The sequence below is a fragment of the Larimichthys crocea genome, chromosome XVIII (genome assembly GCF_000972845.2).
Source record: "Larimichthys crocea isolate SSNF chromosome XVIII, L_crocea_2.0, whole genome shotgun sequence".
NCBI classification, from domain to species: Eukaryota; Metazoa; Chordata; class Actinopteri; family Sciaenidae; genus Larimichthys; species Larimichthys crocea.
In genome coordinates, this window is record NC_040028.1 from 2,826,875 (window position 1) to 2,898,360 (window position 71,486).

General features: G+C 40.9%; 4 protein-coding genes across 9 annotated transcripts; 3 read left to right on the forward strand and 1 right to left on the reverse strand.

Annotated features, from left to right (window-relative positions):
* Window positions 1–18,315: 18,315 nt before the first annotated feature.
* Window positions 18,316–32,974, forward strand: ccdc80 (coiled-coil domain containing 80). Of its 2 annotated transcripts, none has more exons than XM_027291011.1 (10): window positions 18,316–19,992; window positions 20,252–20,449; window positions 21,056–21,558; window positions 22,131–22,475; window positions 23,595–23,751; window positions 26,220–26,356; window positions 27,410–27,561; window positions 28,212–28,315; window positions 31,512–31,595; window positions 32,078–32,974. In XM_027291011.1, the coding sequence occupies exons 1-10, from the start codon at window positions 19,299–19,301 to the stop codon at window positions 32,398–32,400; spliced, it is 2,697 nt and encodes an 898-aa protein (XP_027146812.1). In that variant the 5' UTR covers window positions 18,316–19,298; the 3' UTR covers window positions 32,401–32,974. The 2 variants fall into 2 exon arrangements, with proteins under 2 accessions (XP_027146812.1, XP_027146813.1); XM_027291012.1 differs by having other exon boundaries at window positions 21,059–21,558.
* Window positions 32,975–33,391: 417 nt separating this feature from the next.
* On the reverse strand, window positions 33,392–38,270 carry slc35a5 (solute carrier family 35 member A5). Of its 4 annotated transcripts, none has more exons than XM_019259975.2 (10): window positions 38,138–38,270; window positions 37,214–37,372; window positions 36,974–37,072; window positions 36,751–36,884; window positions 36,414–36,481; window positions 36,063–36,251; window positions 35,548–35,748; window positions 35,321–35,448; window positions 34,629–34,897; window positions 33,392–34,242 (listed from the first exon to the last, which is right to left on the reverse strand). In XM_019259975.2, the coding sequence occupies exons 2-10, from the start codon at window positions 37,338–37,340 to the stop codon at window positions 34,174–34,176; spliced, it is 1,284 nt and encodes a 427-aa protein (XP_019115520.1). In that variant the 5' UTR covers window positions 37,341–37,372; window positions 38,138–38,270; the 3' UTR covers window positions 33,392–34,173. The 4 variants fall into 4 exon arrangements, with proteins under 4 accessions (XP_019115520.1, XP_027146816.1, XP_027146815.1 ...); XM_027291015.1 differs by lacking the exon at window positions 38,138–38,270 and adding an exon at window positions 37,990–38,123; XM_027291014.1 differs by lacking the exon at window positions 38,138–38,270 and adding an exon at window positions 37,728–37,961 and having other exon boundaries at window positions 36,751–36,881.
* Window positions 38,271–47,434: 9,164 nt separating this feature from the next.
* f5 (coagulation factor V) lies at window positions 47,435–63,562 on the forward strand. 2 transcript variants are annotated; one of them, XM_027291099.1, is made up of 26 exons: window positions 47,435–47,675; window positions 48,076–48,158; window positions 49,060–49,182; window positions 49,702–49,914; window positions 50,008–50,169; window positions 51,795–52,016; window positions 52,108–52,273; window positions 52,662–52,842; window positions 53,458–53,554; window positions 53,630–53,835; window positions 54,782–54,929; window positions 55,072–55,284; window positions 55,390–55,825; window positions 56,144–57,841; window positions 57,946–58,114; window positions 58,368–58,604; window positions 58,724–58,940; window positions 59,207–59,386; window positions 59,505–59,621; window positions 59,772–59,843; window positions 59,998–60,083; window positions 60,185–60,340; window positions 60,427–60,571; window positions 62,675–62,826; window positions 62,988–63,170; window positions 63,258–63,562. In XM_027291099.1, exons 1-26 carry the CDS (start codon window positions 47,515–47,517, stop codon window positions 63,402–63,404), a joined length of 5,970 nt encoding a protein of 1,989 aa, XP_027146900.1. In that variant the 5' UTR covers window positions 47,435–47,514; the 3' UTR covers window positions 63,405–63,562. The 2 variants fall into 2 exon arrangements, with proteins under 2 accessions (XP_027146900.1, XP_019115525.1); XM_019259980.2 differs by having other exon boundaries at window positions 55,390–57,841.
* A 2,100-nt stretch (window positions 63,563–65,662) lies between these two features.
* Window positions 65,663–70,990, forward strand: rgcc (regulator of cell cycle). Its single transcript, XM_010755684.3, has 5 exons — window positions 65,663–65,818; window positions 66,078–66,251; window positions 68,591–68,698; window positions 69,247–69,309; window positions 70,227–70,990. The coding sequence occupies exons 1-5, from the start codon at window positions 65,791–65,793 to the stop codon at window positions 70,232–70,234; spliced, it is 381 nt and encodes a 126-aa protein (XP_010753986.1). The 5' UTR covers window positions 65,663–65,790; the 3' UTR covers window positions 70,235–70,990.
* Window positions 70,991–71,486: the final 496 nt, after the last annotated feature.

The following is a 71,486-nucleotide window of genomic DNA, read 5'->3' on the forward strand; positions in this document are numbered from 1 at the left end:
TTCCAAAATGTTTGAATATTCCTGTGAGACTTTGGACAAGACAGTATTTGCTCTTCAGATCTGGAGCCTGTTGGAAAGAGAAATGGATTTCTATATATAGATATCTGCATATGAATGTGAAATCTGTAGGTGAGGGACCAAGATTTGGGCATCAGAAGTGTTCCATTTCTGTTTGTAGTATTGAGCAGTCACGTTTGCACAGGCTTTGGTTGCAGTAGACTTTGTGGAGAACAAAACAGACGCAACATATTGGCTGAAATGTCATTCATCAGTCAACACATCAGCCGTCTGATGACAATTTAGCTTTTTTAAAAGTTGTTTGTATCCACCACATGCTGAGCTTCACAGCAGCACTGAGAGTCCTGTGGCTGACATCACAGAGACTACGTCCATGTTTTATAGAGTCTATGTTGTCAAGTCTGACTGGAGAGGAAGTCAGGTTCATTGGTAACAGGAGACAGTATCCTTGAAAGGCCCCTCACCATTTACAATCCATGAAAAGCAACACTGAACGTCCGTGATCTTTGACCACTCAGATAGCACTGCACTAAAACACCACACGATTGAATAAAGGATATTAAATGCAATCAGGGTTGTATTTTTTCTGTCATAACATTCATAAGTATTACCAAAAACATTTCGGCAGTTTCAACATGTGCAAGTCTGTGACTCTTGAGTGTGCAGTAGCACTTCATGACTGGGATGCTTTAATAGCTACCATCATTCCCTCAGTCTATCTGCCTCAGAATCCTGTATGCAGGGTGACGTGAGTGGAAACACTGAGAGGGAAATGGCTGTCGACTGATTCAGCTCTCAGCTGGGGGTCAAAGCCTTGTCTCGTGGGACTGCGTTTGGGATTCCTGAGGTTTCAGGATGTCTGCTCTAGCATAGGAAGCAGGAAACCTGTTACTCACATTAGCCAGGCATTCATGATGACATCACTAGTGTAGAAAAGAGTGTGCTAAGTGCATGAGTGGAAAAAGCACTGAAATATTACTTAAAAGTAAAAGTAAAAGTACATTCATCTCAAAAACTACTCAGAGTATGAGTTACTTTTTAACCTTTGATGTTTAAGGCATTATCAATAGCATGCACTTTCAAACACATGTCTCTAATAAATGATAAAAGGTATGAATGAATGTAACTTTGGCACTTGGGCACCAAATATACAAATTAAGCAGGACTTCTTTCTGTTAAAAGTTACAACAAACAGCAGTCCAGGGCTTAATCTGTCTCCATTTGGTGTCTGTTTGTCCAAATCTTCTGTCCTTAAATGACTGCCAGCTCCTGAACTGTTCTGGTCATTCTGGTTACCTTTCTAAACCTGTGCTTTTTTTCATGGGTTTTGGTTACACCACAGTGTGCTCTGTCTCTGTCTCTGTCTCTTCAGCCTCCTGTGTGTCACTGGTGATTAGCTACACAAATGCAAATGAAAGGTTTGGATATAATTCAAATTGCAGGCCTCATCAGTACCTAATCAAGATTTAAATGGTGAGGTAGATCCATAGTGAAATACAGTTAAATATCTAGTTTACTTGCTACTTCTTAAGGTATGATTCTGCACAGCTTTCAGGTTTTTGATACAAACAAAACACTAAAATGTTTCAGCCTGTTCCAAACATGGAGGGCCTTTTGGAAAAATATGAGAGTATGTTTAAATTCACAATAGGGAGAAACGGCCTTGTACTACATTTAGCTTTGAATTTGTTGTCAACACATATAGTACATGTGTGAATGTGGTGTCCAGGCTTGTTTTTGTAGCTTTTACATACTGTATATAGTGAAGCTTCTGTTGATTCTAGACAGATATATTTAGCTCATGGTCTTTGGTTTTGGGTGTTGCAAAACTTAAATAAAAAATCACAAGCTTCTGAGTGTAAAGAGTCATTTTGTTCTCAGTTTCCAGAGCATAACTAGAATCTACAGCCAGGCTAGCAGCTCTGCATGATTACTGTCATTGTTGTATGATGTGGCTCAGGTTAAACCCATGCTCTTACTTTCTATTATCTAGTTTGACAGTCAGTCAAATTGCTACAGTGTAGGGCCTGGATAATTATACATTACCAGAAATCAACACTTCTTCAGTGCTCTAAAACACTTAATTGCCCAGTGGCTGCACAGTGCACATGCACAACCCTACTCACAAAGATGGGCTAGTATTGGTTGCTTTTGTTGGTTCCGGTTGGTTAGGTTCAGTCATAAGGAGTGAGATGGGTCAGGGTTATAGTAAGAGGTATCAGTAGAGTATCAGGTTAAGCCAATCACAGTAGGACAGGTCATGACTTCACCATCCTAGGAAGAAAATAAAAGATCCCATCCCATTTCTGGACTTCTGTGGGAAATTATGTGATGTTAATACTTGATTGAGTATTTTAGACCAGTGGTTCTCAACTGGTCTGGCTTCGGAACCCACCATCACCCCTAAAGGACAAGCCGTGACCCAAATTGAGGAAAATTTTCAACTTCTCAAATTTATTTAATGAAAAGATGGTGCAGTTTGGTGGGTGTCTATTAACATTACAAGGCTTTATCGCCACCTACTGAGGCGATTGTGAAAAGACGGCACTCCGCGGCATAAAAAATCCACTTCAAAATAAAAGCACAGGATTTTGTTCTTAACATTTTTTTCCCAGGCAAAGGCCCGCGACCCACTGAGAACGGGTCCGCGACCCACCGCGACCCACACCAGTTGAGAATCACTGTTTTAGACTGTAAATAAATGGTAAATGGACTGTACTTATACTTACTAGTCTTCTGACCACTCAAAGCGCTTTTACACTACATATCTGATTCACCCATTCATACACTGATGGCATTGGCTGCCATGCAAGATGCCAACTGCTCATCAGCTTTAGGAGCTAACCATTCATACACTGATGGCACAGCCTTCAGGAATAATTTGCTTTTAGTTACCAGAGGTTCAGTATCTTGCCCAAGGACACTTCGACACGCAGACTGGAGACTGGAGGAGCTGGGGATCGAACCGCCGATCATCTGATTAGTGGATGACCTGCTCGATCTCCTGAGCCACAGCTGCCCGTTTATCTCAATACTTCATTCATGGTTCTGTTTCTGTGTCTTGTATCATAGTGGTTAACAAGCTGTGAAGCTCAGTATTAACAGAGACAGGTGATTTGTCATGTACAAATGGAGTAATGAACTTCAATACAACATGTGTCATGCCACCAACAATGTTGTTATGTGAGTATTGTTTGTTCCTCCTTTAACCTGCATCAGTCCACTTCCTGTATGCCTCTTTAACTCTGCTGTTTTCTATGAGCTTGAACCAGCCAATTATGTTTTTTTGGGAGGCTCAAATGTTCCTCATTCGAACATTGGAGTGTGTTGTGATCATTTTCACTCAAAAGAAAAAGCATGGTTAAAAAGTTACCCTAGTCATATACTGTAGTCCAAATGTTAGCAATCAGTCCTGTAATGTCTGTTCAAAAACTTGATCAAGAACGTAGACAGATTTAGTAACTGATAACTGATAGCTATCGGTTAATAAATGCTTTCATACCTCTGTTCAGACTATCTTTGTATGCATCTTGCTTCTGTTTCGTGGCCATCTGTGCCATTTACAGAGCAGAAAACTGCAGACTCAGCCAGAGCCTTTCTCCGCCTCTCCTCAATCTGTCAGTCCACAAAGCACAGTCCCATTACTGAACAGTCCTTATGGATGTTATTTGCCAAACCAGCTGTGGGGCTGGCGTACTACTTCACCAAGATTTGAGTCAGACACAGATGTCCCTGGAAAGAGACCCAAAGCTGAGTGGACAACTACAGTCTTCGACATGCTACAATTCTGGGACCTGATTTCAAAGCATTTTTACCCTGATTGAATTTTATAATGGTGAACATATTTTATAAATATTTCAAATGGTGATCAGTGATTCATCAAAACTTTGTTTGCACGACACAACAGCCATGTTCATCTGTCTGGATGTACCCTGATGTATCCAATCCACTTCCACATCTACCCCAAAAGTGGCCACAAGACTATCAGCTCCTGTCTGCATCTTCCAGTGTTTTTAAGTGGCTATTATATGTTATAATTCTCACTGCCACAGCAGGTCTTTGCTTAGCTTCAATGCCAGTACTCATGAGGGAGCTGTCAATCAAACTATGATCTACCAACACAGTCTTATGAAATGGTCTGAACAGCAAAATGAGCTGTTTTTCAACCAGGTTTAATTAACATTTAGTTTGACTCAGATTTTTGCATGTGTGTTTAATAAATGTATTATTATATTATCACTATCACCATTATTCAACTGGTGTGTTTGTGTCAGAGTGACTAATGGAATTGAATTTGGTCAAGTATTGTTTGAGGGAACTAGTCTGTAGTTGTAGTCTGGAGCCACTACAGACTACAACTACAGCATTGTTGTTCACATTGTTATTTTAAGTGTCTGACAGCCTTATGAAAAAAACCCTACAGAACCCTACAAACAACAAATTCACCCTTCATCTTTTACTTGATCAGGTCTGCGAAATCTCTTCTGTGGTCACACAAATCACTGCAGACTGCAGTGCTCTCCCAAAACGCTGGACCAAATTCAAAACAAGATGTTCCCATTAGTCAAAGGTCCAGGTCAAAATACAGAAGTTAATCATTATAGAAGGAAAATTCCGTCACACTATTTTGATCTCAAATGTCTAAGCGATATTTTTTTCACACACTCATTTGTGTAATTGTGTGAGAGAGTGTGTGTTGAAGAGACTTTGTACTCATTGGAACTGTCACTGTTCCAGAAACCCTGCTGTTGTCTGTGTGAAATGTCAACATTAGTATAACACAGACTGTCTGTCTCTGTGCTGGACAATGGGACTGTTGTATCAGTCTCAGGGACAGCAAAGTGTTTAAACTTGGGACACTTGGGAATATATACAGTACATATATTTACCATGACAGGATTACACAGTTTTTCAAGTACTCAGCCTGAAAATGAGCAACGACTGATGATTATTCATCCGTCTCATTTCTTCTCATTCTCTCTCACACACACTGTATCACACATAAGGATCTGATACCGTACTTCTTTGCTGCAGCTGCATTGTGTGTTGCCTAAAGATAAATATCTATCCTGAAAGAACATGTTTTAGATTAGGATTATGTTTTCCATATGCCCACTTACATTTGTAAATTAAATCAAATGAATCCCATCCTTGTATTACAGCTTTCCATGTGTTTTCTTTCTTTAGACTGACATCTTCCAAAGATATAGTTTATAGTTTAAAGTTTGTATTCATTTTTGTACTAAATTCCTTTTTTTGTGGTGTTATCCTTCAACTTTAGCACAGACACACTGTTCAGGGGAAACAGAACAAGGAAATTTTGTCCACAAAAGTAAAACCGTGACTGTCCCATTTAGACCCCCCTCACTTTTCCAAATCATATTTGCCTCTCTCAATTTTCTTGTTCATGTCAGTTTTCTCACTCCAATCATTCAGATTCTCTTTGCTCTCTCACAGCCTCCACAATCCAGACGACAGAACATCTGAGTTGACAGAAATGTTAATGAGCTCTTTTGAGTTACCTTTAGCTATTACAGTGTGCTCAGAGATTCAGTGTAAAGGCTACATTGCTAGAGAGTAGAGTGGCTTTAAGGAGACTGAAGGGATGACCTGTAGACACTACTCAGGGCTTCTTTTTTTATGACAGCATTATTATGGAAAGTACAGTGGTAGGTTTCTTCATCATTTATTTTCTTGATTGATTTAAAATGAAATGAAACTTAACTATATCAAATCAAATCAAATTTTATTTGTATAGCCCAAAGTCACAAAGTACATTTTCCTCAGAGGGCTTTACAATCTGTACAGGGAGTGACACCCTCTGTCCTTAGACCCTCGGTTCGAGTGAGGAAAAACTTGCCCACAAAAAACCTTTAACAGGGAAAAAAGGTGGAAGAAACCTCAGGAAGAGCCACAGAGGAGGGATCCCTCTCCCAGGACGGACAGACGTGCAATGGATGTCACGTGTACAGAACAAATATACAGAGACATATTGTACAAGTACAATGAATGATAAAATGACAATGAATTACAATGAATGATAAAATGACAATGAATCACAATGAATGATAAAATGACAATGAATTACAATGAATGATAAAATGACAATGAATTACAATGAATGATAAAATGACAATGAATTACAATGAATGACAAAATGACAATGAATTACACTTGAAATGTTAAAATGATTACAGTAGCAGTGGAACCTGTGATAGAGATAGAGACACAGTGCACAGCAGCAGCAAATCATAAACTACTATAAACTGTAATGGAGTATTGGTAACAATAATGACAGTAATAATATATGTAGTAGACGTCATGCAGGATCACAGCAGCAGCCATGTTCCACGAGAACCTGCTGGACATTAACATGCATTAATGAGACATGTATGTTCACAGATGGTGTGTGTGTGTGTGTGTGTGTGTGTGTGTGTGTGTGTGTGTGTGTGTGTGTGTGTGTGTGTGTGAGAGAGAGTAAGAGAGAGAGAGAGAGAGAGAGAGAGAGAGAGAGAGAGAGAGAGTTTTCAGTAAAGGAGATGTGACTGCATCTTCAACCAATACCGTGCCTGACTACCTGACTAGGCATAACCCTGAAAGAGACAGTTATGCAGAATATACAGCATGGCCACTTTGATTGACAGGTAAGTTTCATTACAGATGGCTTGTTTGTGCACTCAGGCATCATTTGGCCCACATCAGGCCCCTGATGATCCACGACTCTGCTGATTTAAGAGGTGGGGGAAGCAGGACTACCAACATGGTGATGGCCAGAGCTGCAGATTTTGAGCTTCAAAACGGCCCTTCAGAAAACCTGTAGTGACGTCACTCATGCACTGTCCATTCTTTATACTGTCATTGTGTGTACTTAATGAACAAGATTATATTAAATATAACAGAAGTACAATCTTGATATTTAAACAAAAGAGCAGGCTCACTACTAAAATTCAAACAAGATGACTCACTGACACAAAACAACCAAAATCCAATGTTTTCTAATGGAGTTAAAGGTTTGTTCACATCACTTATTTTTGTAGACAGTGCAAAACAGTCATGAACAGCTTTAATAAAACAAACATACCATACAACAGAGATCATCAGCTGTAAAAAATTTCAATGAGTTAAATTATGCTTTTTGTCTCTTTGAACATGATCTTGTGGCTCTTTAGGCACAAAGGGTGTCTTGGTTTTGGTTTTTGGTCTTGGACATTATGTTGGAGAGAGATACAGTATGTGATTCACATATGTTGTCATTTATCATCTGATTTATGCCAAAATATTTTGGCATGAATTAAACAAGACCTTCAAGCTCTAGGACTGTAGAGCTCTGTTACATTCAAAAACAACAGAGCTGTGGAACAAACTACAATTTTAGGTTCAGGAGGCAGACACGGTCAACACTTTTAAGAGTAGACTTAAGACCTTCCTTTTTGATAAAGCTTATAGTTAGGGCTGGTTCAGGTCCCCCCCTCACCATCTGTAAACATTCATGTCTCGTTAACGCATGTTACTGACTAAACTTCTCCCGTGGAGTTTCTGTGCTCTGTCGTCCAGCAGGTTCTCATGGATCGTGGCTGCTGCTGTGATCCTGCATGACGTCCACTACACATATTATTACTGTCATTATTGCTACCATATCTCCATTACAGTTTATAGTTAAGTTTGAAGTTAATGATTTGCTGCTGCTGTGCATCTTGTTTGTATACTTACAACATACAACACTCGTGTGGGAACATTTGCTGAGACAGAGTTAAGGGTCTGATAATTGACTTTTCTGGTTTAGCAAAATGATTTAACTCCAAGCGTGGAGCAATTTTCTGAGATATTTACTGACTATTGCTGCTCGAAGTAGTAAGACATGGTTTATATTTAAGCAACTACTACTTAAGTAATGAAAGGCTTTTTAACAGGATCCATGGTACAATTTCTCTGTGGTTCTTGGCTGAACATCTAGTTTTGACTGCTGACCTCTTTAAGTCTATGTGTGCTCAAAACTGTACGTGTGTTTGCACAGGTGCTTCTGCAAGCATGTGTGTGGTGTCTATAGAACATTAGCCACTTTCAGTCTGTTCTTTTTTTAAGATACTCAAACTGGTATCAGGGCTCCCCTCCAGACTTTAGAGCAGCGCTTTAAGCTGCACGGCCACCCAGTTTGAAGGACTCTAGCCTTGGGCACTAGTTGAGTCTTTTTTGCTTAGGAAGGTTCCTAACTAAGTGAAATGATCCGCAAGTATTTACGTAGGCGCCATGATAAGAGCTGTTTGAATTCTCTAAATGTTAAGGAAAGGAGCTTCACTGCTTCCTTCCTTATCTCCTAGGATACACAGGACCATCCTTTACCAAAGGAAAGGAGATAATGTTGTCCCACAATTTATTGCGCCAGCAACAAAGAAAATCAATGCACTGTTTGGTCATATGAAAGCATCAGTGTTATACAATGTGATGCAGACTGCAGCAGAGAGAGAGAGAGAGAGAGAGAGAGAGTGTGAATATGAACAAATGTGATGATGTGATATAAAAACTTCAGTCATGAACCTTCTGTGTTGTTGACTGTGGAGCTGTGGTCACACATACACTAGGTGTTCAAGTTTTCTCTCTGTTGTAGTGAAAAACTCCCAAGTTGTTGTAAAATAAAACAAAAGTAGAAAACTTAGTTATCCTGACCATTCAAATTAATATATAAAAACATGAATATCACACTCAGTGTGACGGTCAAACTTTCTCACTGTGACAAAGTTACAACGTCCTGCAGATCATCACCAGATCCATCTTTTGCCATAACTTGCTAACATGTTCATATATGATTGGACAGGAGGGTGAGTGTTGGCAACCATTCTCAATGTGACAAACACTTTTTACTTCTGTGTTAATTCTAAAGTTGATAATGACGTCATATTTTTCACCGGGTTACATCAAGGAAAAGTGTTTAAGAAAGGACTTTTTGGATTATTTTGACTATTGGACTGTACCCATTGTTTAAGTCTGTATAAGCTCTGTATAAAAAGTGTAATGAGATAACTTTTGTTATGATATGGCGCTATATAAATAAAATTAAACTGAATTCGTCAAAACAGCTTATGAAAAAAAACATTGGATACCTGGAAGTGCTGTTTCTTCCCCCATGGAGGTCAAAACTGGTCAGCTCAGACTGGTCAGAATTGTTGGGTCTCACAGAAACAGGTGTGTGTGTGAGAGGACATGTTCACTCAGTGAAGATCACATGAAAGCTGTTATTCAGAGCAAGGAGTGGTTCAAAGAAAGCCTTTCCTCAGAACACAACAGTGACCTCCTGTGTACAAGTTCGATGTTTAGTGGTTCTATAACATCACACTACTTCATCTACAACTGTTGTACTAGTACTACTACTACTGTACTAGTCCTCTGATCAACAAAAGCATTTGACACTACACATCCCATTTACACATACATCCATACATTGACAGCAAAGGCTGCCATGCCAACTGTTGATCAGAAATGAACTAATCCCATTCACACATCCATGGCACAGCCTTCAGAGACAGTTCAGAGTTCAGTAACTTGCCCAAGGACACTTGGATTAAACCTCAGATTGAACCTCACAACTTTTGATCTCTGATCAACCCTTTTTATAGCATGTTTGACGTCCTTATCTTGACTAGTAAGACGTTTGTTCTCTTTTTTTACATTTTACATTCACAACTTGAAGTTCCTCCGAATATTCTCTGGAAGAAATTCAAATAGTTTCCAACGCATGGTGGACTCCTTAGGTTGAGGACTTTTCTGCATTTCACAGTGAACTTACAGTGTGTATAACATACTGCTTGTAAGACCCAGAGCCTTTTCAGCTCAGGAACGTTTTCTCTCTGCTTGGCTGTCCATGACCCGCATTACATATTTTCGACCCTCTCTCCCACACAGAATGGAAAAAAGAAAAGCTTCCTTAAACAAACATTCTTGATATTGTTGTTGTTAAACCCACAACACAGTCAGACAGTGACTGTGGAATTAGTCATCCATCCTTATTTGCTTGGAAATGTTACCAGATTGGACTGACAAAACAGAGTCTGGAACCCGAAAAACCTCAAAACTATGGCCAAAATATTGAAATATGGATAATGGAAGTAAAATAATCATATGGAATGTTAGAATATAGACAATTCATTAGAATATGGCCTAACCAAAAATAGCTCAAATTATCACAAACTACTCAGAGGTTAAATCCAAACATAAGAATTCACAAATATAGTTATTATTTATATATAGCCTAAATGACTCTGAGCAAAAACCCATTTCAACTGAGGTGGACAATACAGTCAATCTATCAATTTTTATAGAAATGTAAAAAAAGAAAAATACTGAACCTTTACAAAAAACTTGCATGCGTCAACTGAGAATTCACAAAGGTTTTATGAAACATTTGTGAGTGAGAACACAAAGAGAGAACAGATGTTTAACAGCTGCCCAGAGGTCAGCCTCAGCATGGAGTCTGGTATCTAATCTCCACAGGTGATAACTCTCCTGTCATGCAGGATTAAATGTGTTTGGGTTATGAATGCTTGTTAGATAGCTAATGATCTTAGGTTATCTGTCAGTATTATAATGCTCTACTTGTTAGCTAATGCTAGTGTTACAGGCCACATCACTAATTTAGCAAGGTGACATTTTCTACAACTGTGCACCAATCAGGATTTAGCAATATCTGAATCAAAGTTTGATGTCTAAGAGGTTGCTTCCCTCTGTTTAAAGGTCCAGTATCAGAATATGGAAGAAATGTAGTATTCATATATATGATTCCATTAGTGTATAATCACCTGAAAATAATAATTGCTTTTTTTCTGTTGCCGAGCCTAATATCTACAGATGTCATCATATCAACCTGCCATGTTTATACAGTAGCACAGAAGGGACAAACTAAATGCTGGTCCTAGACAGGATGTTTTACAAGTTTCATAGCCATTGTAATTGTTCCTTCATGCTTCCTTCATGCTTTCCTTCATGGGTGAGTGGAGGGGATTGCAATCTCCAACCACACTGCTCGATACCTCTAAATCCTGATCTTTTAAACAGACAACAAATAAATAAATCCACAAGGCTGTAATATCGTGTTACATGGAATCTGTAAATTTAATAATGCTGTTGAAGCGAAGATGATATGTGTAATCATTTAATTACAGCTATTAGTCACACAATATCCATGTGAATATCAACATTGCATTAATTTATTATGGTGAAGGGCAAATTAGATGACAAGGACGTGACTCTGTTGAATGTGTATACGCCCCCAGGCAGCAATAAAACATTTTACAAGAAAATATTCGACTTAATAGCATTCCAGTCCGATGGAGTCTTAATCTGCGCAGGGGACTTTAACATAATTTTGAACCCAAAGTTGGACACAACTAATCAAAAAAGGAAAACCACCCCCATTGAAAGATGGATTCAAAAAGGAATTCAAGATATGGGTCTGATAGATGTTTGGAGGGATCTCCACCATCAAGATAGACAATTTACTTTCTACTCAAACCGTCACAATGCATATTCAAGAATTGATTATCTATTTGTACATAGCTCAGAGAGGCGGAGGCTAAAGGAATGTCAGATTAACCAGAGAGATATATCCGAGTAAGTTTAGTCAATATCAAATCTTATTAAACTACCGCTCCTTATTAAACATTAGTAAACTGCTGCTGCTTGTTCTGATGAAAAAAACAAACATGGTTAGAGAAAAAGTTAAGAAAAAGTATAAAGATATGTTTATCTTTTAAACAAGCTGAAACAATGATAATTATTAAATCTAATGTAGGGAGAGGAACGTTTCCTGTTTATAATTATCTAAACACTCAACCAGCTTAGAGCTCTGACACATTTACAGTCTTATTAAAGATGCCTATCAAGCATTGTCAACCTTAAAATCCAAGAAAAATATTTGCCATGCAGGCTGGATCTGATTGTCATCTCTGGATCTCTATACACTGCAGTGTAGCCAGGAGGTGGGGAGGGAGGCAGGGGTCGTATTCAAGGTTAGTTCCTGTGTTCCAACATGGAAGTCTGCAAGTCATTATCGGATCTGTGCTGCAGTCTAACTATCAACTATGCTCCTGAGTACAGAAACGGCACATATGGCTAACATTTCAGATTCATGGCACACTACATTTTGTCATTATACATCCTCTGCATTAATTTTTCTTTGTCTCAGTAGATGCTTATAACTTTAAAGCTCATTTGAACACTGTGTAGACAGTGTTCACTGCTGGCATGACACACTGTTTCAGCATATTTTGAAATCGCCTTTTTTTTAGGTCTACTATACTAGTAGTAAAACCTTTCAGGGGTCAATAACAAGAGGAATTTAGATTTTTGTATTATAATAGTTGAATCGAATAAATCACTGGACACTGTAATGCTTTCCTTTTTCTTCAAACATCCCCTTGTTATAGTTCCACAGTTTCCTTTGCACATTCCCAAAGTTTCACTGCACTCAAACCATTAGCATACCAGTAACAAAAGTACACATGGAATGGATTTAGGAGTGCATCACTCCTATACCCAAGATAAATCAGGCAACATTCTTTTCCCTTTCTTTATTCAAAACTAATGCAATGCAAGAATGTGTTTTGTCCCATTGATTTTGGTGATGTGTTCATTGCAATCCGCTCCGGTGAAGTGGTAACAACTACACCCACATCACACGCCACCTATACAATTTTCTTCTGGACCAGCTCAACCCCATATCCAGTAAGCATATTAATTTTCATTTCTGGAAGGAGTAATGATCCACTAAAGTGATTATCTTGCCAGTTTCAGCTGCTTTTATCGAGACGGGAGGACTCTCTCCGTGGACCTGAAGCTGTCACCTCGAGGTCCAACGAACTCAAATTGACAGAAAACATCCTAAATTCAGTGTATGGGTGTTTTCCAGAAAATTTCGGCTACATCAGGGTCATTACAGTCAAATGAGGTCGAGTGTGAACGACAGTCCAGTTGTCCCAGATTTGACCCTTCCTTAAGAAAGATGACCTGGATAACTGAGAACCTCCACAAAAGTAAGAACCATGTCCTCCACACCACCTACTAACCTGCACTGTGCTCTTCTGTTCTCAGTATTTCCCTAGTGGTTAAATCAGATATTACATTAGCACTTACTAAATTAAAGGAGAATTAAAGGAGGAAAGTATGTGTGTGCATGAATCTTCTTTCTTCATTGTTCAGAGGTTGCTAGCACAGTCAATGTTTGGATATGATCTTTACCATCAGTCCTTAGTTGCATGCTTCTTTCTATCTGAAAAGGTCTTTGTTACTCTACCCATCAACCAGGAACTACGTGGAGCAGAGGTGTCCAGGGTAACATACAGTCATTCCTTTGTGGATTTGTCCATTTTTGTCTTTCCTGGAGCAGTAGAGATACTCTCATTCTCTGGTCCACGAGGCGTTGTGACACATCTCTGTTAGGCCACCACAGAAAGTGAAGAAGGTCTACGTGCTTCTGGGAAACCTTCACTTGATGAAATATAGCCTTTATATCAGTCATCATATAACACACAACATATTTTATTCTTATACTCGCTATTCATATAGACATGGATAAGTTTAAAAATCTATGAAAAATACAAACATGTTTATCATTTTTAGCCTGTGACCACCTCATCCATGCAGGTAACTCATCTCATGGGTAAGTCTAAGGTTCACTCTTAAACAAGTTATTTCTATAATAGATCTGCTATTCCCCACAGAGCAGGTAGAACAAGTAGGATTTGAAAGCTCCACATGTTCAGGTCATTAGCTGGGAAGCCATAGCCAGAGCAGCCCCATGTGGGGATTGACTCATAGTCTGTCCTCCTACACCACAGGCCATATATGATGTTTCACCCCTATGAAAGGCTCCCTATTGACATGATGAATGGCCTCAGCCTCACGGTGCAGCACTCGGGGAAATTGAGTCAGCCAGGAGGTCATCGCTCCAAGCCTGGTTTACGCATAAACATAATCATCCTAATATACACCCACAGGCATCGCTGGGTTAACACACTTACAGGCCACTTAGCTGAGCAAACTTTTCTGAAGAATCTATTCACATGTCTCAATGGGTATGTTGTCTGCCATGTCAGGTGTTTGAATTTTCAGAATGGCTGGCTTTTCAGAATGGTGAAGATCCTTTTTCCTGAGAACTTTGACTGAGAATTAATGCAATGCATTTTCTCTGTGCAGAGTGAGCTCTCAAGGTTTCAAATCCCTTTTCACTTTAAAAAAGGTGTCCTTGTACTTTGTACAACCATGTACTACTCCTCCTTTTTAAATTACCTGAGAGGCAAAACACATAGTGATGTGTTCTTGTGTATTAGTTTATTTAGAAAGTGATGCAAGTGTTATCATGTTATCATCATATTGTAAAAAAATTACGTATAAGTGAATTGTTGTGCTTTAAAAAAACACACACATACATAATACTGTCAAACAGAATATCAACATGAAATATGCTCAGCATACATTAGCTTCATATCACACACATCTCTAATATTTTAAGTGATTCAAATAAAGAGTATACAGTGAAATCAAATGATAATTCAGTCTGATGATGGGGATAACTTTGCTTTAGTTAATATTTGAAGGAAAATGCAGTATCAGAAATCTTTTTGTTGTTATTATGATCAGCATTTGTTTTTCATATTAAGACTGACCCTCTTTCCCTCTTCAGTACGTAAAGTATTAAAAAGAAATACGATAAATCATTCCTTTGCATTCCTGTGAGTTTTCATTTTGTGCTGTTTGCACAAGGTGTGTGCAACAGGAGTGGATGGGTTCCTGGTCTCAGCAAAACACTTGTGGTTGGTATTAAGCTCCACACCCAGAAGCCACCAAAACACACACACACACACACACACACACACACACACACACACACACACACACACACACACACACATACTTTCACAGCTGCTCTGTTTTTTCAAATGTAAAGTCACATGTTAAAGTGGAAAGAAACATGGTGAAACACTGGACACAACCCTGCAAAGACATATGAGAATCATTAGGTTATTTCAGGCATGTGTAAGCTCTTCCCCTTTATTTCTAAACTAGCCCGTCTCTTTCATTATGTTCTGAGCTAAAAACTTTGTGGGTGGATGTGGTTGAGGAGTCTGCTTCACGAGTATGTTGGGAGGAATATAGCAGATTCCAAACAAAGGATGTCTTAATCTCTCCAATTTATTTTGCCTGCACAGTTTTGGTCACATCCTAAACGCCTGACAGAGGAATTTCTGTTTCTATGTCTGCTTCCAGCTAGTAAGTGATATTGTGTCAACAGTCCTGCTTGAGTTGAGCGGTCTCTCAAATGCCAGCCCACTCTGCTGCACATCATCATTTTACATCATAATGAAGTCCTTCTATTAAAGTGTACTTTGTATAGATGTGTTTTGTATGCATGTGTTCTGTAAATGTGTATGTGTTTAACGTGTGACAGGTTCCTCTCTCACTGAGCTGAGTTCAGAGGTCAAGGGGTAAGGTTAAAGGCCATGGTGTTTATGAATACAGCCCTAGACTGGATGTGCTGCGTCAACAGAAATTCATTAGGGTCAGGATGTCACTGTGGACTGAGACACTGTTTCCCAAATATTTCCACCAGGTTGGTCTGTGGCAGAGTTGATAGAGAAGAGTGTTCAAATCAAACAAATGTTATCTGAAGCTTAACACTTCTCGTGTCTGTAACTGTGTGAGGTTAATGACTAATAGACATTTTGGTTTAAAAACAGACTTCAGGATGTGGCCATGTGCACTGAACCCAGACCATTTAAAAATTAAGAATGTAGCAGGCTGTCATTCATCCACATGCCACCAACTGTTCTATGAGGCAGATGAGAATCATCAGGACCTCTTCAGGAGCTCTAATTTTCAGAAAGAACTCAAGATGTCAGCGAGGTTTAACACTCATCCAGAAAGCCTTTGAACAGAACATGTGAGACACAGATGGGTGTGGGATGTCAGACTTTGTGAAAAGTTTGATTTTAACAGGGAGATGGGTGGTGCTCCGGTGGATGTCAAACAAACTGCAGTTTTTAAAAAGCTATTACAAGATAACTTAACAAAGAAACATCAAACTGTTTTTTCTCAAAGAGCTCAGGCTGTGCTGTTTGTTTTCAGAGATCTTCCTGCCGCTGTCTCGTCACCATTTTCTTTTTAATTTTTTCCAGCTGTAAGTAGCTCCGCCATTTCCTTCATGCCTTGTGGGACAATAACTTTAACACATACTCAAAACCCACTTTTGGTGTTTCTGTTTCAGTTTCATCCAGACAGACACCGTGGATGTAAAAAGAAGGCTGGCATAGAGACACAGATCTCCTCAGTAAAAGAAATCATGTTGTCAAGATCAGGAAATGAATGAACACATCATTTCTCAGGTCTGCTGGACACTGCATGTTGAAGTCAGTGGGTCAGCATCAGTTGCACATGTGAACGCCACATGCAGCACGTTTTCTGCTGTGACTTATGCATCTGCCTCCTTCAAGTATGTGTACTTGCATATGAATGCGGACCACCACTTATGTGACTGACTGTCTGAATGCAATAAAGATCTGATGGAAGTAAAATACATGGTTCCGCTGGCAGTCCTGGGAATGATTTGCACTCTGGCTCATTCACAGTGAAGTGAACAGCCTGTGTAGTAGGCAGAGGACTAAAGTGATTCTGCACATAGAGAATGTAATTACAGAGTAAATCTCTAAAGACCTCTTTAGTATAGCACGCATGTAGCAATCAGTGCTCTGTGTAATGACAGCACAATAAGATACTATAGAGAGAGTATATCCAAGTCCATCTTGGCAAGTTCAACCCACCATAGAGGGAGCACGACCTCTGTTGACTTTAATTCAAGCATGCTGACATCACATGAGCAATAACACTCCTGCAGCTGTTAATATCAGCCAAACATGCTTTAGGTTTCTATTCTGCTCTCATCATCCAGCAGATATCGATTTAACTGTAGTTTCACTGTCTGCATGTGACTCTGATATAACTTGTGAAGGCTTAATTGTTATCTAGACATGACGGAGAGGCCTGTAAACAAATAAACAGCTAGAGGTTTTGGTTGACAGTGGATAGCATTCTGGAGTACTTTTAATTGTCTTAGTATTATTTTTAGCGGCACATAATATACAGTGTGTTGCTTTTGCAGTGAGAGTGGATGTGGCTCGGACCTAGTGGTTAACTTTTCTTTACTTAGGCCTTAATTACAAGCCAAAGAAGGAAACTTTCTTAGAGGAAATGGAAAGAGTCTGATCTGGGCTAAAAGAACACATCATAAAAGAGCAAAGACAGTCAATGCAATTATATTATTCTGCCAATAAACATGTAAAGTCAACATTCATTTTTGCTTTTTCTGACTGTAAACAGTTAGAATCTAAGGGGTCGGCAACCTTTACCACTCAAAGAGCCATTTGGACCAGTTTCTCACCGTAAAGAAAGCACCGGGAGCCGCAAAACCCTTTTGACATTTAAAATGACTCGGCATGCAACGTTTTTTTACATTACATTTAATGACGTAGCATTGAAACTTCTGTTTTCTTCAGACACTTTTCTTTTCTTAGAATTCTCCATAGTTGGCCTACCTGGGGTTAAGAAATCGGTCGCTGCGGGGGTCAGACACTTTTGTTTTCTAATTCTTCATAGTTAGCTCTAGCTACCTGCGGTCTGGTTGGAACGTAGCTACTGTCTAGGTCCGAACGGTTCTGTAAGTTCAAGAATGCGCGCGCATAGCCAAAAATGTATTTTTAATATGGTTTATTAAATGTAACAATATCACTATAATCTTCATATTTAGAATTACATTTTCAAAAAACTAACAAATACAAGAAAAGTCGAACAAGATACTGTAGCGACCCTGCAGTATTGTTACAGAGTTCTGTGGTTTCCCATGGTGCGTGAATGCACCTGAATGAGAGCAAGGGGGCGGGGGAGCAGGTGAGAGGGGGAGCGCGCGTGTATGAGCGAGAGTGGATGGAGTACGGCGCGAGCGAGGCTGATGTGTGGGACCTGTGATGTCGTTTGGCGTGGTTATGGCCGACAATAACTCAGTTCTGTAACGAAACTGTTTGGCAATAAAAGCAGGTTGGCCAAATAACGCCTCATTATTCCTCACGCGTCCGGCTGGATGCTACAATACATTTTAATTTAATAGTTATCAATTCTTTTCAAAAGTCACAGGGAGCCAGATCAGAGGGATCAAAGAGCCGCATGCGGCTCTGGAGCCGCGGGTTGCCGACCAATAGATGAACAGAAAATGGGTGTTCAGCCTCCAAGTTTAAACAGCTCTGAGTTTCCTTCTAAATGATCTGTTTCTGGACACAGCACTAAAACAAGCAGCAGCCTTCGAGGTAGATGTGAAAAAAAACGGTCTACTAGGAGAAAATCGTGGATAGGGATGAGGTTTGGGGGCGTTTCTGTTGGCTTTAAGGAGGAACTTCACACTGAGTCTGATTAAGGTCATTTCTCTTCGCCGTGATCTGTCCAGCAGGGGGGCAGCGTGCCTCACTTTTCTGAATTGCGCTTTTAGTCCGCTACTTCATATGTTGTGCTTCAGTGAAAGCGATGACCATCGGGACAGAGACTTTACAAATGTGTTCCTCGTGAATGGGAGTTGCAGACTGAACTGGCGACTGAGGATCCCGTTGCAATTGCGTCGCCAAGAGTCCGGAGGCTGAGGTTTGTGTGTGTGTGTGGACATTTCTGGGAAAGCCTCCAAAGTTGAGTTTTACCAAGAGAACCCGGGAAGAAACACAAAGTACAGACTCGGCAACAGGTCTCTTGCATTTTGTCGGAGCCCAGAAGATCGTCTCACTGGAGGAAGGAAATAAACAATGCCCGAGGATTGTGTGCACAGAGTTATGGGGATGTAAACGTTAGACTCTGGAGATGTGACGTGGTCCAAAACTTTTCGACGAAATACTTCTTTTTTTCTCGGGGCTGAGGAATTATCACAAACTCTTGGATGTTTGTATAACAGAGATTATCTTTGCTGCTGACCAGCTCGGAGTATACTTGAAAACGGAAGTTCTGGATATAACTCTTTTACGCACAACAAACTCTTCTTTTTTTCTCCTTGACTGTCAAATAAAGAGCAGACAGTGAAGAGGCATGCTCTGAAATAAATCACTGGTAGACTAGTACGTGTCCTCCCTGCACACTCTATGTCTTCATCTGGAATTAATTGATTAACAACCCCCAATGGACTAAAGACGCGCCGGGTTCGCGGCTCCATCACTGGATCTCTATCTTTCCCTCAGTGTGTTTACTTTATCTGACACCTCGCCAGAATGCAGAGGGCTTTTGTGCTCGGTATAGCTCTGATATATCTGCTTACCTGGACAGGTGAAGCCGACAAACAGACTCACCTCAAACGGGTGCAATTGCACAGACGCGCGAGACACGGACGTGTCCACGTTGGCGCAGCGGACAGAGAGCGCTTCGTTGGTCGTGTGCGACCCGGGTTTGGTTCTGCAATTTCGGTGCACAGCACCATAAAGGGGGGAGATGTGCAGGCTGACGAGGGTGTTCCAGTTTCCGCCAGGACAGGGACTGTGCGGGGAAGGAGAGCAGAGGGTCTGGGTCTAGTGCCAAAAAGAGGGGTGGCAGGACAGATAGGCTTGCCTCGTCATTCGGACATACTACAAGATGAGGGCACCCCAGGAGCAAGAGCAAGAGTGGCCCGGATGCCCAGCAGCGCTGGGTCACCAAATCTGCTGGCCAGTTTCGCGGGAAAGAACCGCGTCCTGGTGATCACGGCCCCCCACGACTCAGATGGTTATTACCGACTGATGATGTCGCTTCTGAAACCAGATGTGTACTGCGAGCTCGCCGAGCGACATGTCCACCAGATTGTTATGTTTCACCAGGAGGGAGAGATGGGCGGCAAGGTGAGGAGGATCACCACGGAGGGGAAGGTAATGGAGGAGCCGTTGGACACAGCACTCATTCCCAGACTCATGAGCTTCCTCAAAATGGAGAAAGGTGAGCTGAAGGCCCTGAAGGAGGTGATGTTTGAGTTTTCTATCTGCGATTGATAATTATTCTCTAACTTCTCTGAAGTTCACTTTCTCTCAAGTTAAGTGAAGGTGCTTGTATCTGATGAAGTCCCTTTTAGTCTGTTGTTGTGACCAACCTGAGCTCATATGTGGTACACGCCTCACACGCAGCTCCTCAGCTGGATGAAAACATCTACCTGACACTGTTTCTATCCAAATCTGATCAGTCATATGATGACCTGCAGGTAAATTCGGGATGGTGCTGCTGAAGAAAACCCTGCAGGTGGAAGAGAGGTACCCCTACCCCGTGAGGCTAGAGGCCATGTATGAAGTGATCGACCAGTCACCAATGAGGAAGGTGGAGAAGCTCAGACAGAAAGGTTTTGTCCAGAAGTGTAAAGGGGCAGGTGTGGAGGGTCAAGTGGAAGAGGGCACGCTCACAGGTAATTATGTTGATCATTTGTACTTTTTCACAATTATCACAGGAGGTGGGGGTCTTCAAAAACATCTCTCTCTCTCTCTCTCTCTCTCTCTCTCTCTCTCTCTCTCTGTCTCTCTGGTGGAATCTAACCATGCAGATTTCAGTTACATTTGACCAGATTTTAGAAACGTCTGCCTCCACTCCAATACTCTGGTGGTGAATGTACTTTTGTGTGTAGTACACAGCATATAAATCCTTTATAAAAAAAAAAAGAAAAAAAAAGAAATGCATTTTCTTGTTACTCAACATCATCCACAGAACACGCTGACCACTGTTTTCATCAGAGGAAAATAGTTTCAATGAAAAATGTTTGTTTCGTGGATTAACAGGATATTGTTCTTGGGAAAAAAATGTCAATACAATTTCAGAAATGTTCTGCATGGCTCCTCTAGATATCACAAGTAAGGAGGCCAAGTAAAACATGCTTTTCTATGGAACTTGTGTTTTAAACCATGAATCTTACAGAAACTGAAAGAACTAGCTCACAAATAGGAAAGAACTTGAAGAAATCCAAAGAAGAAGAAGAAGAAGAAAATCTCTGATCTGTGTTTCTGTGTTTGTGGACCAGTAGATACACCAGCAGAAAGAAAACCAGGAAAGAAGATCCTAAGAAAGCCCACAACAACAACCATGGCTGTCACGACCACCACCACACCGACGACTACACGACCAACCACGACTACCACCACCGCCACAACAACTACAACCCGGCCCACCACTACCAGCACCACAACCAGAGCAACAACAACCACGACTAAAGCAACAACAACCACCAAACCCACCACTACCACCACCAGAAGAACCACCACAAAACGACCCACCACTACCACTGCCACTACCCATAGACCGACCAGAGCCCACACCACCGCCCTGTGGCTCCCAGCCCCCAGAACCACTGCTGATCCTTACTCTCACAACCGCAGAGAGAGGGAGAGGTACCCAGCTAAAACTACCCCGGCTGGAGATAACCGCACTGACAAGGACAGAGATCCACACAGCCGCAAGCTCGTACCACCCATACACAAACCCACCAGGATCAAACCCACCAGGAAGAAGAACGGGGGAGAGAAGGTGATCCAGTGATTCAGATTTAGCTCAAGTGTTGCAGACAGATTGTGTCTCTATAGGGATCACTTTACAAACATCTATTCAGCTTTGATATATAAAATCATATATAGAAAATGTTACTTAATAATAGAGTTTATGGGCTGTGGAATGGGCCTTTTAGTTTGGGTTGCTAACCATGGTTGATATGTAGCTTGTTACTGGTTATTCTGCCAAGTAAACTTCACTTTTGTTTAGTAGACCTACAAGATTTACTTTTCAATTTAATTTAATTCAGTTTTATTTATACAGCGCCATGTCATAACTTCAGTTATCTCATGACACTTCATACAGAGCAGGTCTAGACCGTACTCTTTATAATATTATTTACAGAGACCAACAGTTTCACCACTTGGTTGCAAGGAAAAACTTCCTTTTAACAGGCAGAAACCTTGAAAAAATGTATTTTTGCCAGCTAAAATGTATAAAACATTGTCTTGAAATGTCATTGTCATGTTATTTTAATCACTAGTGTAAATGCAATATGTGACAATTACTCTTGTCTAGTCTAAATAAACTACATATATTTGTCTGTGCAGGTGCTGACTAATGAGTATGAGGACAGGTATGAACCCAGCAAGCCAACAGTAAGTGATCCTGAGGAGACAGAAACCTTTACAGAGACCAGTCCCACCAAGAGCAAGGGCAAGCATGATAAGCTTGACAAGAAGAAGAAAAAGAATGACAAGGCTGCCAAGAAAGCAGAGAGGAGAGGAGGAAAGGCTGGGAAAGAGGGCAAGATCGGGGGAAAGAAAAATGGAAAGAGACTGTTGAAGTACCCTGAGAAAGAGGACTACCCAAAGCCCACTAAGAAGCCAACGCCCCCTCCAAAGGGATCTCTGGCCTCCTTCCTGGACTACTTTGAGAACAGGAGGCGGCTGCTGGTGAGAGCCTGACATAACTCAGTGTGCATAAGAGGCTTGCTACCACACACACACACACACACACACACTCTGTCTCTCAACCAGTTTTAAGATTACATGTTTACTTGCTTTCTTACTCAGAGTTGATGAGATGAGAAGATAGACACTGCTGTCATATTTGTCTGCTCAGTACAGAACAGTCTCTGCCACCAAATTACATGTGGTTAACATAAAATGATCTTTTCACAATGAGAGACAGGAAGTCAGACAAGTAAACTAGGTAATCAGAGCAGCGATGTAAGAAGTGTCTGAAAAAACATCACATTTTGTTCCGTCCAGTCCAAATACAGGACTACACTTTCATCCTTGAACAGCATCACAGTTTCTGTATCCTGCATCAAAGTGTGGAGCGAGTCATCTACAGGATATTACAGCTCCAATGAGAGGGGGTTTGTTTTCCAAAACAGAATACAGGAAAGTTATGAATGCCAAAAAAAATCAACATCATAATGGATTGTTGATTAATTTGTACCAGGCAGCAATCATTCACATGTTCCCTCCTTTTTTCTGATGTCAGTGCTTTATATACTGATGTGGTGTTTAATATGAATAGTTTGTGGAGCAGCCTTTCTCCATCTGACAGGCTGCACATCTGTGTGCGAGCAGACTGTGTGTCTCTGTTTTGCAGGCAGTATAGATTCTTATCACAGCAGTGCTATGGGCAGCATGGGAAAATATGCCCCATCCTCCGCCTGCAGGTTAATGTAAACATCACCTCTGCAGCACACTGCACAGGCCTGTGTGTGTGTGTGTGTGTGTGTGTGTGTGTGTGTGTGTGTTTTTCAACGCTTTCGCCAGAGAGACGCCTCACTGAAGAGGTATTTTCTGTATCTGTGTCTGGGTTTAGGCACTGCTCAACTGCTTCAGGAGACCAGCAGCAGGTCTGAATGTGTGAGATCTATAACATCTGAACTAAAACTTAAAGAAACAAGGTGGGGGATCTGGAGGAGGGGACACACACACACGCAGCTAGGAGACAGGAAGTGCATGCTGCATATTGGAATGCATTATCTTCTGTTAGCGAAAATCTGCATCTGATTATACATGACACTCTTCCACATCTCCCTCCTCTCTCTCCAGCTGATTACATCCCCCAGTGAGGAGAACAGTATGTATGTTCAGCAGAGGGACGAGTACCTGGAGTCTGTGTGTGAAATGGCCATCAGGAAAGTTTCTATCATCACCATCTTCGGCTCATTGACCAACTCCACCATGAAAATTGACCATTACCAGCTGGGTGAGTTGCTCCCACGTGCAGTAGATGCTGCAGTTCAATGTTTACCCATGTAACGCTTCCATCAGGGTGAGCAGATGCAGCCTCCGGTGGACTGTATCTTTGCAGTTGCTGAGTCATGCACCTACTCTGAATAATAGTTTTTAAGAATCCAAAGTCTCAGAGAATGTTTCCACTCAGAGCTGTAGTTTGATTTGATAAGCACTCGACTCAGTCTGTGGAAATCATTCATGCACATTCTAAAGTAAAAACGTATCAAAATATTGTAAATATTGAAACTGTAATGTAATAACAGCTCTTTGTGCTGACTGATTACATTCATGAATATTAGGATAGAGGCATTGCACATCTTTATTGCTGGTTGTGGCACTTTCATACTCACACCTACGTCATAAATAAGCTGCACATTTTGCATTTTTTTATTATTCCGACAGAAATTAGGAGCTTTGGTAAAAACATAGTTTTCTATTGTCTCCACTAGAGTATCTGTCTTTTACTCAGTGGGAGTCTTTAACACATTTTTGTCTACTGTGCTCTTCTCTGCTCCAGTATAAGTAGTAAATAAGTCAGGTATTCTGTTATTATATCAGCATCAGCTCAATGACCCAGATATAAATTGGATCCAAACACTGTATTCTCACCACATTGTCACACACAAGTTAAGACTCAGTAGTCAGTGACTTGTGACTTCACATCTACAGCTACAGTAAGTGCAGAGGAGATCTTCCTGTGGAAATGTTCTCCATACTAAACAGAGACAAGAGAGCCAAGAGAGCTGCCTCGTGCCACGTCTGCTGTCCTGTCCTTGTTTTACCTTCTTCGTAAAAGTAGATGCTTTCAACAGCGATCTCTACTCCAAGTATAACATTCAGAATGTACACAGACAATACTGTGTACTTCTCTGTGCAGGTGATACCAGACAGAGCTGACTTACAACGCCTGTGGTGTTCACTCTCTCCCTAACAGTATAATGCTATGAAATATTACACCTTTATTGTACTTTTAGTGATGAGATGGGAGTGTGTGAGTCCTCCTACAAGTGAGACGAGTTCAGCAGCTGTTAAAGTCCACTGCTGTCAGAATACCTTACTTGTGTATCATCCTAAACAAGGGGAGTAAGTCTACCTCCTCTAGAAATGATGTGTAAGCTGGAGACAGTTAATTCATCACACCCCCACTCACACCCACAGAGACACACCCACACACACACACACACCCACACAGACACACACACACACTCAATGCAATTATGACAATTATTCTCTTTTTTATTGCACTGCTAACGACATGTTCAAAAGTAAAAAGCACACTGCTGTTTTTATGAGATGTGCTATGTCATTTGTGCTTGGCAGCCCTTCATATTTATAGCTTCTCCAACCTGACACTTGGGTTAGTGCACGTTAACGTCCGGACATACAGACCCACTTTGTAAAACTTTATTAGTCTGTCACTCCACATGACAACAAGGTTTTATCCAGATGGAATGCTGGAAAAAGTGCAGCGTTGACGTCACTCACCCCCACCCATGCAAGGAATCGGTTACACTTTTGTTCCATTTACCGGCCAGACGGTCAGTTTGTGTGTTTTGGTGTGTGTGTGTGCATGAGAATACTGTATACAAACAACTGGTTCTTTCAGCGTCGGCCCTCCCTCCGGTTAGGGTGACCTCATAGAGTTTGAAATTAGAGTTGGTTGGTTGGTGAACAACATGTGTTGGACGTGGAACATGTTATATATGTGTAAGCTGTCTGACTGGGGTTTTCCTCATTTGCTCATTCACATTACACGGCGCAGAGTGGGTGAACTGACTTCCAAAAAACACTGTTCTGTGGTCTGTGTGTGTGTACATGTGCATGGAGGGAGTGGTGATTAAAAGTTTTTGCTTTGGTCTGTGTAAACGCCAGCTACAGTAAATTTAAAAGGCATGCGACCCTGCCAGATATCAGTGAATAAAAGCTGCTCTTTGTCGAGTTTGTCCCTGATTCACTCAGCATGTTTCCATTCTGCTCTTCACTGCACAGTCGACCTTGCTGTCGTTTCACACACGTTTTTCAAAGGAACATTTGTTTTGAGCTGAGAAATGGAAAACACATTTTACTCTGGAGAACACAGCGTGAGCTCAACACTCACATTCTGTTTGTGTTATTATGGTTTATTTGAAAGGAAGGAAATCATCTTTTATTTGTCAGATCTGACAACCGACTGTCTCGCAAACATTGTGTTTGATAGATTTACATTTTTCACTCGGATCTTTGTAGCAAAATATTAAAACCAAAGCTGAGATGTCAGAAGTTATTATATCTCATGTGTTTATGTATTTTTCTGTTTAGTTTTCACTGAATATGCTGCATAACATGAGCCTTTTCTGTACACAAAACATGAAAGCATGTTAAACGATCAGTCAGATCAATTAGAAAGTATGAATGCATATATTTAAAGTGTTTCTTATCACTGTCTCCTTTTATCTCCAGAAAATGACAAGCCCATGAAGGGTCTTCGTCAGGAGGACCTGGTGAACCAGGATCTGATCACAGAGCTGAGGAAAGAGTTTAGCATGACACATGATGACTTCTACATGGTCCTCACCGACACAGACATTAGAGTCAAGGTAAGGACTTACTCTTCATAACTTTGCCTCAAAGTTAGAGGCTGGAACCTTTAGATAGTAGAATAGTAGAATAGATCATAGAAGTGGATATATAATGTTCAATAATCCACTCATGCCATGGCTCTATGGATGATGTTTGGCTTTGGGGATCGTTTTACTTTTAATAAAGGATCTAACTAATAATAAAGATGTGGCCTTAGTCCAGTGAAGCCCAATAACCTTCTACATTCATGCATCTATAGTGTACATTCATATGTATAGAAATCTGTATGAGTACAGTATATTACAGCTTTTCTTCGTACTGCTGTCGGTTTGTTAGTCTTCATTCCGTTTACAGGTTCACCACTGATCTGCATGACACTTTCATCTTCTCTTCCTGTCTGAATGTGGACTGACCTGTCCCTGTACTACTGACATGCTGCCTTTAGCAAAACACTGTTTTAATTCACATAACATGACATTTGCCCAAAGCCTGTGTGTGTGTATGTGTGTGTGTGCATGCCAGGGTAAATCACCAGACTCTTTTTGGACAGATCCATCAAAGAGGCCAGTGTTCACCTCTCTGCTGACAGCGGCACAGAGTGGGAAGTCTGTGAACACACAAGGATGTGGGTGTGGGCATGAGACAGAAAGACAGAGAGGTGTGAAAGAGTGAGAACGAGCTGAGCAGGAGATTTAACATATCCTGAGGAAGGTGTGAGAGTCTGTGGCCATGTGCATTTTCTTGCATGTGTTAGATATCCATGCTGAGAATGCTTAACATTTCGTGAAATCACATGGGATGTTTAACCATCATGCCTTGCACTTCTTCCCAGAAGTTCTAAAGAATGCCTGTGATGTGGCGAAGGCCACAGCACGTCTACTAACACATTCCAACTCCACTTCACTTCATCACTCCATTTTTAACAGCTTCACCATTGTCTGAAGCATTGGGTTCTATTTTCATATCCTCTGTGTTGTTTCCACAGGCATATTGATTTATTTATCCTGTGGCTTCACTACATCTCAAATCAACCTTTGTGAAAGTATAACCACGTCTTGTTCTATTGTTAGCAATCCTATGAGGTTCCCATCGCCATGAAGGCTGTACTTGACTACATTGACACCTTCTCCTCCCGTATCCGAGAGATGGAGCAGCAGAAAAGAGATGGGGTTGTCTGTAAGAAAGAGGATAAGCCCAGATCTTTAGAGAACTTCCTCTCCAGGTAAAGGCTTCTCTTTAATACACCCCATGGCTAAAAATATGATGTTCTAGGAAGGCTTTCCACAAGATTTTGCAGCTCCCATCCAGCCACAAGAGCAATAATGAGGTTGACGATTCATGCTGGGTCATAAGACCATGCTGCAGCTTCAGTTCTTCCTAAAGATGTTGGATAGGTTTGAGATCAGGGCTTTTCCACACAAAGCTATGTCTTTATAGATAGATATTGTATTAAGTGTTTTGCTGAGGAGCTGGTAGTTTTAGAATTACTGGGTGGTCCTATGAGACTGCTTCGACTTCCATCAAACATCTGTAGCGTTACTCAATAATCAGCTGGACCATAATTTATAGCATTTACAAGCAGCACCAGGCAGATTGCGGCAGCCTGGTAAAAACCCTGCCGTAACTCAAGGCTGAATTGTTGCAATCACATATTTCCCTGAGATGTCGACACCAGGCAGGCTGTCTTTTGTTACCATGGAGACCTGGATTTCAACTCACTGAGATCTGGCAGGTTTTTCACCATAATTCAGGGTTGTCACCCTCTGGCAGTAACAGTACAGGAATAGTCAATGTAAGCACAAACTCTTGTTTTAGAACAGCTTTCACTGCTGTGCCACATAAATCCAGGATTAAAATCTTCTGTGATTGTAGGTTCCGTTGGAGACGCCGCCTGTTCATCATCTCTGCCCCCAATGACGAGGAATGGGCCTATCAGCAGCAGCTGTACGCCCTGACCAGCCAGGCCTGCAACCTTGGTGAGTTCACTCTAAATAGTTAAAATAAAACCATAAAGAAAACATCCAAATCACCCCCTTTTGATTTAACATGGTAAATATTTAAAATATCTGGCTGCTAAATGTTCCAATATGTTCCCCAGCTAGTCACTATCTAGTGTTGATCTGCCGTTTGGAGCTAGAAGTGGATATTTAGAGGTTTTTGCTGAAAAAATGACACTGTGAGAGTAATATGACCAGAAAAGTAAAGTTGCAAACTGAAAGATCACTGGAATTACAAGGATTGACAAGGATTGCAAAACTGGGTGATAATTCTCTGCGGGTTCATCAATGAGGACAAACATGCATATGCAAGTTATTAGGTTCTAAACCAGTTGAAGTAATTTTGAGAGACCCACAGACAGATGAGGCACAACTTCAAGCATGGAATGCAGAGATTTTTCATTTATTTGTAAATTTCTGTGTGTGTGTGTGTGTGTGGTTTATGTTCTTCAAAGAAGCAAACAAACATTCATCTTAACAGTAATTGCATTCAATATTAAACCAAAAGTAGCATGATGTGCAGCCTCCACCAGTCACACACATATGTACAGTAGCGATCATTACACACCAGCCACCTCAGGGAATATCTATGCTCACCAGTGAAAGAGGCCCAGTCCAGTCCGTTGAGATCAGGGCTCATCCATTACTGACTTAAAAGGGAAAAATCACAGCTACATTTTAACAGTTAGTTTCATGTTCAGTTCAAGATTTATTTAACTTAGATGTTCAGATTAACAGTTGTCCAATTTCTAATAAAGTCAATGAATTGATTATTGACTTTTTCCTGCCCTCTATTAGGAACCGTACTGACAGTATAGCTGACTGTATAGCCTCTCTCTACAGGATGTCTTAAAAAACGTACTTGGCAGGATATCACTAGAGCTACATTAGAAAATGAGACAATTGTATGATTTCAGTAAAATCATCCCTTTATTGTGTTTTCTGTTATGCTTTTAGTTTGCCATTGCAGTACCATTTTTGCACAGTCACTCAGTGTGGCGAGTGCTGTGAGGACTTTTTCCTTTTCTGTCCTCTATGTGTACTCAGTGGGAGTGGCTTGGCTCACACTGAGTACTTTTTCTGTGCTCCAAATGATTTCCTGCTGCTGCAGGCAGAAACAAACAAACAAAAAGAAAGGCTTAACTTCCGAGGAAAAATCTACCTGGAAGAGAAAATGTACCTTAGATTGAATCATCTGTTCAGATCAACAGAAAAGATGCTTTAAGTGATGATTTTAATACTGTGTTCACCTGTAGATGCATATTTTGAGTGATTGCATCTTACCAAAATGTGTGCATACTGTATGTGTTTGTTTGTTTGTGTGTGTGTTTGTTTGTTTGTGTGTGTGTGTGTGTGTGTGTGTGTGTGTGTGTGTGTGTGTGTGTGTGTGTGTGTGTGTGTGTGTGTGTGTGTGTGTGTGTGTGCAAAGAGGGATGTGGAAAAGGAGGGGCCATTGTGTTCAGTCTGAGGCTAACAGGCTTTTTTCTTTCCCTGACGACATCCTTTTCATTCTGTCAGTTAGTCAACTTTTCCACAGTTACTTAAATGTTATTACTGTGTATCTCAAAAAGAGACATTTATCTAAACTTTGCAAATCTCAACAACCTGACGTGTCGTACTGATTTATGTAAGATAAATGTAAAACTTTTAATAGGCCATGGTGAACTCCCCCCTCAGTGAAAAGCAAATACATGCTGTCATCTGGAGTTTCTCCCTGACTTGAACCTCATGTTCCACTCTTGTTTTTTATGAATTCAAGATTTCTGACATTTTCTTCCAGGCTCTTCCTCAGTGCACTCTCACAGTGCTTAAGCTAGTCAGGAACAGTGTTTATCACAATTATGACTTTGACTCTTACTCTGTAAAGTGTTTATAAGTTGGATTAATGAATCTCATGGATTTATTAATGGATAATAAATATGCATACTTGTTTTGTACTTTGTTTTTGATCTTCTGTCATTATGACAAACTGTTCGATCTGCAGTTAAAGGTGGGGTCAGTCGTACTGGAGAAATATAGTAAATTGTTTATTCCCAGGTCATCAAATACCGACGCTGTGCTGGAAATGAGACCCAATTATCAACCATCTTTCTGCAGGATGACTGACCCCACCTTTAATGTCAGTATGTCAGCAACTGTCTTAACACCAAGCTGAAAAGCTGTCCTCCACTGCCCTGTTTAGCCTGTTTCACCTTCTATCACAACCAGCATCACTGATGAGTGAATAAGTGAGTGGTGATTGGGTGGTGTTAGCAGTCTGCTTTGATGCACATTAACCACACCTAACTTAAATCACTGGAGAACAGCAAAAAACAGATTTTCAGGAACGTGCCGTTACGTTGTTGATAATACCTTGTAGGAATTTGTAAATGTTAAGCTGATGAAATATTTTTTTACCCAGATGCTCTGTGTCTCTTTTGGTCAGACAGTCAATATTTGCAGTCCTCAAATGAATTGAGTTATTTTTAACAACCTGGAACCATGAAGGTTTTTCCAATTTATGGTTTGTTACTGATCTCTAAAGCCTTTACAAAGGATTTATTAACCACTAAAAAAGCCTTTAGTTACAATATATGCATCAAGTCTGTCATAAAATATGCTTTATTAGACAGTAGTGACGTCAGTATGTACAGTACACCGTTTTTTCATGATGACTGAAGAAAAAAGCTTCTCTTGCTTATCAGCAGGCCCAGACCAGGGTCTGTGAGGAATTTTTTCCCCTCATGTGTTGCTCTTGGCTGGGCTGGCACCCAGGGCTGTTCCCTCTCTCCCTGCCCCCAGACAAAGGCCAGTCCTGCTGACTGGGCTGAAGGCCCGAGAGGTTTGATCCTGGTATTCAGCTCTTGGCTCTCTCCAAGTAAAGCCTGCGTTCTCCTGTGTTTAATGTGGGCTTTCTCGCTTCAGAGGAAACAGCTTTTTGGCAGGACTCTTTGGACCACCACGCTCTCCTCCCTTTACCTAGAAACCAGTGCTTAGGATGGTTCCAATAATAAACAACCACAGTGAAATCAGCTTGGATAAGCAGAAGGTTAAAGAAGTGGATGAAACAACATTTGCCTAGAATATTACAGACACGATCATCTTAAAGCACTTTGAAGTCTGACTTTAACTGTAAGATTTTTGCTTCCCTCTGATCTGTGTTGTCACTGTGCTTGTCGTTGTCATGGTGACACAGGTCTGAGGCACATCGCCATTCTGAAGTTAGTCGGCACGGAGCCGCCGGATATGGGCGGAGTCTTGGAACTCTATCCTATCAATGGTAAGAACTTCCTCTTAAGCATAATGAATGGGAATGTGGGTCAGGCATGTCACACACACACAGTATCTCCTTTTACTGAATGCTAACAGCAGTTATTCTCTTCACAGTAAAGAGAATCTAAACTTAAAGGTCCACTTACTCCACCATCCTCAGAGGACCTACAAAGATTTGTTATGTAACAAGCACAGTGCTGCAAAATGAATAATTTCTTTCATCCCGTGGCCGAGTAGATGTTGCTCAAGAAGTCTTAATCAGACCAGGTGTGAACTTTACTGGGAGCAAAGAAATTGGAGTCAGGCATGTAAGACTGTAGAAACTGGAGCTGTTGCCAGTCGACACAACTTGTTGAGGTTTCTGCTTTTGGTGTTCGAGCTAAGCAGAGACACTGTAAATATAAAGCAAGTCTGCAAAGGAAAACATGGCTGTGCTCTCTTGGCTGCTAAATGAAAATATGTGTCTCATTCCCAACCTGCTCCATCCAGGAAGTGCTACTGTGGAGCGTGAAGGGCTGCCAGCCACCCTGGTGAAGGACATGAGGAACTACTTCCAGATCAGCCCAGAATACTTCTCCATGCTGCTGGTAGGGAAGGATGGCAATGTTAAGTCCTGGTACCCATCACCCATGTGGTCCATGGCTATCATCTATGACCTGGTAGACTCTATGCAGCTACGCAGACAGGAGATGGCCATTCAGCAGTCACTGGGTATGCGCTGCCCTGAGGATGAGTATGGTGGCTATGGCTACCATCAGCATGGATATGAACACGGTTACCAGGATGGCTATCACCAGGGTTATGGTTACTAACCTCACCCAGCTGGTTCTTAGCTCGTAACCTTTTTTTAAAATGTTTTCTACAAATCCTCCACCAGCCAGCTGGCTCACATGGAGTGAGGAGTCCTTGAATGTTTTGTAGCACTTAGTGGAAGCCTCAAAACTGTTGCTTTCACCTATCCAGTTCTTTGATATATAGCATAGTATGCTGCAAGTAATGGTATTTTGCAAGGGGTTTCAATCAGAGCCGGTTAGTCAGTGTGTAGATGAGCCAGAAGGGTTCAGGGATCTGTTGTGTGTTAGTTTTTGTCATGTGTCATTTGAAACAAAGTGTTTTGCACGTTATATTATCTGTCTCCTTCACATGCCTTCCAGGTCAAATTTACATACTCATGTTATCAGCACAGACCTTTATTTTGTAGATAATGCGCTAAAATAATACATATATGTATTTATTGGACATCTGTTGCATTTGAGGTGGTTATCGACTATTGTATGAAAAGAAGCTATCACATTATTTCTCTTTTTGTAAAGTTTCTGTTGCTACACAATGTTCTTATTTATACTCTTTTGTGCTACATGACAAATAAACATTTGTTTACTATCAGCGATGGTCTTTGAGCTGCTTGCTGTGCACAGTGTATCAACAATCACCTGTAAAGTTTCACTTTAAACTCTTATTTGAAGCTACATCTCCTCCTAGTGGTCTAATAAGACATGAAGGGAAATTACTTGACTGTATATTTTATTGGCCATTTAATAATGAAGACAATCTGTTCATATATTAAGACAGACACATTTAAGCTGTATTTCAGTATGAAATACAGAAAAGTAAAGATGACTTTTGTCCTCCTCAACCTCATGGTCCCTTCAGAAGTTCCAAAAAACAAATAGGGCAGCTAATAATTGCTGAAATCCATTGGACTTAGACATAAAACATGTGTCAAAGTATTCACATAACATGTACATTTATTATTATTATTATTATTATTATTATTATTAGACAAAATGAAATCAGCCAACAGTCACGTTAAGATTTTATGGCACAAACAAGAATCATAAAAGAACTAGATTTCATAGTATTTCACAGTTGTAATACATCAATACATGTGTAAAAAAAACAATATTTAAGGCCAAGTAAGAGAACCAAGAGTTTGTTGTGCTTTCAGAAAGTCAGACATACTGACTGCTCTATCATGCTTAACATTCCCTGTACACTAATGGGAACAACAGTCCTGTTGTGTGTGCAAATTTCTGGCAATTTACAATTACACGGTCATTTCTGAAGCTATAGTTTGTGAATTTGTAGCAAGTCTGTTGCTGAAATTTTCCCACAGTTGGAATATTGACCGTGGTTGAATAAATACTTCTTTTACACTTTGCCAACAACTAATAGTGTAAAGCCTTACGATCATAATACTGTCTGCTGTAACTTAAACCATCTGCAACCAGACAATAAGCCGCACAAACAACAGAAGGAAAGTGTAACAGAAACCCTTAATGATCCCAAATGACAAATACAAGTGGTGGTCCCCAGCATGTACACTATTACTTTCACTGCTGTTTGTTCCACTCAAAAATTGACAGCACTCATACACAGACAGGCACATTTCAAAATATACACAATAGTCGACTCATCACAAAGTCCATCAACACTGCCATTTACCCGCTGACAGTCATTCAAGTAAATGCTTTGACAGATCAACTGGGCCACCATGCTGCGTTCACCATGTCTGTGCTGCAGCTGAATATTAGCAACAGTAAAGAAGAAAATCTTCTGTCCTGTAGGTGAGCCATGAGTCAGCACTACAAAGACTCCTCCTCGGATTCACTGTCTGAGTTGGGCTTTGTCAGGAGCTCCAGCTCCTCGCCATCCTACAGCAGAAAACACATAAAAATTGACAACTTAACTTAGCAACCTGTTCTCTTTAAGAGTTTCCTCTGCCGAAATTCAATAGACTACATGACCTAATGAGATTAAGTGAGGTGAGGCACCAGCGTGAGTCTGAATGCCGTTTTCATAGCAGGGAATCAGATTTCCTCCTACATTAAAGAAACCACATTATAGAGAAATGAGAGCCAAGTTTTCTACAGAGAACTTGGTGTGTGTGTGTGTGTGTGTGTGTGTGTGTGTGTGTGTGTGTGTGTGTGTGTGTGGGAAGCGTGAAAGGGACTAAACATGGGGGTTAGATGTTACCAGTGTGTGGTCTTATGTGCGTGACTAGTGAAGATGTTTTTGGTGGGTTTTTTTTGCTCTGTACCCCTCTGGACCTCTCGAACACCTCTCCATTGATGACCCGCAGCTTTTCCTGCTGCAGGCTGTATTCCAGGTCCTTGGGCCGGCTGGCATTGTAGATAAAGATGGCCAGGAGGACCATGGGAGCCTGGAGGAAGAAGTCCAGCGAAGGGTGGAACTCAAAGAGGAAGAGGGAAAGGGCAGTAACCAGAACAGTGGTGATCTGGCCTGTCAGCACATGGAACATGTTGTCTCTAAATTTCAAGATGAAGGCCACAGATAAACCCAGGGCAGCTGCAGAGAAGACAGAGAAGAGTTTGACTTGTTCAAAAGCACAGTTTACATTTTTTATCCTTTTTGAGGCTTCATGTTATTTGATTCTAATAACTCTGCAGCTTTTATATGGAGACACCTCTCCATTCACTGCCCTTACAATACAGCATAAACAACAGCCTGTGCAGTCCAGAAAAATAACTTGTTGTTGATAGATAGGACAGTGATGGAACCTGTTTGTCGAACTTAGCATACACTATGGCCAAAAAAAGGTTGTTCCTTTAATCAGGAAGTTTAAGTTGTCTAAACCATAGAGGGTGTTGTGGAAGATATTGACCTTTTATTATATATATATATAGAGTATATATAGATATATAGATATAATATTATATATATATATATAATTATAGTATAATGTGATAATTTATCCACCATTCAACTCACCAGTGACCAGCACCAGACCCAGGGAGTAGACGTTATGTCCATGGAGGAGCCCGCAGTGCATGGTGAGGCCTCGAGCCTCACTGCCAAGCCCAAGGGTCAGCCCGTTAAACAACACACCAAAGGCATACCTACACATTATGCAACAAAAAACTGAGATTAGAATGCAAGAAATGAGTGTAGCTATGTGTCCTCTTGTCATGTGTGTTTTTTTCATTAGTCACTCTCACAATTTACTGTTCTGGATGAAGATGCTCTCTGTGAGCTGGTCTCCTTCTTTGAGGATCTTCTCATTGTAGATGTTGGCCATGGCGGAGATAAAGCACTGGAGGAGGAGCAGGATGTGACCCACACCCAGAGATCGAAGCTTCTCCACTAACCTGTCCCTCCAGGCCTGACCAGGCAGGGACGACACCCACGTTTCACTGGCACTGTAATGGGAGAAAAGAACTGTGTTACACCTGATAAAGAGTGTATGTTTTGTATGAGCTGCTACTAGCACAACAAACTTGAAATTCCAAATGAATTGTTGGTAGTTTAGATGTATTGTGGGTATTGTAGGCAGGATTAGGGTTAGGTTTTGACAAGGAAGAGGAATGAATGAAATAAATATCTCTCGTACAGCTGCATCAATTTTATTTGAAATTTCTCCCATGAATCTGACAATGTGATAAAATGTTGGAGTACACCTTCCAGGTATTTAAATTCATCACCTATTAATGTATCTCTGCACTCATCATGTTACCTGCTGTTCCTCATCTGCTCCAGCAGCTGTGTGTAGAGAAGGCAGGAGTTGGACGGAGTGGAAATGGGGTTTGAATGGAGACCTGGCACGGCGATGGCATTTTGGTGGCCTCCTGATCCTGTTGTCAAGGAAACAATGGACAGAAAGAGGACAACTAATGCTGCCCATTGAACCCAGGACAGGCGCCTCCTGTAGGAAAAAAGAGAAACAAAAATTGGTTTGGTTTAATGTACACTTGACGTGGCTGCAGCTGCACAATACAGGCAATGAGACCCTCATCACCTCTCACTCACAGTCACACTAGTCTACTGAAGAGCAGAACATTACAGAACTATCAAGTGACCCACTTACTTCAGAACAATTCTGAAGAGCACAGCTGTGGTCAGGATGACAAAGTTGGAGAACAACACTGCCATGGCCTGGGAACACAAGGAGGAACAGTAGGTTTAGATAAAACATCAGAGTGATAGCACAAGTCTATAGACAGGACATTTTGTAAAAGCTAGTAAAATACGAGAACGTAAACTACATTTAGATAACGCTCTTCACTGAATTCCCAGCAGGGTTTCAAAGAGTTAGGGTGCAGTTGGAATGCTAATGGTGGATAATTGTAAATCATTTCCTCCAATAACCCTAATGTAAAGTTGGCACAGAAAATGCTTCCTTAAACATTAAAGTCTTAACTAACAGGCTGCAGGTATGTCAGCACGTAGAAGATGATGAGGTTGTCGAGAAAGTAGAGGAAAGCAGGGACAGCCCACTTCAAGGAACCGAGGAAGGAAGCACTGGAGGAACAGCCCAGCTCTCTGCATGATCGTCCTTCTGAAGAAAGAGAGAAAAAAAGAGTGAATAAACATGCTGTATCATCTTACACACACACACACACACACACACACACACACAGTGATTACCTCGAACTATGACCCTGACTGACATAACCAGACAGAAGAGCAGTTTGAGCGCCTCAGCGAGTAGATTGACTGATGCAGGGAGGAAGTCATACTTGTTCTCTGCAAATTGACCACAGATAAAGAGAAACAGTCAACAAGATGCCAACACTTCAGTGGAACACACAGAAAATCATTAAAGCACCAGCTCATCACATCTGTCAATTACAAAAAGTAACATCTGTCTCATTGTCAGTCACTCACCAGCATTGGCAGCGAATTTAAGCAGCAGGATACGACTGGTCCCGAGGATTATGAAGCCCAGACCGAGGGCCAGAGTGTAGGCCGAGGAGCGGGAGCACAGCCTGGGGCAGGAATGGCAACACACCATGGCTAGGACGGGACTGGATGCAGTCAGAATTGCTGGGACACATAAAAAATACAGATGGTGCTGGTAAAACAGAGGTACCATGGCTGTCACTTTTAGAATATTGCAAAAGAGATGCAACAATACTAAGATCAACAGTCAATGGACAACTCAAACACCATCAATGAAACTTCTACAAACAATCAGAGCTCACAGGGTATAAGGATCGACAAGCAAAGTATGCCAAATCATAAAACTTTTTGAATTACGCTGCAGGAGCTGTGTGGAAGAATTTGGATTATTTACTTTGTGGAGAAACTATTTCCCTCTAATGCCCACTTGTGAAAATCTATATCAGTATCTCAAGAAAACCTCTATATCTATATGTACATGAGACTATTCACAGCTCACCCATGTAGCTCTGATCATGTGCATGTGTGAACAGCGCTGACAGATAACACTGTGTTAGCTCATTATATGTCACACATGTCGTTCATGGATCCAGCTTCTCTAACGTGTACATTAAACACATTTGGCCTGTTGGTCAGACTAAACAAAGCAGTAGATACTCCATGTTCTGTCATTCCTGGCAGTTCAAGAGGTATTCGCAGTACGTTACGTGTTCTAATGTGCGTACTGTACACGTTAATGCTGAGCATGACAGTACAGTTACATTTCAGTCCGTCACAGAAGTTCAGAGCTATGTTAGCATCCTCTCACACAGCCGCCATGTCTGCACACTCCTCAGTTAAACTCGCGCCTTCTCTTCGTGAATCTTATATTTATGGAGCCGATCACATGTCAGCATTAAACACACTTACTTTATTGGATTTATTTTCCTTTCTGCCAAAACATAACTGACGCGGCTCCCTTCACGCTTCCTGTTTTTTCTGCGCATGCGTACTGGCTGGCACAGGTGCCGCGGTGACGTCATCCTACACGGACTGCAGGTCCTCGCGTGCAAACTGTGGACTTTGTCCCGGTCCAACAGAACCGAGCTGAACGAGTGTGCTGTGTGTTCAGAGGCCGAGGCAAGGGAAGAAGAAGAATTTAGTTTACACTTTCACTAAATGTATTTTTTATTATTACTGAGTTAGTGACACATACTATGACACATACACACACACACACACACACACACTATACTATGCCCTGAAGAGGACCAGAGCTGCTGTGTGCAGGCTTCAGTGCAGTCTTTATGCTGGTATATATACTGTACAGCTAGTAAAGCTTTGGGTGATATTCATGCACAGCAGCCTTTCTGACATGAAATACTGGATTAAACACAGTTGTGGCCAGCCTAAGGCACACCTGTCATGCTGTCTAATCAGCATCTTGATATCCCACACCTGTGAGGTGGGATGGATTATCTCGGAAAGGAGAAGTGCTCACTATCACAGATTTACACAGATTTGTGAACAATATTTGAGAGAAATGGTTATTTTGTGTATATAGAAAATGTTTTAGATCTTTGAGTTCATCTCATGAAAAATGGTAGCAAAAACAAAAGTGTTTATATTTTTGTTCAGTGTATAATTGTTTTTCAGTTGTGTCTGACTATCAAACTAGACAATAAAAAAAGTTTAATGTTTTTCTTTGCTGTATTAATTCATGTTTTACAGAGGATTTAACCTAAACCAGGTTTTGCAACAATAATAAACATCACATTCATGCAGGCGTAGTAGTATATACTACACACAAACAGTAGGTCTAGATAGATAGGCCATTTATACCACACAGGTATGAAATGGGTATGGTATCAGATGTGTGAAAGATAACTCCTAGCATTTCTCTCTCTCTCTCTCTCTCTCTCTCTCTCTCTCTCTCATTCTCACACACACACACACACACACACACACACACACTATTAAGGTTGGTTTTTATTAGCTTAGCCATTTTAGGCTTAATTAAAGTACTGAGATGAGGATTCTAAAAAATAATTAAAATGAATCTCTTCTGGCAAATTTGAGCTATATTCATTCAACACAGCCAAAATGGCTTAAAAAATAAACAACAGGATGGCACGAAATGTCCCCAGGATGCCTTAATGATAAAGTTATTTTTCAATAGACATATTTTTTGTTTTAGTGTGAAAAAAGGCCAGGTTGTGGCAGTGGGGCTCATTGGGTGCTCAGCACCCCCTAAAACTTTGACACTAGACAGGGAAAGGAGAGACAGACATCAAATATCAGGTATACTACAGATATACATGCTTGTATAAACCAAAGAGGGAGGTATTACATAAATCCCCCCAGAAATATCAACACTCAAGTCAGTAACTGTATGTACTGTATCTCCTTGCCTGTTTTTATTATTCCAATTACAGACAAAAGTTTGGACAGACTCTCAATTAGGTATATGGTAAGTGTGTCCAAACTTTTGACTGTTATGACTGTTAATGAAGCTAATTCTGTGTATTTGATTAAGGAAGGAAAAACTGTTTCAAAACACAGTATATATCATGTAACATGCATCTATTCCTTTAGGTCTAAGTAGCAATGACTTCATGAGCAAGTTATTTGATGAAGGTCGATGGGAGTAAAGGAGTCTAAATACATATCAGGGTTTACAGCTGTTTCCAAACTTGCTGTATCAGAATGCAGATCAATGCCTGTTGAGGGCAAGAGGTGATGGATTTTGTCTCTAATAGTTATAATTTTATCATTAAAGAAGCTCATGAAGTCATTGCTACTAAGGGAATAGATGGTTCAGTAGAGCTGTGATTCTCTGTTAGTCTGACTACAGTGCTGAAGAGAAACCTGGGGTTGTTCTTATTCTCCTCTATTAATGAAGAGTAGTAGGCTGCTCTGGCATTACGGAGAGCCTTCCTGTATGTTTTGAGATTATCTTGCCAGACTAGATGAGATTCTTCCAGTTTGTGTTCAGATTTACGTGTCTCTTGCTTTAATTTACAAGTCTGCTGGCTATACCATGGTGCTAGCCTTCTTTGTTTAATTATCTTCTTTTTCAGAGGTGCAATAGAGTCTAGAGTTGTCCGTAATGAGCCTGTAATACTATCAACAAGATTATCTATTTGTGAAGGGCTAAAGGAAGCAGACAAGTCCTCTGTTACATTGAGACATGGCATTGAATTCAATGCTGAGGAATCACTTCCTTAAATTTGGCTACAGCACTATCAGATAAACATCTGCTGTAGAAGTCTGATAGTATGAACTCAAAGGTTATTAAAAAATGGTCAGACAGAAGAGGATTCTGTGGAAAGACTTTCGATGCCATACGAGAGAACAAGATCAAGAGTGTGGTTCAGACAATGAGTCGGTTTATTTACACTCTGACAGAAGCCAATTGAGTCTAATAGAGAGATAAACTAAGACTATCATTGTGGTTGTCCACATGAATGTTAAAATCACCTACAATAATTACTTTATCTGTTTTAAGGATCAAGCCTGATGCAAATTCTGCAAATTCAGATGAAAATTCAGAATAAGGACCTGGACCTGAAGCTCGATATACTGTAACAAATAAGTCTTATTTCTTAGATCGATCTCAGTTTGTTCACGTCAATGATGAATCCTCCATGCATACCAAAGTTTGTCATGGAGTACCACAAGGTTCTGTACTAGGATTTTCATTGTTATGCTGACAACACCTAATTATATTTAATAATCAAGCCTGATGCAACCAATCAATTAACTAAACTCCAAGCATGCCTTAAGGATATAAAAAATTGGATGACCTACAATTTTCTGATGTTAAATTCAGACAAAACTGAAGTTCTTGTAATTGGACCCAAACACCTCAGAAACTCTCTTTCTAGAGACTTAGTTACTTTAGACGGGATCACCCTGGCCTCTCTGTAAAGAATCTTGGAGTTGTTTTTGATCAGGATTTGTCCTTTAACGTCCACATAAACCAAATTTCGAGGACTGCATTCTTCCACTTATGTAACATCGCTAAAATCAGACGCATCGTGTCTGAAGTGGATGCAGAAAAACTAGTCCACGCATTTGTTACTTCTAGGCTGTACTATTGTAACTCTTTGTTATCAGGCTGCTCTAATAAGTCTCTTAGGACTTTGCAGTTAATTCAGAATGCTGCTGCACGTGTTCTGACAGGAACCAAGATCAGAGATCACATCTCTCCCATTTTGGCTTCCTTGCATTGGCTACCTATTAAATCTAGAATAGAATTTAAAATTCTTCTCCTTACTTACAAAGCTCTTCATGGTCAGGCACCATCTTATCTAAAAGAGCTCATAATACCTTATTACCCCTCTAGAACACTGCGCTCTCAGGACGCTGGGTTCCTTGTGGTTCCTATAGTTTCCAAAAGTAGATTGGGAGCCAGAGCTTTCAGCTATCAGGCTCCTCTTCTGTGGAACAAACTACCTTTCTGGGTTCGGGAGGCAGACACGGTCAACACTTTCACTTCTACTTTTACTGCACTACATATTTTTGATGAATTTAATACTTTTACTCCAATACATTTTTCATGTGCTGAATCGTTACTCGTTACTACTGTAGCGTCCAGCTGGACGTGTGATGAATGACGAGGCGTTCAACAAACCTGCATTTATTGCTGAATGGTTTAGTTACAGGACTCGGTTACTGTCGGCCATAACCACGCCAAAAAACCAACATAACAGTCCCGGTCTCACACATCAACCTCGCTCGTGCGGCGTACGTCATACACCTGACTCACCCAGGCGCTCTCTCTCTCACCTGCTCCCCCGCCCCCTCGCTCTCGCATTCATTCAGACGCATTCAGAGACCGTGGGAAATCATAGAACTCTACCATGAACATTGTAACACTGTAACATTAAAAGTTGTGCCCTAATAAATATTTGAAATAATATAAACAACAGTACTTGTACTTTTATTTTCAGTACTTGAGTAGCATTTTTTTTTTTACATACTTCTACTTGCAGTACTTAAGTACAAAACATTTTGAATCCTTTGGTACTTTCATTTAAGTTTGGTGTTTAAAGAACACTTCAACTTCTACTCAAGTCAGTTTTTTGATATAGCACTTGTACTTCTACTCCACTCTTTTACTCCAGTACTCAGAGTGTGTTGTACACTTAAAACCTCTGACTGCTCCATCCCAAACATAAGCCCTTGAGATGTTGAACCTGCTGACTCTTTCATGATCAATGGCATGTGATAGGTTGGCGATAATGTCAGGTAGTGTAATGTTCATCTCCTCCCTATAATGACAAAAAAGTGACCTAATTAGTGGATTTGCCACTTTTACAAAAAATATTTAAACACCAGAAATATTGTACAGAGAAATGTCAGGCCCAGAACAAAGCGGCAGACTCAGACACGGAATAGGCAGGTTTGGAAGAAACTTTTATTGTTTCCGAGCTGCTGATACACAGTCTACAAAAATTACAACAAAAATGGCTACACTGACCAGAACTCTAACGCTAACTAAAACTCTGCTACTCTCTCTGAAAATCACAAACACTAAACTAGAAAGAAAAACGCTTCACCAAAATGGGAAGGAATAAACTAATACAATTTATCAAACAAAAACACTCACTCAAAAATGAGGAGGAAACAGAACTATCTATATCTATGACCTAATCTCCTAAACTGGCTAGAAACAAAAACGATCACGTAGGACGAAAACAGGCTACAAAAATACTATCTACACTTGAACTTATGGCTATGAAACTTACGAAGCAAAGAAACGTGGAACAGGCTTGGAGTCAATGGACAGGCTTCGGTGCGACAACAGAAAGTACGAAGACACTTCGGCACGGGACAAAGGGAAACACAGACTATATATACACACATGAGGGAAATGGGGAACAGGTGGAAACAATCAGGGCGGGGAAGACAATCAGACCGGTGACACATGAGGAAGGGCAAGTGACCTGAGACGAGAGGAGAGTTATCTTTCAAAATAAAACAGGAAATGACAAGACATAACAAAAACCCAGCTTGACCTCACCGCGGTGTGACAAGAAAAAACTGGAATGCCACAGGCAATGGCTCAGTTTACATTGGTGTGTGTTGTAAACTCTTCAACTATCTGAAAAACAAGTTAAAATGTCTAAAACGTTGAGAGCAAGGAGCCAGGAGCATCTTTGAAACACAATGCAATTCGTTCGTTCGTTTTCTTCCGCTTATCCGTGGTCGGGTCGCGGGGGCAGCAGCTTCAGCAGGGAAGCCCAGACTTCCCTCTCCCCAGCCACTTCTGCCAACTCTCCCAGGGGGACCCCAAGGCGTTCCCAGGCCAGCCGAGACGTAGTCCCTCCAGCGTGTCCTGGGTCTTCCCACCCACCACCCCGGTCTGCCAGTCCAGAGGCACTGCCCCCGATGTCCACGCGATGTTGCAGAGACATGTCAACCAAGACAGCCCCACAATCTCATCCACCCCCGAGGCCTTGCCACCGAGGAGTTTTTTGACTACCTCAGCGACCTCAGCCCCAGAGATGGGCGAGACCACTACGGGGTCCCCAGACTCTGCCTCCTCAAAGCAAGACGTGCTGGTGGGATTGAGGAGGTCTTCGAAGTATTCCCTCCACCGACCCAAGACGTCCCCAGTCGAGGTCAGCAGCACACCGTCCCCACTGAACACAGTGTTGATAGTGCACTGCTTCCCCCGCCTGAGCCGCCGGATGGTGGTCCAGAACCTCCTCGAAGCCGTTCGAAAGTCGCTCTCCATGGCCTCACCGAACTCCTCCCACGCCCGAGTTTTTGCCGCCGCAACCGCCGAGGCCGCATTCCGCTTGGCATGTCGATACCCGTCAGCTGCTTCAGGACTCCCACAGGCCAGAAAGGCTCTGTAGGCCTCCTTCTTCAGCTTGACGGCATCCCTCACCGCCGGTGTCCACCAGCGGGTTCGGGGGCCACCTCCACGACAGGCACCGACCACCTTACGGCCACAGCTCCGGTCGGCCGCCTCGACAATGGAGGAACGGAACAAGGTCCACTCGGACTCAATGTCCCCCCGCCTCCCCCGGGACATGAGTGAAGCTTCCTGGAGGTGGGAGTTGAAACTCTTTCTGACAGGAGATTCAGCCAGACGTTCCCAGCAAACCCGCACAGACGTTTGGGCTTGCCGGTTCTGACCGCCATCCTCCCCCACCATCGGAGCCAACTCACCACCCGGTGGTGATCAGTTGACAGCTCCACCCTCTCTTCACCCGAGTGTCCAAACTGTGGCCGCAAGTCTGACAACACGACCACAAGTCGATCATCGAACTACGGCTGAGGGCGTCCTGGTGCCAAGTGCATGTGGACACCCTTATGCTTGAACATGGTGTTCGTTATGGACAATCCTGACGAGCACAGAAGTCCAATAAGAGAACACCACTCGGGTTCAGATCAGGGGGGCCGTTCCTCCCAATCACGCCCCTCCAGGTCTCACTGTCGCTACCAGGGGCATAAAGCCCCAGACAACATAGCTCCTAGGATCATTGGAACATGCAAACCCTCCACCGCGGTAAGGTGGCAGCTCCAGGAGGGGCACAAGCAATTGATCAAGTTATTCCTTTATGTATATTGGAGTTTTGAGAAACATTTAGAGGTATAAATAAGAGATTATTTTGTTATAGATCACATTACATGTATGATATTTTCTTACTCCGTGATCACCAGAGCATGCTCCAGCTAATCGCATCACTCACAACTTAAAGGTAAATGACTTCTTTGTAAAAATGAGTACTTACCCTTCATCTTCGGGTTGTGTTGGGTGTACTTTGGTTTGTGTTTCAAAACACCTAAGAGGAAACATACAATTATCAACACAGTTTTAAAGCTTTCAGTTTAATATATATATATATATATATATATATATATATATATCTATATATATATATATATCAATGGTGAAAGATTGTGAGTGTTTCTGCAATGCTAACTTACAACTAATCAAAACAAACCTTGGTTCTTCTAAAATACTGACTAGAACATGGATTTAATGCTTTAATGCTCAAATAGGTATCCAATAAATAAATAAATGATACATCAAAAAATTTACATACCACAGTGTCAGCCCGATTTAATTGCTTCTGGATGTGATCACAAGAATCATCAGAATCTGAGGTATCAGAGTCTGGGGTATCATCAACTGTGGTAAAAACAAAAAAATCAAACACATTATTAATATTATATATGCTAGAGTAGAGTATGTAAATATGTAAAAATATTATGAGATCCACAAACCTCCTTTAAAGTGTGTTTCTAGGCAAAGAAAAAAAGTGATCCTGGAATATGCCTTTCTAATTTCCTTTTTTGAATGGCCCAGGCACACCACCTCTGAGCAGTCAGGATACAAAAGACGTGTGGTCCTTCATCCATGTCCTTATTAAATGTCATTTTCTGCACAGCTTGTTTCAGCAGATCAGGTGCTGCTACTTCTGGGTCTGTAAGTAATGGTGTTTTCCCTCTTAAAGGTTTTAAATCAAATTCCGCACTATCAATCCTATGCTTATCTAGTAAAACAACAGAAAGACGTAATTAATCTCACACATATAGCTTTGCAAAATTGTATAAAACGGCCAAGGCAACTTACCTGGACGGTTTTCTTTTCTTGTTTATGGGCATGAACTGAAACTGTAACTGCACTTTTATTCATTGCATGTCTGACAATGGCTTCAGATAGCTAGCGCTATGCTGCACTTACTCTGTTTAGTGTTTTCCGGCTGCTTAGCTGTCCCCTGTGCGCTTGGTCCTTCTGTCTGGTCCGTGTCCTTTAAAAACTCCAGAGACCGGGGTGTTGTTTAGCTCCTTCCTTGCTCTTTACCGCATGCCATTCCCCATCTCTCTCTCCCCCCACATTCCTGTCACTCTTCAGCTGTCTCTATCTCTATCTATCTGTAAAACCGCAGTAATAGATTCAAATGGTTTCCACAAAACGGGCAAAACATCATTATCCTCCATACAAACCACACAACACTACTCACTCCATACATTCCCTTTCCGTTAGGATTTTGTCTTTGTAAAAGTGTTTGAGTTTATAAAAGTGTTTGAGTTTGTAAAAGTGTTTCGGAGTTTATAAAAGTGTTTGAGTTTATAAAAGTGTTTGAGTTTATAAAAGTGTTTCAGAGTTTATAAAAGTGTTTGAGTTTATAAAAGTGTTTCAGAGTTTGTAAGTGTTTCAGAGTTTATAAAAGTGTTTCAGAGTTTATAAAAGTGTTTCAGTTTGTAAAAGTGTTTCAGAGTTTATAAAAGTGTTTGAGTTTATAAAAGCGTTTCAGAGTTTGTAAAAGTGTTTGAGTTTGTAAAAGTGTTTGAGTTTATAAAAGTCTTTCAGTTTGTAAAAGTGTTTCAGAGTTTGTAAAAGTGTTTCATAGTTTATAATTTTGTTTCAGTTTGTAAAAGTGTTTCAGAGTTTGTTAATTTGTTTCAGAGTTTATAAAAGTGTTTCAGAGTTTGTAAAAGTGTTTTCACATCAGCCAACATTGCAACACTTCTTATGATAAAGAGTGACTTCACCCAGACAGTATGTTAACGCCATGCTCCATCACAGCTCGGTGTGGTTACAATTACACATCACACCTGACCACACCCAGCTGTGATCCATGTGTTCAAGAGGAATTACAGAGATTTTACCCTTCAGCCCAAGACCAGAGCAGCTATGTTTTAAGTCTTAATACATCAGTAATAATAATCCACTATATATAATATGTTAAAGGGCAAGTATATTACAAGTCCATGCAAGCATGGCTTCTACTGCATTTTAGATCAACTGCAGGTGAGATCTTTGACATCTGAGTTGTGCATAACAGACTCCAAATTCCTGAAGAAGAGGTAAATTAAGCATGTGCTCAATGAAAATAACAGCATTGTTTCTTTGTTTGTTTTGCCTGGGATGGGATGCAGTAATCTTTTGCTCTTGAATTATGCCATGTTTTTATGGGAGGATGTTTTTCAGGGATATTTTGAGGTCAGAGAAATTTGCAGTGTAATTTTTAACACTCATCCTCACCATGCTTTTCCAGAGAAATAAGCACACCCCTTGGGGATGACTCACAGCACGCATGAGGTTTGAATTACAAGAAAGAAAAAAAAAGCAGAGACACAGTTCATTGCCCTGGGACATAATGTTTAAATGTGTGTGTGTGTGTGTGTGTGTGTGTGTGTGTGTGTGTGTGTGTGTGTTTGTGTCTGCCTGTTTCTGTGTGTGTGTCAGTGACAGATAAAGCAGAGCGGACCTCTCTGTCATATCACAGCTTCTTCTCTTGCAGAACAGACCAGTCCCACCTGTAGGATTGATAGCAGATATGAGGCTCTGTTCCTGGGCTGGAGCATGGCATCTCCTGCTCGTCCTGGTTCTTCTGTATGTTTTCCATGTGAAAGCGTCCGAGCATGAACCAAGAGAGAGACACTATTACATTGCTGCTGTTGAAATAGACTGGAAGTACTCTGGGAATGACACAGACAGGTAGGATGCTGGTTCTGGTATTAAATGGTAAATATAAGATATGCAACTGGTGATGAAGCCTATATTTTTATTTTATTATGAGAAATCTACACTATTTTGAAATTATACTATTTTGTACATATTTGTTTAACTGAATTGTGTCTGCCGAATCTCATCTGAATAATCTCGTGAAGAATTTTCATGTAGAAGTTGTTTGTACGTTGTAAAAAACAGTTCAGTTTGTCCTTTCCAGTTAGTATCAGTGTTATGACACACACAGAGATACTAGGCTACACACATTAGTTGCAGAAAAGTATGACGTAATATCTCTAAAGTCCATATCTTGTGGATATACTGTGCAAAGTGAAGTATTTTTCCTCTGTGTTGACTCATATTTTGTGTTTTTCCTCCCACTCCTCAGGTTTAGTCCCATCTATAAGAAAGTGGTCTTTCGAGAGTATGAGAAAGACTTCAAACAGGCTAAGACTCATCCCGCCTGGTTAGGTAAACTTTGTGCTGGGGTTATATGAAGACTCTAATTACTTATACTTACTTACACTCATCCTGTCTGCAAATCCACTGTCAACCCAGAGAGAAACAATCATTCCTAATCATTTACTGGAAAAGTATTGACTGTGTTAGGAGAAGCAGTTACATAATATGGATGGATGGAATTGATATGTACATAACATGACAAGAACTATCTTGTCCGGTACTAAATAGAGGGTAAATGGGTAGAGATGCTTAATGTAATGTATGTAGTTTGTAAACTATAATAAAGGGTTGTTGTGGCTCAGATCGTAGCAATCAGAGGGTTACTGGTTCGATTCCCACCATCTCTAGTCTAGCTGAAGTGTGTGTGTGTGTGTGTGTGTGTGTGTGTGTGTGTGTGTGTGTGTAAGATGATACAGCATGTTGATTTCAGTATCATCATGATTGGTTTAGACAGGAAGCACTGTGTCACTCCTGATGAGCAGTTGTCACCTTGCATGGCAGCTTCTGCTGTCAGTGTATGAATGTGTGTGAATGGGGGAAAGTGAGTGTTGTAGGGTGTGTATAGATATAGAATGAAGACAGAAAACAAAACAATCGTAAAGCACACAGAGATACTACAAGCCATTAAAGTAAAGAATATAGCCAGCTGTCAGCAGCTACAAAGTACATTTTACTTTCCAGGGATGTTTTTAAGGAGAAACACCTACATATTGATTCATTTCTTGGAAAAACATAAAGCAGGCTAAATATATATCATGTTTATTGCATTAATGTACCTTATAATTTATGGGCCACACACAGTAAACAAAGATTGAGTCAGTATGACACTTGGTTGCTTGGTCTGGTGTGTCATGGTGGTGTGCCAGATGCTGTGGATTCCAAATAAACTTAAGGCTGTCTTCCTCTGCAGGACTACTTGGACCCACACTGAGGGCAGAGGAGGGGGAGACGATTGTCGTCACTTTCAGAAACATGGCGACTGAGCCGTATAGCATCCACCCACATGGGGTTGCTTATGGAAAACAGTCAGAAGGTAGGTGCCTGTAAGCACAGCTGCAGATAAGACTGACAGCTGTGGCAAACCTGAAGACAGCACTCTACAGATCAACACAGTGATCTGTTCGTTGGGAACACTGTGGGGGTTCATGATGTTAATCACACAACATTGGCTAACCCAACAAACAACCTTGTTTGTCTTTTTCTAAAATATTAACCAGGACAGGCAGATAATCAAAGCAGACGGTACTGAAGTCCAACCGGAAGCTTGCTAAGCCTTAGGAAATCACTGTCTGTGTCCTTTTCTATGTAGAGAAATAACATTAGTGGCATTCTGGATGTAGGAAATTAATACTAATTACTTCTTAATCCACTCTTAATGCAAAACAAAGAGTCCAGAGGAATTAAAAATTAAAGAATAGCTTCTTTATGTCTGGAGTAACAGTCCACAAATTTTGTTAGGAAAAAAAATAATATCCTCAGACCCCTGCTGGGCATATTTCATTAATTAAACTGTTCAGGGGTCTTCCATCTCAAATGCCTTTTTTTTTTGTAGGAGCCAACTACTTTGACAACACATCACAGAAAGAGAAAGAGGATGATGTAGTGCAGCCTAACAGGGAGCACGTTTACTCCTGGGAGGTGACGTCAGATGTTTCTCCACGGCCCAATGATCCTACCTGCCTCACCTACTCCTATATCTCCCACCAAAATGTTGTCCGTGACTACAACTCTGGCCTTATTGGTACTTTACTCGTCTGCAAGCCAGGTAAGTGTGTAACATGTGTGTTTCCACTTACACCTGAAATGAAAATGAAAAATAAAATGACCTCACGCTCTCCACTATTCTTTCTCTACGTAGGCAGTCTGGATGTGTCAGGAAAACAGATCGGCGTCCACAATGAATATGTTCTTCTCTTTGGAGTTTTTGATGAGAAGGAGAGCAAGTACAGCCCAAAAAGCCATTCCTCAGACGACCATGTTAAATATACCATCAACGGATACACAAAGGGATCACTGCCTGGTTAGTCTGTCCCACATTCACTCATTTTGTTGCTCATTGAGTTCAAGACAGTCATTTGGTTGGGCTAGATTATAAATTAATCTCTTGATTAATTTTTGATTTGATCATATCTTGGAAGGAAAGGAAAAGCTACAGATTCTCACACATAAGAAGTTAGATTTACAGAATTTATGCCATTTTTACTTCACAGCCATTAATTGATGTCTTGTCGGTTAGGTTTCTGTTAATTTACTAATCAATACACACACCGAAACACATCCGTGACTGTACTGACTTACCCACAACCCCCATTGCAAATCACTAAAATTATTACAGATTTCTTTATTTCTTGATTAAGATGTCAAATTAGTTATTCATTAGTTTTAGTGGTTGAATGTTATGCTTGATTCATTTCTGACTTCTTAGAAGAGCCCAGTGAGTCAGCTCAAATTTGTGTATAAAAAGGTGAATTCAGTTTGAAATTTAACATTCCTCTTCAAAATGGTAAAACGTGGAGAGCTCCACATTAAAACACTTCATAATGCTGGATGGTCTCTGACAGGTGGTCTAAAAAATTTCACAAAATATGTATATCAGTAAACCTTACTGTGTACTTAACATACTATTTAATCCATCAAAACCTTAACAGGATCACTCTTCATGATGACACTTTCACAGGAAGCCTAGTTCAAAGATGAGATACACAAAGTGGCCAACAGTTATGGGGTTTGTAAAGTGGCTCACTCTGAAAATAACAGCAACATTTTGTAACATTTAGCTTTAAACAATGTTTAAAAAAACTGGTGTGAATTTTTGAGAGTCACTTTTTTGCACATTTATAACAATATTTGTCAACTTAGAGATATTTAAAATATTTAAATATATATGTTAAATCTAAATCTAAATGTTAAATCTACATGTTAAATATAGATCTAAATGTTAAATCTAAATCTAAATGTTAAATCTAAATCCAAATGTTGAATCTAAATGTTTCATGTGAAACTAAATATTTAGCTAATATGCAAATTTAAATGCTGGTAACCGGAAGTAAAAGCTCGAGGAGGTCAGAGCGTGTTTATAGTGGCAAATAATGAATAAAACCAATTTTATCCGGGGAAATGGACATGGATTATCATGATAATAACTACCTAAAATAAGAAACACGTTTGGAGAAACTTTATTTTAAGAGTACTTTAAGTTTTTAGTGTCACTTGAGAGTGCGGGACTTATCAACAGCTACAGGTCATAAGTCCCGCACTCTTCATAAAAGTGACACTAAAAACTCAAAGTACTCTTCAAATAAAGTTTCTCCAAATGTGTTTCTTATTTTAGGTAGTTAGTATATTTAGTTTAGTTATATTTAGTTTCACATGAAACATTTAGATTTAACATTTAGATTTAGATTTAACATTTAGATCTAACATTTAGATTTAGAGTTAACATTTAACATTTATATTTAAATATTTAAAATATCTCTAAGTTGACAAATATTGTTGTAAATGTGCAAAAAAGTGACAAAAGTCAAACATTCACACCAGTTTTTTAAACATTGTTTGAAGCTAAATGTGACAAAATGTTGCTGTTATTTTCAGCGTGAGCCACTTTACAAACGGCACCCCATAAACAGTTTCCTCGTTTCTTTCCAGATGTTAGTCTATGTGCCTATGCCCCTGTGAGCCTGCAGCTGCTGGGTATGAGCTCAGAGCCTGAGGTATTCTCAGTGCACATAAACGGGCAGGTGCTGCAGCAGACTGGCCATAAAGTATCATCTGTGGGCTTGATCAGCGGCTCCTCTACCACTGCAAGCATGGTGGCTCTCCACACAGGCCGCTGGCTGCTCTCCTCACACACCATCAAACATATGGAAGGTAAGTGTTTCAGTTAACAGCGATGAGTTGATCCATCATCCACCAAATGTTTTTGACCAATGTAACAAAAATTATGTTTTTGTTATTGCAGCTGGCATGCATGGTTTTGTGGACGTGAAAGAGTGTGATGGCTTCCAAGCACCCCGGCGAAGGCTGTCCATTGCACAAAAACAACAAAGCACGGAGTGGACATACCACATCGCTGCAGAGGAAATTGTCTGGGACTATGCACCCAACATGCCTGAACACATTGATGAGTAAGCAGCCTGTACAGATAAATGTTATATGTTTGATAGCATGCAAACTAATCAGCCATCTTCCTGTAGCAAGACATTTGTGTTTATACCCTGTTTACTGTAAAAAGAGAGACTGTGATAGTGCTGCTTATTAGAAGTCCATCTCTCACTCTGCTACATGTATCGACTGAGAGAATGTTTCAAATATTTAAGTTAACAGTTTTACATTAGATCAAACCTTTCTCTAGTGCTGACAAAGCATTTAAACAGTGAGGAGATAAGTCTGGCAATGTGAGACTAGACAAAGACCACTAAAAACACTATGGACAGCTTGAGGTGCAGTTGTGAGGCAAGTTACATAGAAGTTACATCAATGTTTCTAAATGAAATGCAACATCTCTCTGTGTAGGAACTTCAAGTCAAAGTACCTGAGGCAGTCATCAACACGCATAGGTGGGAAGTACAAGAAGGCAGTCTACACACTGTACAAAGATGAGTCATTCACTGAAAAGTTAGAGACCAAGCAGAGGAAAAATGAGCTTGGAATCTTGGGCCCAGTGATCAGAGCGCAAATCAGAGATGTTATCAAGGTGAGATCATATTCAATTAAAATATAATCAAGTATACGGTACAGTATGGTACACTGAATGATTTCCAAAATCATAAAGTAAATTCTTAACCTAGCAGACACCTGATGAAAATTTGAGAACAATGTAAGAAAATGGCTACAGTTGCTGTTCATCAGTGGATAGAAACACTATCAAATTAAAGCTGACAGTCACTTCAACTCCATTGTCAGTTGTATTTCAAATCAACAAATCAAGTCACAAATCATGTGTCAATTTTTTATTCTTAGTTCATTCTGGACTTAAGGTCACCAGGCCTTAGATCTGTGGATGCATGCTATGGATAACTGAACTGATATTCACCTGCTTCTCATGCTTAATACCAATAATACAAAGAGTAACCAATAATTTCACATTATTTTGTATTTTAAAAAGAAGCTCAGAAACTGTAGTTTTTGGACACCAGTTATTAATGTTATTGACCAATAATAAATCAGCTACAATTTCATTATACATAATACCGTTAACCAACCGATTGTCAGTTTTATTATAATAACTAATGGTTAACCGTGCATCCCTAATGAGATGTGTCATTGTCTACAGACTGCATGTCCTCACACATCTTCTGTCCTTCTACAGATTGTCTTTAAGAACAAGGCCTCCAGGCCCTACAGCATCTATCCACATGGACTGAGCATAGAGAAGTCAGAAGAGGGAGTCAACTACCCAGCAGGAGGTACTAAATGTTTCAAATTGACTGATTATATGAAATAATTACAAAGGAATTGATGGGGTATCTTAATGTTACCAGGCAACCAGTCTCATGCTGTTCAGCCAGGTGAGACACACACTTATGAATGGAAAGTGCTTGAAGAGGACACGCCTTTGGAGAAAGACTCTCGATGTCTGACACGAATGTACCACAGTGCAGTGGACACACCACGTGACATCGCCTCAGGACTGATAGGACCAATGCTAATCTGCAAGAGTCAGTCCCTCAATGTTAGGAATGTACAGGTAAAAAGATTCTACACTGGATTTCATTCATGCCTCCAGAGGATGAATTCATACTAACTTTGGTGACTGTGACTTTTCCTTTAGTGCCACCATAAGGTTGAAATTTGTGGGTTCGGTAAAATGTCTAATGGCAACTATTGATTGGTTTGCCATGACATTTGATACAGACATTCATGTTCTCACAGGGTGATTTGTAAATACTTTGGTGATCCCTTAATGTTTCAGAGGTTATCTATAACACTCCATATAGAGCAGGTCTAGACTGTACTCTTTATAGTATTATTTACAGACACACAGTTCCCACCATGAGCAATCATTTTGCGACAGTGACAAGGAAAAACAAGCAGAAACCTTGAGCCGGGTCCAGCTCATGATGGACAGCCATCTGCCCCAAACCCGTTGAGACCGAATGAGAGAATCCACCAGCTCCAGACAGTGATAATCACAACTCTTCTCCTATAGTTAACATTACAAAAACAGCATATCCTTGCGAACTAAAAACTAAGCTGCATATCCGTGAGCAAGTAATTAAGCACTACCTGACACTCAAATGCTGGCCAGAATTGCTGGAAAACAAGTTAGTGTTGAGTGGCTTGGTCCACACCACTTTGTTTGTTTTCAACATGACATCTGGAAGATAAAGTTGGCCGTAGGATAATTCAATGTTCGCAGCAACATTTCTCTTTTCTATTTACAGCTTTACAGTAAGTTAATTTTAGTTTTGTTGCATTTTCAGATTAACAGTTGCAATTTATGATTTCTTCAGTTTTGTTGTATTTTTAATAATTTACCATATAACTATATGTAAGAGGAGCAAAATGTTTATCCAGATTTATTCTGTGTTACACTTAAAGCCTTTACATATAGACTATTGATATTACTTACACATGTACATTACCATTAGATAAGACAAAACTAAATAGAGGTTTCGGTTTTAATTCTACAGCTGAGAGCAGACAAAGAGCAGCATGCCATGTTTGCTGTGTTCGATGAGAATAAGAGCTGGTACCTGGATGACAACATTCGCCAATACTGTGATCGTTCCAAAGTGAACAAGGCAGACCCAGACTTTCATAAATCCAATGTCATGCACAGTAAGTTTAGCCAGAATCAGATTAAAGCTAATACAAGTTCATCCTAAAAGATTTGATATATTTACTCCATTATTTGTTCACATCTAACTGCATTGGCTTCAGCTACCTGTCAGATGACTACTGCATGTTCATTTCCCCACAGCGATTAACGGTTATGTGTTTGAGAGCGGCCCAATCTTAGGCTTCTGCAATGGTGAGGTTGCAACGTGGCATGTGTCCAGCATTGGAGCACAAGAGTACATCCAGACAGCAACGTTCTATGGCCACACATTTGAGCTCAATGATCGGAAAGAGGACATTCTCAGCCTCTATCCTATGACTGGAGAGACCATCTCTATGAACATGGACAACTTTGGTCAGTCAGTTCAATCTGTAGGGAGAATTTTATAACAACAAAAACTAAATATGTGCTATTAATTGTAATTGTTTTTGTGTCTTTTGTGTGTCTGTCTTAAACCAGGTGTCTGGCTTTTGGCTTCACTAAATTCCCATGAGACGACCAAAGGAGTGCGCATAATGTTTCAGGATGTTGAGTGTTATCGGGACCACGTGTACGAGTACACTGAAGAAGAAGGTCTAGAGTCGAACATAGAATTTAATGAGTGGCGCCCTCAGAGCTTTGATGAATGGAAGAAGAAAGAAGCAACGCCGAAACCCCAAAAAAACATAGTGGCGGAGGAAGGTGACTTGACAGCAATGTATGCACAGGAATTAGGTCTCAGGTCTCTGGGGAATCAGTCTGGTATCTCAGATGTAGAGAAGCTGGACCTTTCTTTCCTCAACAACTATGATGATATTGATGTGCTCAATGGAGATTCGAATATCACTCTTTACTTCACAGAGAAAAAGAGTGAAAATGAGACCTCGATTCCAAAGGAAAATGTAATAAATGCAACATTATTACAAAATTGGAAAGAGCTGGATAGACAAAACCTTACGGAAGTTAATCTAAAGAAAGAAGCAACGCCAGAACCCCCAAAAAACATAGTGGCGGACAAAGGTGACTTAACAGCAGTGTATGCACAAGAATTAGGTCTCAGGTCTCTGGGGAATCAGTCTGGTATCTCAGATGTAGAGAAGCTGGACCTTTCTTTCCTCAACAACTATGATGATATTGATGTGCTCAATGGAGATTCGAATATCACTCTTTACTTCACAGAGAAAAAGAGTGAAAATGAGACCTCGATTCCAAAGGAAAATGTAATAAATGCAACATTATTACAAAATTGGAAAGAGTTGGACAGACAAAACCTTACGGAAGTTAATCTGCTAAACCAAAGTATCAGTGAGAATACAACACACATGCAGAACAGAAGTAGACAATCAAGTTCTATGTATAAAACAGAGAACACAACTGTTTTCCATAGTCTAAATATGTCACTTAATAATAACAGTATAACCACAAATAGCAGTACTTCTGTCGTCTCAGATCTTGATAACGTTACAGTGACTGACACAAAGAACATAATAGTTCACAATGCTTCAGCTTTGTTAGTGGCTCAAAATGTATCTGCAGAGATTATCAACGTTACGGTTGATAATCTTACTTCTATCTTGGAGACTGAAAAAATGACTGTAACGTTGACTGGTGATAACCAGACTTCTGTGGACATAATCTTGGTGGAGGACTCTGAGGAGAGACTCACCAGAGGGGATGTGTTCTCTCCACCCGATTTGAGCACCAGCAATCTAAACAGTACGCTAAAGAGCAATGTCACCCTTCTGTCACGCAATACTACAGAGGAAAATAAGAATAACACAGTGGCCAACCATGTTAACATGTCAGCAGATGGATTAAACCATTTATTGTCTATTCCATCAACTGATGTTGTAGAGGGTGACATCAGCAAAATGGTTGGGCGCACCTTGACCTTTTTTGAGGTGGACGTGGAGAGCACAGGCAAGAAAACCAGTGACAATAACTCTCTGATCACAGCAACAGAGCCAGAGTACGGACTTCAAATGAATTCCTCTGAAAATGTGACTCTTCCAGCTAATTCCAGTCTTGAAAATGTAACATATATTTTGTTTGAAGCTGGGCCCTTCCAGAATGTGACAATGAATATATCCATATCAAATTCATCAGACGGGATTAGTTCAGAGAGTAGGGAGAATATCACAGCTCCTCTTGCCGAGTCGAACCACACATTCTCAGTGGACAGTTTCTCCAATGAGACTATGGTTTCAGGTAACTTATCTGTCTCTGGCAATGCAGCAAGTAAGAGCTCTTCCGAGATGCTAAGTGGCTCAGAGAGTAGTGAGGAAGTGCTTATCTACATTAAAGGAAACAATACAAATTTGATTAAAACCACTGCTGTCAAAACACAAGGACACAACTGGACTTATGAAGGAACTCACCAAATGGTACCCATGGAGATTCCTGATTACATGATGAAATATTTTGGAAAAGAGACCCCACTAACAACGCCAACTCCAAAAAAGATCAGAAAGGTGAACCTCCGACAAAGACCTCAGAAGGGCCATGGCATGAAAACAAAGAGGAGGAAGGAATACAAGCCTCAGGCCAGGAGTGGCTTACCATCTCCTCGTGGATTCAATCCATTCATGACCCCACGTGGAGCACGACCCAATATACCACAACCTGTCTCTGATGAGGAGGATCTCATTAACATACCTGTGGTCATCGGTGTGCCCCGGCCTGATTTCAGTAACTACGAGCTATATATTCCTGGGGATGAACCAGAGCATCTAGGGCTGGATGAGCAAGATGTGAAGGCAGATGAATATGAGTATGTGGTCTACAAAGACCCCTACAGCAGTCATGAAGATATCAAGAACGCCTACCTGGACGAGACCACTAAATATTTCTTACAACAAACAAGCACAAGTGTCAAGATGTATTTCATTGCTGCAGAGGAGGTTGAGTGGGACTATGCTGGCTACGGACAGAAGTAAGCTAATTTATAGCCATACGATAAACTCACATGACATTTGAGAAGATATGACTGTTCAGATTTATTGAAGGCACATCCATACATGCAATGTTATCTTACAGGAGGCAAGAAAAGTCGCAACTAAACAGCCGAGAGACAAAGTTCACAAAAGTGGTTTTCCGAAGTTACCTGGACAGTAGCTTCAACAGACCTGAAGTCCGTGGAGAGATAGATGAGCATCTAGGCATCCTGGGACCTGTCATCAAGGCAGAAGTTGATCAAACTATCATGGTTTGTCTCATCAAGACTGTCGGCATCAGCTGCAAAACTAGAATCTGTATAGCTATTCTGTGATTTCACATTTTCAGTTTTGGATTTTCTGTAGTCTGCAGTCTGATTGTTGCTTTATGTAAACCAAATAGTTCAGCATTTTGGAAAGATTGATATTTTTACCACCCAGTTAGGTTAGCTTAACACAAAGACTGAAATCAAGGAAAACAAGCAGCTGACTTGACATGTTAATGACACAGAATTTGTCTTGTAGGTGGTGTTCAAGAACAATGCCAAACGTCCATACTCCTTACATCCAAACGGGGTTACCTATTCCAAGCAGGCAGAGGGTCTTAATTATGAGGATAGATCTAAGTACTGGCATAAATATGACAATGAGGTTCAACCTGGTAGGAACTATACATATATATGGAAGGTCAATTCCATGGTTGGGCCAACACAAGAGGAATCTCACTGCCGTACATGGGCCTACTATTCAGGTGTTAATCCTGTGAGTAATTTATGCAAGTAATATTTACTATTTATGAATGCAATTTAAAGCCACCATAACCTATGTGGAATTTGAGTTTCCGACCTCCTATTAAATCTTGTGTATGCTCTGTCTCCTAGGAAAGGGACATACACTCTGGCTTGATTGGGCCTTTGCTGGTGTGTCGAAAGGGCACCCTGAACAGAGAGTTACCAGACATGAGGCAGTTCATGCTGCTTTTCATGACCTTTGATGAGTCGCAGAGCTGGTACTTCGACAAGAACTATGAGATGATGCAGAGGAAAAACCGAAGGAGAGTGATGGACCCCAAACTGAAGGAGAACCTAAAGTTCCATTGTAATGCATTGTATACCTTCAACCTAAGCTGGTTTAAATGATCCTCCAACCAAAATCTTTTAAGTGTGATAACCAAGAATTCTTTACCATATTGGTTTACATAGACAGTGTCCATCCAGTGTTGATAATATATCATTGTGTCAAAATATGTTACTGTAGGTCAACTTCACAGTCCAATACCTTTTCTACCATGTACAGAACAGAACTCACCTGAAACTCACCTGACAGAAAATGATTAAAAGTCTGTTTATGTCTTGTTTCTTAAGCCATCAATGGCATTATACACAACTTGAAGGGCTTGAGAATGTACACTAACCAGCTCGTGTGCTGGCACCTGATCAACATGGGCTCTCCCAAAGACCTTCAGAGTGTTCACTTCCACGGACAGACGTTCCTCCACAAGAAGACCACCAGTTACAGACAGGCTGTCCACCCACTACTACCTGGTGAGCAACATAATGTGTGTTAATGTGCTTTTGTGTTTTCCAGTTTTAGAATTCACATTCTACAGTATATCTACTCAGAATGTGTCATCATTATTACTGTACTGAACCATGTTTGCAGGGAGCTTTGCTACTCTGGAGATGTATCCATCCAAACCTGGCCTATGGCAGCTGGAGACAGAAGTTGGTTTCAACCAGCAGAAGGGCATGCAGACCCTCTTCCTGGTTCTAGATAATGGTACAACAAAATTTGTTGTTGTACCATGTTTATGAATTTGTTGAACAAATTCATAAACATCCTGCAACATATACAATATTGTTTTTTAACTACACTTCCATTCTTTTATGTGTTTTTATATTGAAATGTTGCTTGTATGTTTCCCCCAAGACTGCTACCGTCCACTGGGTCTACAATCCGGCAGCGTAAAAGATGAACAGATCACAGCAATCAACACTAGAGGTCGACATGCTGCCTCCATATTTCTTTTGGCAACAGATTCACTGTGGTCCTACTGAAATCCCAATGATTTGTGACTGTTTTGCATAAGTATTGCAGTAAAGACCAATAAGTCACTCGAGGAATGACTTATGAATGAGTATTAATATCTTTATAGGATACTGGGAGCCCTATCTTGCCAGATTAAACAATCAGGGTAAATACAATGCATGGAGCACAGAGCAGAACTCCAGCTGGATTCAGGTCTGTGTTGAAAGTGTAATGAGTGTGTCTTTGACTACATTTGTGCATAAGCACTTTCTATGTGAATAAAATCTGCTACTTGTGGATTTCCCCATCTACAGGTGGACTTCCAGAGGCCAGTTGTGATCAGCCAGGTGGCCACACAGGGAGCCAGGCAGCTGTTCCAAACCCAGTTTGTGGAAAAGTACACTATCTCCTACAGCACCGATCGTCGCAAGTGGACCTTCTATAAGGGCGACAGCAATGATTTCAGGAAGGTGGGGGAAGTCTGATCACCTCATTTATCAATGCAAAGAGCCACAAACTAAGAGAGGGGTCTGTAATCACCTTCATCTTTCAACAGGTATTCATTGGAAACAAGGAAGCCCATGACATAAAGAAAAACACCTTCTTTCCTCCTTTGATTGGGCGCTTCATTAGGCTCCACCCTATCAGCTGGTACAACAAGGCTACAGTCCGCATGGAATTCTATGGCTGTGAGCTTGATGGTAAGATGTTACTGTGCATGTGGGTGGGTGGATTATATACATTCATTCTTTACATAAAGCTTCGAGAGAGAGAGAGAGAGAGAGAGAGAGAGAGAGAGAGAGAGAGACCGAGACCGAGACCGAGACAGAGACCCCCGGCAGTCTAATCCTATGGCAGCATAACTAAGGGATGACCTGAGCCAGCCCTAACTATAAGCTTTATCAAAAAGGAAAGTCTTAAGTCTACTCTTAAAAGTGTTGATCGTGTCTGTCTCCTGAACCCAGAATGGTAGTTTGTTCCACAGAAGGGGAGCCTGATAGCTGAAAGCTCTGGCTCCCAATCTACTTTTGGAAACTATAGGAACCACAAGGAACCCAGCATCCTGAGAGCGCAGTGTTCTAGAGGGGTAGTAAGGTACTATGAGCTCTTTTAGATACGATGGTGCCTGACCATGAAGAGCTTTGTAAGTAAGGAGAAGAATTTTAAATTCTATTCTAGATTTATGAACTTTTATACATGAAAACAACCAACTATAACAAGAAAACCCCACAAACCATCACCATCTGCCATCATTTGTCCTTGATTGTCAGTGTACGATTATGCTGTTTCATACGTAGTGACAATATCCCTACCAATTACAGTAGTCCTAATAACAGAAAACATAAGTGAGCTTACAGAAAATAAAAATAAATAGGTGAAAACAGAAATAAATAGTGGGCAGTGATTTTAATCAAACCCACACATGCATGGATAAAGTGTGTAGGCAGACCATCAGACCAAAACAATAACTAAATGAATAAAATAACTAAATAAATACATGAACATGAATGAAGCTACACAGCTTCATACCTCACATCAAGACTTAGGAGTTTGTCTCTCTTCACTATATAATCCAATTCAGGAGCCCTGCAAAAAGTTAAATACTTGCCCCACTTGCTAATAAATAAGTCCATTTGTCGAAGTCATCCAAGTGACATTTTCTCAAATGCTGCTACCCTTGCCATCTCTACAGCCCATTCTTGTGTTGAGGGCTATCCCACACATTCTTGAGTTTGTACATGAGGATGTATCAATGCACTTGTCATGACACGATGTTGCCTCGGTTCTAAAGAAGCTGTCCTCTCTGGCTCGTCTTGTATGCACTCAGAACAGTGACACAACTACTGTATGTCCATGAATGGTCATTCATTTACAACCAATGAAATATCTTAACACTTAGCGGTCCATTGTTATCTGACTGTACTTCTAAGTTCTTTACATTTCATTTATTATCTGTTGTGTCTATCTATGGAGTGAGGACATGCCTGTCCTCTGACCTTGATTACCATGGTAATGATCAGAATGGTGCTTGCTTCCCTAAATGCAAGCAAACAGCTGCTCTGTATCTCAGGGAGAAGAGGTCAGTGTCCACAAACAAGATTTAAAGGTGCAGTGTGTAGGATTTAGATTGATTGATTGAAGTGTTTATTTTGAATATGCAAACAAAAATAAAAATAAAAATAAGGCAAAACATTTAAACATAGAAATACATATTTAAAAAGGAGTGAGAAAAGAATAACTTATAAACCCACCCCTTCTCTTTTAATAATGAGTGCTGATACCAAGCTTCCTTGATACTTGTTTAGATATTCCTGATTCTTATAGATAAATAAGCTGCATCTAGTGGTGTAATTGCAGCATCACAATCTGTCTGTATTACAACTCATCCCACACTGGTAGTCTTTCATTACCAGTGAGTTGTAATACAGACAGAGGTGTGTCAACAGAGGTGACTGGACGATTCGCCTGGGTGCAGTCTATACTCTCTATGCTCTATGTGCTCTTCTATGTTTAGATAGTGTTTAGATTTTTTGGAAAAACGATCTCACCAATAGATTCTTCAAAGTGCATGGAATTTATGCAGTTTTATGACTGACTTGTAATTTAAACACATTTGCTCTGCCCATATATCACAAGCTCTAGATAAAGCATGTTAAATTTGCAAATGTGACCATAGGTCACACTGTGACGATAAATAATTTCTCCTGGTTTAGAAATACTTTCTCCAAATGACCAGAATTCATGTGCACACACAGTATATACTTGTTGTCAAACAGTTGTGACAGTTTGAGTCTCCTGCTCAGGCTGCTCAGTGCCTCTGGGGATGGAGAGTGGACTGATAGAAGACCATCGCATCACAGCCAGCTCCACAGCTTCCAGCTGGTACTCTGGGCCCTGGAGACCCTCCCTTGCACGCCTCAACAGACAAGGCACTGTCAATGCATGGCAGGCTAAGGTACAATAATACTGATAATGACTTTACGGGTCAAAATGAATACATTCAAATGTATAGTGAGCATCATGTATGACACAAAGAAGGCTGCTGGAGCTGAGTGACCTGTTAGCAGTATGCACACACCTGCACCCACACACTAATTCTTTCCTCTCTTTCCACAGCAAAATGACATGAACCAGTGGCTTCAGGTGGAGCTGCAACGAGTCAAGAAAATCACAGGTATCATAACACAAGGAGCCAAATCTCTGGGAAATAAGATGTACGTTGTCTCCTACACTCTGCAGTACAGTAATAATGGGAGACACTGGATACCGTACTCAGATGATGAGGATGTCACTGCCAAGGTGAGCTGTGACAAAATCACTAATTCTACTGAGCCAGTTCACTGGTTTCTTTGTCTTTAAACAATGCCTCTCTCTCATCAAATCCAGACTTTTTTTGGAAATACTGACAACAACGACCACGTGAAAAACTACATCTACCCTCCTATTTTCACCCGCTTCATCCGAATCATCCCGACAAGCTGGATGAGCTCCATCACCATGAGAATAGAGCTACTAGGCTGTGAATTTGAGTGATGCACACACATTCATACCAAATGATGAGAGGTCAGGTCAAGCATTCACTTCTACATCCAAATAAACACACGCGCAAAGTGAAACACACATGTAGTCCCTACACCCAGATGTCCACATACAGTCATGGAGGATGCACATGCTTTCAGTGCAGGCCAACACATAGAGTACGGCCATTTGTTAAATGCTTTCTTGTGAAACTCAACTCTTGTATAAATTAGGACTGCACTGGAACGTTGCTTTCGTTCCAGATGAAGATGGATGTACAGTTTTATTATACGAATATATGCCCAGTTAAAGCTGATTTTAAAACTCACTGGTAAGTGAACTATGAGTGATCTTAACTGTTTTGCCAATAGTTAAAACTGATGTATGGCATTTTGTTCATCATGAATAAAAATAAATGTAAATATGTTATATGTAATAAGTACAGATCATGAAATGTATTTTTCAATAAATATGATTGCCATTTTTATTTTTTAGCATGCAGGTCAGTGATGTATCAGTGCGTGGCGAGTCTTGTCATCCCAAGTATGAGTATGTGAACACTGATATCTTCTCCTGGTGTCTTAAAGGCGTCACTTGTAGCACCTCCACTGAGGCCAGGTCCGTCGTAAAGTAGCACCTCAGGGCCTCCAGAACCAACAGACACGTGCAGCTGCAAACACATGCCATGTTTATCCATTTGCTGATCATGTTGAACTGGGCACTGGAGGTGTGAAAGTCTCAGCATGGCTGCCCCGCCTGCTACTGAGCTGTGAAGACAAATGAACTCATAGATAGTTTTATTGGACAACTGGCTGTCTCAGGCTTTGGGAATACTGATGAGAACCAGCTATTAGTCTCTGACACAAAAATGACATTTTATTGTTTGGAAATTCTCCTGTTGCAGAAGCCAGAGCTGGTAGAAATTAAGTGTCTTGTACATGGACATTTTAACAGGAGATTATCAGGTTGAAGGTCTAAAAAATAAAGACCACCCAACTACTCTTCTAGACTCCAGGCACGTTGTTGGAAGACAAAAATGTTGCTTCATGCCTGAGAAACAAGTGACACCAAGCCATGGGCAATTACCTTAGACCTTTCTACTACATCACACATGCCAATGTAGACTGTGTGAGTGGGATGAAAAGTTAGTAAAGAAGTGAGTAAGTAGAGATCAACTATTGTTTCACGGATCAAAACATGTAATGCAACTGTGGCAGCGCACCACCAGATGTCGCTCCAACTTCACCTTTGCTTCAACATTAGAACAAAATGTTTGCATGTTGGCCTGATAGATTGCTCAATATTATGTTGTACAGAACCAGATGACTTCCTGTCTGAGTAGAGTGCAGAGCTGTAAAAATGGATGTACTGTACTACTCAGTATTTAAAGGGTGATACATATTTAGAGAATTATGACAAATTTAAAAAATAAAAGCTCATGATTTATAGCTCACCCCCTCATGGCAGAAGCGACACAGGAATCATACTGGACTGATATATTCTGTTTACTGATATAGAAATATGAAATCATACATACACACATGTGCAATATCTTACATCATGTGAATGAAAATCACTGACAAGGCTCATGATAATCATAGTGATTATGTTTTAATACACATTCAGATCCTAATGTACAAAATAACAACAACAACAACAATAATAATAATAATAACTCCATCACAGGAAAAAAGCTACAGTCAAGTCAAGTTGATTAAAAGAACTGAAGCAAAATACGTTACATACTTACATATGTAACCAGTCTTAAATAGTGCATCATGTATTATAGGCTGACCACATGCTTTCTATGGAAAATAATTGTGTAACAGTAAACAACACTTTTAGGTTTTGTAATGAGGAGCAGGACTTTACATCGCTGCATACACACAGCACATTCAATTAACTTCATTTGAATTCATTGAATTAACTTCATTTTGAGGCTTTATGTGATTAAAATAAGGAGTCTTCTGTGTGATAAACACAGCGTGGCCTCGTTCTGTCGTAATCTGCCCGGAGATGAAATATGCAATGCACTTCATGGCTCATGATTATAAATATCTGTGTGTTACACCTCTGCCTGGCAGGTGACACATAAGTTGTTTACAAACATACTTTTATGAGTCAGACGTCATCTGAACGTAACTTCAACCGGGTACAGTTTTATTGGTCACTGCACATACACCCGTGCGCGCACACACGCACACACACTCACACGCCTCTCCACCCCTCTCTGCCTCGGTCGACCCCGCCCCCGCTGAGCGGGGCTCGTTAAAAGGCGGCAGTCCTCGGGTCGGGGGTTAGTTCAGAGTGGGACTTTACACGGAAGGACGTGCATGTGAGTTTATATGTAACACAGACCTGCAGGACTGTACCGGATCATCCCAAACCCGATTCTGGAATAATGAAGTCTCCAAAATTGAAAGCCCAGGGTAAATATCCAATTTGGATTATTACAATTTCTAATAACAATACGACTGTTTACATCAGTGCCACTTTAGGTCCACAGTATTCCTATAGGAAATATTTATTATTGATTATGAATGTTTTTTTTTAACATACTTCTCTAGTCACATGTTCATATTGTCATAATATTACTGATCAATGATCCCTGATTCAGCTGAAAGCTTAAAGTCTCTCATGAATATAAATACATGGATTTACATGTTTTGTTTTGTTACTTTCTTGCAGCGAAGTTCGTCCAGGAGGAGGACCTGACCGACGTGCTATGTGAGTTTGACGCGGTGATGGAAGACTTCACGTCGCCGGTGGAGAAGCGACACTTCAGGTACGACGAGCACCTGAAGACCGTGAAGAGGAGGAGCAGCGCCAGCGTCAGCGACAGCGGCATCAGCGACTCCGAGAGTAAGTTTGAGCATTACGCATACTGTGATCTGCATGATGGAGCCATGCCATTATGACTGATGTCATATAGAGACATTTAGGAGTCTCAAAAAGTTCCCCATTAGACCTCCATGACACCTAAGGATGGATCTCCAGGATGGAGATCAGGCACTGTGGAGATGATATATGGTTTGTTCTCTGCATGTGTCATGTATGGATGATGGGCTGAAGGAGTTGTGAGTTCTGTTGCCACACGATACACTTCCAAGAAGTCAGTCTTGTTATCTGAAACTCATAAACTCATTGCTTCATCTCCACTGGAGCCAGTGTTACTCCTGCTCCTCGTGCAATATCTCTGTCTGTGTGCTGTATCTTATCATGTGCCATCTGGGGAGCTGTGGAGAATGGCAAACTGTTGCACATGCACGTATGTTCTCACACGCCATTACACATGAACGCACAGAGAGAGAGAGAGAGAGAGAGAGAGAGAGAGAGAGAGAGAAATCCTTGATCCTACTCCAGAGATTTTGGCCTCAGATTAGGCTACTGCTGCATATTTTGGCACACCTGCTACCATATTCCCAAAGTTCTACTGTCATATATTACACAGTGTTTTAAAAGTCTGCTTCTCCAGCTGCAGAGCTGGCCTTGGGCAGCCTCTAACCCAAATGGGATGTAGCTTCATATGCTGACATACAGAGAAAAATATGCTTCTGGTCCCTATGAGCAAAGATAGTTTGCTGAACACGTGTGAGTGGGTTGGGACTTCCAGGGGCAGATGTGTCAAGATCTTCTGTTTTTCTGGAGAGGCTGTCTGTGGAACCGTTTAGCAGTGCAGAAAGGTTGTCCAGTTAACTGCAGGCCAGACCGCCCTGCTGTCACATGCAAGATAGACTCCAAGAAGATTCAGGCACCAGTGAAACCTTTGTAATTAAAATGTAATTTCATCTGCAATTTGTTAACGGTGTATAACTGCAGTTTCAGTGGTGTGTGAGAGTATCATCAATCCCCACAATGTTTACTAATACAGCTAGAATGTATATAATTACCACATTAGCACTGAGGCTCTTTGCTGTAAGCGGTGATAGAAGCAGGGGGAAGGTGTTCGAACCTGCGCCTGTGATGCTAATGAGCTTGTTGATTTGCTCAAGGGATCAGATTCCTGCATGCGCTCTGTCCTCTCCATGGCAGTCTGATGTAGAGGGACCTGTCCCAGGCAGGGACGACCTATTGTGTTGTAGCCTGATGGATGGATGGACTGTTGAACATGCAGATTAATGACATAAACTTTGCAGGGTCTTTGAGATCCACCCGAGAGTGTGTGTGTGTGTGTGTGTGTCTGTGGGTGAAAGAAGGTAGAAGAAGGAGAGTAGAGACGAAAACTGAGAAATAAGAAGGTTTCACGTCCAAGTCAACTGCTGATGTTAAGACCACAGATCTGTGTGTGTGTTTGTGCCTGGGTGCTCCCCGTTGTGTGTGGCGTCTCCTGTCTCACACTGTGTGTCCAGTGCTGAGTGGTGGGAGTGGTACAGGTCAGGGAGGAGGGAGTAAGTAAGTAGTTGACATCTGAGACACTTTTAAGGTCCGCTTGAGTTCAGCACAGTGGAGTGAGACAGACAAGGAGAGCTTAAAGTGCTTAATCTTTTGTCACACACACTTAATTCATGCATAGATATCATGGTCAGAAAGGTTGACTCTTTTAGCATACACTTCTTCCTGTAGTAAAAGTATCTAGCTTCACATTTAGCTTCTTCTCTGCTTTCTTCTCTCTTTTCCTCCATTTCCTACCAGACAAACAAAGTGAAAATGTTTGATGTTATGTGGCAGCTTGAAATATGATCTGGCAGAATCAAAGTGGCCATTATATAATTTATGTAACCATCCGTTTAGAGTTTGGGTGGTACAGGGGAGACAGAAACAGCAGCTCGAATAAGAAGGTGCTCTGCTCTCGTGTCAGACTCTAAACATATCAAACACAGGGCAACCTGTTATATTACTGTCGCAACAGCCACAACAGAGTCACTCGTGGTATTTTTGGCTTTGGTGTTGTCCAGTGTTGCAGAGCAGAAACGTTGGTCATCCCATCCCTGGCTTTACAGTGCAGTATTTAAACCGGAGACTTCTACAGTCTGCCTGTGTCAGAATATATGTTTGTGTGTATACACACCACTCTGTGTGCAAATACAAGCACATGCATGCGTGTGACAGGCCACAGAGGAAAGGTGTCATTAGAGGAGAATGCAGTGATTACACCCTGAGGACGCTCCACTGACATAGATCAGATTTGTGTGAGTTGCGTGGACTACACAGAACAGAAGATCTAATTTCTCTGGATTTTGTCTTCTCTCTCTGTGTAACAGGTGCAGAGTCACTCAACAGGAACAGCTTCAGCTTCAGCGATGAGAGGCTCAACTCCCCCACCGTGCTCTCCCCTACCACCAGCTCACCCCCTCTTATGTCACCAAAACGTGAGTTACACTCTTCATGCAGTCCTCATAAACACATGAACCGTAATGACTTTGCATACTGAAAAAAATCTAGATGAACTTACTCTGCCATAACATGAATGCACAATGTGTAGGTGAGACACCAAGATTTTGGCATTTGTAGCACTCTGGTTTTGTAGTCAAACAGTTTTGACCAAATAAATTAAATAAGCTATCGTATGACATTGATGAACTTTTTATTAGTTTATATGCATGTAGTTCGTATGCATTCATATGCAGATATCTCTTTATAGTAGTAGTAAAAATTGCAGAGGCAGTTTTGGCCTGGATATGCGTCCGCTGGCTACACTAGATGCCATGAAAGGCTAAATCATTACCAAACGTCAGGCAGTGGTTTCTGGGATTGAGTCTCTGGAGACAGAATCAAATCACTATAATGAGACATGGGTCATATTGATGTGTATTGCAAAGTATAAATCATAGTGCATAGCATTGTGATTGAAGACGCTTATAATGGAGCCCTTCACTCTTCATAGTTTAAAGTCTGACTCTCTTTTTCTCCCTCGCAGCCAAACTCGGCGACACTAAAGAACTGGAGGACTTCATCGCTGACCTTGACAAGACATTAGAGAGTAAGTGCTAATGAAACCTAGCTGTCAGAACCCCTGATGAATTAGTCCATGTGCTGGCGCCGCCTGCTACTCAGGATTAACAGGAGTGTTGGCCCTATGTGAGCTATGCTAACGACCACTCATAAAGTGACACAGGAGCCACTCCCCTTAGGTTTCTAAGAAACAATGATGTGTCAGGCCTATGTAGGAGCTGGGGCATTTCATGTGGACTATATGGCCTCTGGGATTACATTGCACTTTTCACCCATCACTCAAATTTGAAGAAAGCGCAGCTCCTAACACCGTGAAGTTTGTACACACCACACAACGCTGTGAACTGGGTTTTCTATTTTGCCCCATCCTTACCCCCCTCATCACTTTGTACAGTCCAACAAAGACATAGTAACCTGAGAAGTAGGGCGTTGTTTAGTAGCTTACAGAACGTCATGGATGATAGACATAAATGGCTAATTTGTGTTGGACCTCTTCTTTACTACGGGGCTTGTGAGTGTTGGAACTTGTATCAGAGTATGAGGAATGTGTGCTGGGGCAAACCTGGGCTGAAATTGCAAATGTCAGGAATGGAATGAGACATAAGTGGGAGTTGAAATGCTTCCCTTATTTCCATGTTTTTTGCTTCCACTGCTCTGCTCTGTTCTGTGTTTGAGCCAGTGAATGTCCATCTTTCATAGCCTGCAGGCGTCCAGTCTCTCTGTAAAGTGGGACATTCAGTCAGCCAGTTGGGCAGTCAGCCAGTCCCCTGTTAGCCCTGGAGAATGGTGTTTATTAGGGCCACCAGTGTTTACAATGACCAGCCTATAAAACCGAACGTTTGCCACTCTGAGAATAGAACTGGCAACCAAGGAGCTGGGGAGTCCTGTTCTAATCGGGTCTGTCTGTCTGTCTGTCTGTCTGTCTGTCTGTCTGTCTGTTCATAGGCATGTGACAAGGAGGCTCAAAGTCATCCTGGAGTGAAGCCATGAGGGAGGTAGGGAGTGGATGTCTGGACCCCCCAGAGCAGCTAATATGCGGCCGGCCCCCACACCAAAAATGAACCAACAGGATACAGCTGGATGGTAGAGCAACTTTCAAGTGGCTCCACCGTGGCATCAGGTTTAGCCAGCACTCTCCTAAAGTTAACCCAGCAAGGCTTTACTAACTCCAGGTTGCCTGGCTCCTGGGCTGTAAGGATTGCAAGGCGGGTCAAAATTAGCCTTGTAGGGAACCTAAGGACAAGAATACTTTAGCAGGCATGAGGTAATGGACTCCATGAAACGTTGTGAGGAATGAAGACATGGAATATTTGCTGCAAAAAGTCACTGGAACGTTTATTGTCAGAATCATAAATCATCCCAGCACACCGACCAGGTTACACTCCCTCATCCAAAACTTGAGCTGTAAGAGTATTTAAAAAATAGCGTTTTATAATAGAAATATATTTGTAATTTTATAGAGCTCCTTATTGTTTTTTGTGAAATATATTTTTGTATCTTATGTAAATAAGTAATAATTGTTTCAAATTATAATTGCCTTGGTATTAACAGACCATTCAGATTAAGTTTTGACACTCTGGAATAAAGTTGGTTACATGCTTAAATGTGAACTGAAAACTTAATCCTCCCTGACAAAAACTGGAAAGCAGTATGTGTATTTAATGCCTGCCAGAGTTAATATTAAAGTATAAATTGTTTTTCTTTTACTACACATGCCTCCTCTCTTTATTTTGGACTAGAAGCTTTTTCTTCTCTGTTCTTCTGTCAGACTTCTGTTTTAGTAATACAACTCAGATCTGAATTAAATGTGGAGACCTGTTCACGTTTCTCTCTTTAGCCATTTCAACTGCCTCCATGTGCACTCAGTCCTTACATCTATACTAAAATCAAGTCACGTAAGAGTGTATTGATTTCTTCCAGAGGCCATGGAGCACAGTAGGTGTAGAGCTGCTGGCTGGCTCAATTGGAGCAGTAACACAGTGGGTATCTTTGAACAACAGCTGGCTAGTCACCACCTCAGCATTTTATTAACCCACCAATATATTTCCTCACTGTGCCTTTCTCCCTGTTTCTTTGTGTGTTTCAATGACCTGCTGATTTCCCTATGAGGTATTAGTTTCCTTAGTTTACTTTAAATCATGTTAAACTGTTACATTTGTGTTTTTTTGGCAGTACATATTTATTTTTTCGGAATGTGGATGCAAT

Bases quoted from the DNA above. Each gene is read 5' to 3' on its own strand.
- ccdc80 (XM_027291011.1), top strand. From the start codon at position 19,299: ATGCAGAGGGCTTTTGTGCTCGGTATAGCTCTGATATATCTGCTTACC. The intron at 19,993-20,251 runs GTGAGCTGAAGG...GATGACCTGCAG, and splicing joins CTTCCTCAAAATGGAGAAAG to GTAAATTCGGGATGGTGCTG. The intron at 26,357-27,409 runs GTAAGGACTTAC...TTCTATTGTTAG, and splicing joins ACACAGACATTAGAGTCAAG to CAATCCTATGAGGTTCCCAT.
- slc35a5 (XM_027291013.1), bottom strand. The intron at 37,073-37,213 runs GTGAGTGACTGA...GTCAATTTGCAG, and splicing joins TAAATTCGCTGCCAATGCTG to AGAACAAGTATGACTTCCTC. The intron at 36,252-36,413 runs GTAAGTGGGTCA...TTTTTCCTACAG, and splicing joins CTCTTCAGAATTGTTCTGAA to GAGGCGCCTGTCCTGGGTTC.
- f5 (XM_019259980.2), top strand. From the start codon at position 47,515: ATGAGGCTCTGTTCCTGGGCTGGAGCATGGCATCTCCTGCTCGTCCTG. The intron at 49,183-49,701 runs GTAGGTGCCTGT...TTTTTTTTGTAG, and splicing joins TTATGGAAAACAGTCAGAAG to GAGCCAACTACTTTGACAAC. The intron at 50,170-51,794 runs GTTAGTCTGTCC...GTTTCTTTCCAG, and splicing joins CACAAAGGGATCACTGCCTG to ATGTTAGTCTATGTGCCTAT.
- rgcc (XM_010755684.3), top strand. From the start codon at position 65,791: ATGAAGTCTCCAAAATTGAAAGCCCAGG. The intron at 65,819-66,077 runs GTAAATATCCAA...ACTTTCTTGCAG, and splicing joins TCCAAAATTGAAAGCCCAGG to CGAAGTTCGTCCAGGAGGAG. The intron at 68,699-69,246 runs GTGAGTTACACT...TCTCCCTCGCAG, and splicing joins CCCTCTTATGTCACCAAAAC to CCAAACTCGGCGACACTAAA.